We start from the raw sequence: 63702 nt of genomic DNA, 5'->3' as shown, positions 1-63702 counted from the left end.
CTATGATTCTATGATTCTATGATCTGAGTGTCTGTGACTCCAAACAACTGCTTCTAGAATTATTTCTACATTATGCTGTTAAACAGAATATTCTCTACTGTCTGCTACACCCAGCAGTCTTTGGAGACAGAAACTCTGAATATTTCCAGCTGAGAAAATGAACTGGCATTTCCCATTTCCTGAACCCTTGCTCCAAAAAGGGGGATATTATGCTCTGTGGAATTAGTCTCTGACATGCAATGGGGAGATTTTAGAAAGCTTTCTGACAACAGCTTATCAGTAGAAAAAAACAGCAAATGGTTAAACTGAAATTTTTCAGTATACAAAAATTATACTAGGTGTGATGAACTTTTTTTTTCCCTTTAGTGAAGGAAGGAAGAAAGAGGATGGCCTCAAAAACTCAGTCTGCTCGCTCACCTGAGGGGCTGATAAAGTCCTGGCTCAGCAGCTGCCAGCTCTGGGGAAGCTCCATCATGTGGATTACTCTAAACTTGGGCAGGATCAAACTCAAAAGGGGTTTTGCCTCTGCTCATTTTCTTTTGAAGAACTGGGCACCCTTGGACATCCAGGATCTCTGCAGTCTGGGGAGCTGTAGCTCTTGCTAGGTGTGGACTTTGGGATCCACAGCAGAGAACCAGGAATTTTTAAGAATGATTATGCTATATCTAATGAGGCCATAAACGCTAACTGAGAGCAGTGGGTTTGAGGATGGAAGAAGCCTTGCCACAACCGAAGTCTTACCCGCCTATGCCAGGTCATGCGTGACCTGCATCAGAGCACATGGTGTCAAAGCCTGGCCTTTCTCTTCCCGATGCAAGGTCCCAGCTCCCTGCAGGGCACAGAGCCACAGTGAGGAGAGTTAAAATATATTTCACTGCTGTGCTAAATCACATCTTCCCAGTTTTAGGTGCATGTACATCAGATGCTGCTAATTATCAGGCTGATTAGCTGCAGCTGATGTAACAGTTTTAGTATACTGAGTATCTGCTTGTATTTACAGTATCCTTTCTTTTGCCTATTTCACTATTGTTAAAACACCAGCAAGTAGATATGAACTGTTGTCTTTGGATTCTTCCTAAACAACAGAAATCAGTGCCCTTATAACCTGGCCAGGATAAAAACTGAAATGCCTTGATAATTTAAGATAACAAGAATATTATAATATACATAATCTGATCTTTTTTTCATGAGAAAACATTAAAGATTTAGGTCAAAGAGAAAGAAACTATTTTATTTCAGTGTTGTTGCCTATAAGATTCATGCTATCATGATTAACTGCAATGCAATACTTTCGCAGCTGTCAAAGAGAACTGAAAAAAATATAGACAAATTAAAAGCAGGAGAGCATAATTTTGCGTACATACAGTACATGTATGGTGACAGATTAGAAAAAACCTCAAATAGGATTTACAGCTGTTTGGTTGAAGGCCATTATGCATTTAGCTTAAGTCCTTAGATGCTAACCTGGGTTATTTCTTAGTGGTTGTTTTGCTGATGAGATGTAATGATGGTTTTCATTTCTTATTCTCATCAGAATTGAAAACCTTTTTGGTAAATGATGGTGTACCCATAAACTGCAGGTGTGCAGAAACAAAGCAAAACAAACCCTTTGTAAGTAAAAATCAAACCCCAGAACAGCTTTTGAGCCTTAAAAACTAAAACTAATCTAATCATGTCAAAAGAACTGTAAATGTGTGCTGAATTTCAGTCAATATGACTGATTACCTGTCACTTACTCAGCTCTGATTTCCTCCCGCTATGCGCTTTGGAACCATCTTTGTTTTAGAATCTCGGAGGCAGCATGTATGAGTTGTTAGCTCACCTCCACCTCGGTTTCCTGAATGCTTTTGGGGCTGAGTAATAAGCCCTATCAGTCATTTCAGCCTAAAAGCTTCAACAGCATCATCACTCATTTATTTTTATCATCCTCATTAATGCTGCTCAACCTGAAGCTCCAAGGAAGTTTCACACCTTGAGTCACATAGAGACTACAGAGGTCTTATAAAGGAATGCCTGAATGCTTATATACATTAAGCTACATAATCACCGGGCTTTCTCTAATTTTGGATCCTGGGTTGAATTTTATTTGTAATTTAAGTGCAAAGTGTTGCGTAAGCTAAGCATGTCAACTGGCCATGACTTTTGGCCTTAAAAATAACATCTAATTTTTTTTTCTTAAAATGCCATTTACAGCAGAGCAAAAAATCTTGACCAGGCAACATGCATTGCTACTAGCTTTCCTATATGTGAAAATATTCAGACATGCATGCAATATACATGACTGAAATCAGCAAAAGGGTAACTAGTTGCAGAGTCCAGTTTCGTAGTGCAGTCTGAGGGAAGTAAGGGCTTGCTCCTCTGGTACATCCTGTATCACTCATCCTTTACAAAAGCCAGCAACAGACTTAGAAAATATCTTTAAAAGAGATTTATGCAAGTAGAAGGAAAGATTTTTGTAGGCAGAGAAGCCACATGAGACAATCTACAAAATTTGACAGAACTGTTTGAGCAGCATAACCAGCTGCTGCATAAGTTTGTCAGAGCTGCTTGTTCCATCATTCCTAGAAGCTGCAGAGAACAAGGTTTTCAGGACATTTGGGAGTAAAGGGCTATTACTCAGGCCTGTTTCAATATACCTCTATAGCAAATGGAGGTAGTAGTGTATACAGGTAAAATGGGCAATAAAAACTGAATAATGCTAAATTGTCACAGCAAGTCCACAGCAAGAAGTAATGTCTTCTAAGAACAGAAAAATAGAAGTCTACAAAACTGTCTTTATGTTACATTTCATGTGCAACATGTATTGATCATTTTAAATGTCCTCTGTACCAAGACTATTTTCTGGGGGAAAAAAAAAGAAGGTTTTCATACTGTACATTATATTCTCTTGAAGTTTTTCCCTGAGCAACAATATACATTATTTGTTTTCAGTTATTTTATTCTGAAAGTATGTTGTCACAGTAGCACCATTAATGGCTTCCATATGCTGTGAAGATATTATTACAGAGGAACGATGGCAGTGTAATTACATACTACATCTTTAAAGATCTGACTCTGACGGAGTTGAAGATTACTTCAGAGTTTCAAATTAATCTGAATGACCCCATCTTTATTGCTGTTGAATTTCTGGAAGTGATGAAATGTGAAGTCATTGAAAATAACTGATAAAAGCCTAAACAATCTGAAATGAGTAATGCAGTGTTTCTTTGACTTCATCTAAGTCCCATATGCTTTACAGCCAGGTACAGTATTTATAGAGAAAAGTTTGTTTTAATGAATGAGTGCTCTTCAGTTCACTAAGAATAGATCAACCAGGCAAAGAAGGGAAAAGCCATTATCATATGCTCTTACATTTTATGTTCACCAAAATTGTGGCTGTAAAGAGCAAACACTGTAGCAATGATTTCTGTCATACAATGTAAGGGTCTATAAAAGACCTGGGCATCAGGGCTAGAACTATGCTGTGGAAACATAATATAAGATTCAAGTGTAGGCAGAGCCCTTTTGAATCCCTTTTCTTCCACCTCTTCTGAATAACTTGCATAGTAGAGACCCAATAATATGCATATTTGTAAGTGACATTAGATAATAGGAGGATTTGTGATTGTCTCCTGCACACCATGTTAAAATTTGATTTTTTACTCAGAGTCATTGAAGTATAACTAAGAAGTAGCTGAGGGTCCTCTGTCTTTATAATATTTTGCATCATAGTTCTCCTTTCCAGGTGTTATAAGAGGAAGAGGAAAAAGTAAAGCTTTCTTTAGTACATTCCCATGGAAAGAGAAGAAGGAAAGGTTCCTTTAGTATGTTCTCTTGGAAAAAATAGTGAAATAATAATTGCACAACCCTTAGTAGCTCAGTCAATGAGTACTACAAAGCCACACATGGTAATGTCCAAATGTGGATGCTGACACAAGCGGACTTTACTTGCAGGGATTTTCTCAAACAAATAAAGCAAGATTTGCCTTCAGATATACTTTGCATATTGATGGACAGAGGGAGGAAGCAGACAAAACTCATTTTTTCAGAGGCAATCAAATAGACAGTTATCTAGGTACCATAGCACAAACTACTAGCTCACAAAAGAGTAGGTTTGCTCCTAATCCAGCAGTGCTAATGCCATTTTTTTTCCTCACCTGGAAGTATTGTAAAGCTGAAAAAGCTGACACAGCACGCACTGTAAGGAGATAATGACAGGGAGCAGTGTCTGCTGTTTAATTCAGCGGCTGGATGCGAAAGTCATCTATCCTGCTGTTACATGTTATACAACTTCTCAGAGCCTTATTTTGTGAAGTGTGACTGAACCACTACCGGGAGGAAATCTCTGAGACATCCCCCTATTGTGCCTCCCGCTAGTCACAGATGCCTGTCCTGCTATACTGTTGAAAAAGAGGTGTAAATTTCCTCCTACGTATTCACACGTAGAGGACCAGAGAGGCCATTGCCAACGTTTTCCTGCTCTGAAGCGACGGCTCTGTGAGAGCTGTTGGAGGATGACCCAGGAAAACGAAATGTGCGGTTGATGGGGCAAGCAAATGCCGGCTTTGTTCAGAGCCAGGGTGAAGTGAATCAGACATCCCGGGCCCGCAGAAATCAGCTCCAAAAGCTGCTGGCGGCTTTGAGAGCAAAGGCTGCTGCATGAAGAAAGGCGAGCACTACCTGCCCACTGGAAATACTCGCCACGGTGGTGTTCGTTACCAGCTGTGCAAAATAACAACTCCAGCGAGAGGTGCGGCTGAGCAGGAAAGGCAGGTGCTTCGGCAGCGGTCTAATGAATCAGGGCACGGTGGTATAAACTAAGGCCTGCTGCTACTGATGTCGTTAAAGTCAAGGCTGACTCAAAGTATTTTAGACCTTCTCTTTTAGCTATTTTAACTATTATGTCTAGCATTTTTTCAACATAGCTGTTTCCCTGAACGAAACCATTTTGTCCTCACATAACGGTAGTAATGCTTACTGTAAAAGTGTGTGTAATTTTCGTGTGGGTTTTTTTTTTTTTTTGAACTTTTATTACCACTAGTAGTAAATAAACTGAAAATAAAAGTGTGAAGAGCTAAAAATTTATGTTTAACACTGAAATTTTAGAAAGAGCACCCTCTGGCGGCTAATTTATAAAAAATACTCTTTATATCTTCCCCCCACAGGGAGTTGTACATGTAATTATAATACTGAATATTACAGAAATGGGTGGAAATCCTTTTTCCACTTAATTTTTCCTTGCAACTTCTGTGAAATGCATAGACATATTTTCTCAAACAAAATAAAAATTCAGATACTAAAAACTGTTAAACATAGAAGGAGGAAAATGCTTATAAACATGTACTGTGTACAAGTGGAATTTAATTCAAAAGAGTCGACCATATGGGTAAAATTAAAGATAGAAAAAAGATAGCTTTTTCAAGAGATAGAGATGCTAAGGCCCTTGCAGTTGCACTGGACCAAATCTAGAAACTAGGGGAAATTAACATGTTCAGTGGGTAAAATATGCATATCTTTTTCTAATCCTTTGTTGTTTTGACCTCATCATTTTAATTGGATGATTTAAGTGTGTTTATTTTGCACAGGCTCCATGGGTTTAATCAAACATGCTATGTTAATTATCAAGAAATCCTAAGAATGACTGTTTACCACTTTGTCACAGGTATCTTCCATTTAAAAGTACCTGAGTCCTCTCATGTTGGTTCTGCTATTGGAAGGATCAGAGCTGTGGACCCTGATTTTGGGAAAAATGCAGAAATTGAGTACAACATAGTTCCAGGAGATGGAGGAAACTTGTTTGACATCACAACAGATGAGAACACCCAGGAAGGAGTCATCAAACTGAAAAAGGTATGTGGCACCGATGGGGTATGTGTACCTATGGCTTAAGTGAGAAACTAGATAAGAGAATTAAATGTTGTGCAATTATACCTCATAAGTAATACACAGTAGTTTGTATCTTTATTAGAATCTATGGTTGTGATCTTAGTCTTAAAATAAATTGGAGTTTAGTGTTTCATTTCATGTACAATCAGGTATGACTTTTCACAAATAATGTCAGTTTTAATGGCAGAGAAGTAATTCTTATATCTTTCTGGAAAGTATGATTTCTCTTTTATGGGAAGTTTTGCACCTAACACCAGATGAAAAATGCTCCAGTTCAGCACATGGAATTAAAAGGCTATATTTTATGTTTTATACTCACTTGTAAGCATTTTATTTTGAAAATTTTTATTTTATATTTGTTATTTTAATAATGAAACTGTGATACAGTACTGTGGTGAACAGAGTTTTAACTCAGGGTAGAGGAGTCCCAAATAGTTGCAAATCAACATGTCCTACTTCCAGTCTCCTAATAGTGTCCCACATAGCTGGTTAACAGATATTCATGCAAGGAAGCACACTGCATCTCAGCAGATGATGTTGCTTTAGTGTACTAGAATAAGTTCAGGATTACTGAATTTATGAATTTTGAAGATGGAAAGGTTAAGTGTTATTTGGAATTTAGTGATTAAAGCACTCAGTAGGAGAGATCCAAAACAGGGACAGTCACATTTTAACCAATGGCTGTCTTCTGAGCCTAGGCACGTACACGTATACTAATGATCAGCTTATTCAGTAGAAAGAAATCTGAACCACCAGCTCATTTTGAAAGGCCAGGTTATGTTTTATACACAGCTCATGCTTGTAGGTGCAATTTTTGTAAAATAAACACATCTATGAGCTGAACACTTCCCAAGGATCTGGGAAGGAAAGACTTCTGGACATGTGCATTAAGACAAGCTTTAGGAAAAGAGAAGCTTTAGTTCCAATAAAATTTAGAATTTACATACTTAAATTTCCCCTGGCTCTGACCATGGATCTATATTTGCATTATACTCATTCTAACAATGAAATTCCTGGCTTCAGCCTCTTGACCCAGGAAACAGTAAATTATCCATGGGTGCATTAAAGGACCAGATGATGTTAAGTCACTTACTCTTCTGCTAGTTTTAGTGACATAAAATGGAAGCTACGATACCCTCAGGAAGTAATTTGTCAATGAGACACAAACTCTTTGCACTCTTCACGCACCCCCTTCTTTTCTGACTAAAAGTTTAAATGTACCGTTTCCTCCTTATGTGAATTTGTAAACTTCGTTTCATTTTAAAAAATCGTTCTGATCACCTTTTTCCCTCTATCCAGATGACTCAAAAATAACTCCATCTGGAACTGTCAGGCTGAGCAGCTGCATGCCCCTCCATATGCACTGCCGGTTGGAAACAGCAATGAATGGGAACCATTGAAAAATGAATGTTTGAGCATCAAGAGTAGGTTTTTGATAGCATTCAGTTCTCCCTGGATTAGTCCTAAATCTCAGCTGTGCTGCTTGTTTTTATACACAGCAATGGAATTTTTCCATACCTATGGTTAAGTATATATTAGACTGTATAGGCAAAACATTCAAATTGGCAATGCAGATTCAAACAGTGTGCAATATTTGTTACAATACAATACAATATTTGTTTCTGATGAAAAGCATCCACATATGAATTTGCCTGTTACAGTTATCTTAGGACCAACACAGGCAAAATGCCTGGCCACTTTTGACACTGCTATATAGGGAATTACGTAATATCTAATTGAACCATGAACTTAAAAAAAAATAAAAATTGACACAACTAATTCTATATCCAGATACATTAGAGTTGGTCATTGTGTTTCACTGCATTTATTTAGTCTTTTCAGTAACAAGATAAAGCATATTTGAAAGTTTAGGGCACTTTTACAACAACAGAACATTGGTTGATGTTGCCTAATGTAAACGATGTCACTGAACAGGAGGGGAAAAAATATAATCCTAATCCATTCTTAATCTTATTCATCGCAGTGAGTCTGGGGACAGTGACAGGCTGTGAAGGTCAGGGAATGCCAGCTTTGTTCTATGCAGGAGTATGGAAAGAAGATAAACCCAACATGCAGGTCCTCCAGAATAGAATGCCTTTATACAGACCCTGCACGTTGCCCTTCACAAAACTTTTCTCAGGGAAAAGGTCCCATTCACTAAGCTTTAAATGATCCAAGTGTTTTAAGATGTTTTGGAATCATGCAAAATCCATCTACTTAAGTTCCTTGCTGGATCCCAGGTTAAACAAAAGCGATCCGGATTCTTAAAGATAGTGTTAATTCAGTTGTCTTTTCATAGCCTCTACACTTGTAATAATATAAACATGTATTTTCATGGGTTGAAGTTTTCAGATTTTCAGAAGTGCTGGACGTTCACAATTCTGTAGACACCTATTAAAACACATGCTACCTGTACTGTACAAGCCTGACACAGCACTATTCATTTGCCTGCATAGAAGGAGTTTCACATTGCATGGTGTTCAAAACACTGATTTGACCTTGTGGGATTACACAAACATTTAAGTTAGACATGCATTTAAGTCCTTCTTTAAATCAAAGCTGGTGAATGAATAGGACCAACACTTTCAATTATGAATTACAAATAATAAACAGCCAAAGCCACTAATAAAAAGTGCCATGTGCTTTAAAAACAGGTTTGTACTTTTTTCTGTATCATAGCATATTCTGATGCTGTAAGTGCTGCAGTAATTCAGTGCTGAGCCGTTTCAAAACCATTTATAAAGTTTGCTTTTATTTTTCCTGAAAAATTTCTTGCAGCCAGGAACTGTCAGTCACTGCATAGAAGTTTTTCTGTTCTGTTGTTACGCAAAAAAAATTGAGACATTTCTATATCAAAATTGAGAAAAATGAAGCCTTCCTGGACTACATTTATTTTTGGTGGAAAATATATTTGATGATAAAAAATTGCACAAGCCAAACTGTTCTTTTCAGCATGCTAAGTGCATTGGCGGAGGCAAAAGGCCATTTTCTGCTTCTTGGACACTAAATGCGCACAAACAGCTACAGCTAGACAAGGTGCACATCTTAAATCATCTGTTTTGCTTGCTGATTTATTTTCGTGCTATGATCCAATATAAGCTTGATTACTACTACTCTTGTGCTATTTACATATATTAAAAATGGAATAGCTTTTCTTATACTCTGCTAAAGAAATGATCCAAATGCCATTTAGCACCACTGTGTGGTTAGTACTGCAATAGCTTCCTCTTTTTCTCAAAAAAAAGGGAAAATAATATCAATAAAAAAAGAGAAAATGTCTGGCTTTAAGATAGTGCTGCATACAGTTCTCTATAAGAGTAAGAAATATTACTATATTAGGAATAGAATGACCAATTTCTTCCCTTGTCTGGTGCTATTTTATACAGTGTTTATTGGGTTTTATATTTATGTAGTACCTGAATGCTTCAGCAAACTGCAGTGAGCGTAAGCTACAAGAAGCAGGGTGACAGAAGGGACCATCTCCTTCATGCTGGAGTGTAGTGGCCTCAGGTGGGGCACGGAGTAGTGCTCCCAGGTATGGAGGGAAAATATGTCAGTCCCAGGCAAGGTCCTGATTTTATTGAAACTGATAAGAAATCTTGAATGACTACATCCAACAGAAAAGGAAAACGGAAGGATCCAAGCTTCACTGAACAGTTGACATTAAGTTTATTTAACTAGGGATGAGTTTATAGGATAAACCCATTGTGTGCAGAAGCCTCTTAAGTGGCTCAGCATGAGCTAACCCAGAAATCGAGCTGGGTTCAAGCACTGAGTCTGGCTCAGACATTACTTTACCTATTTGTGCAGAGTGTCATTAAAACCCAGCAAAAAACTGTTTCTAGGCTTCACCTGGTATGATCCTACACTGTTGCAGTATACTGGGTGAGCTTCTCCATGTGGGTCAGTGGAAGCTCAGGGAACATCTGCATCTTATTTTTTGTAAGCCATGTACCACTGCTAGCTGATCAGGTGACAAAGCTGGATCCATGAAATCACAGCATGTCAGCACTGCGTGATGAGACACAGTAACTTTAGTGATGACAAAATAACAGAAACTGGGGGAACGAGGAACAGACCCAGTAGCTGCAGGGAGGTGTTTGGAGTGTATGCTTCCTTGTAACCTCAGGGGCCACTTTTAAAAAGCCTTTAAAGTTGTCTTGCTCATGAGACACCCCATCTGGGTGGGACATTGCTAAAATGTAAGAGCAGTCTGATAGCATGTGTACACCAAAATAGTGAGCATAAGACAGACTCCTGACATCCCTCAGCCAGAATTGCATTACTGCTACTACTTGCTTTACTAGCAAGACTGTACAGACTGCTCACCCCACCCCTTCATTCTCCAGAGTCAGGGAATACCCTCTGCAGATGTGTGCGTAGGCACCGTCTGCCTATAATCATAACTCATGAATTTGTGTGAGTGGGAATTGTGGTTTTACATTTTGATGAGGAAGAGCAGGCGATATTAAGTCCTTCAGTACAGGCAGAAAGTGGTCACCCAGGTGCAGACGTAATCATAAAGACCATGGCAGCCACAGACAACAACAAGAAGGGTGAGGAAGGGGAGACATTCAGTCTCTGTGGTTTGCAGATACAGCTGTTGGGTTTGTTTTTTCTTGGAACAATGAAAGGCATCTGCAGAAACGGGTCAGATGCTTGAAAGCAGCAAACAGCTGAACCCCGGACACTGGTCAGATTCTTCCCTTCTCCAGATAGAGAACATACATATATTTTGCCCACTTCCCATCAGATCTTGAAACACTCACTTCAGATTTGGTTTTTCAGATCTCATTTTTTACTGTGCGTCCTCATCTCTGTGATTAATGAATGTTCCTGGTTGATCTAGAGCTTGCTTTAATAAGCCAACCTGCTCTATAATACCAATTATTTCCTTATGCTATTTAAAGTCCAGTGCAGAAGTGCAATTGCTGAAACATGTCAATGCACAGCAAATAGTCTGATGGCAGTATTTCACAAAATATATAGACGCTCAACCCATCTTCAAGGGGAAAGTGTTGCCAGGTTTTGATACAGGCGCACGACAGAGTTGTTCTGCAATTGCACAGTGCTAGTATGAAGACACGCCTAAGTTAATATGTGCTGCTTCTCAACCCAGTGCTACTGTCCGTAACTATCCATATCTCCTGGGGCTTACAGTCTCATCCCAAAATAGGGCTTTTCCATCATTGTAGGTGTGGATCATGAAAGCCTGTATCACAAACAATACTGTTTTATCTCTTCTGTGTGGATAAGAAGCAGAAATGTCTGGAGTTTCTGGTCCTGCCTCTTTGTGAAGCAGGGTAAACTGACAGGGTAGTTCTTTTCCCACCCTTGCCATGCTTCTCATTAGAATTCATTATATCTTTTAGCCCACTTTTTTTTCTTTCAGTTCTTTAATTCTCTCTCTCTCTCTCCCCATCTACCTATCTATCTATCTATCTAATATATAAATTTAGATACAGATACATCTATATAGTAGTGAGTAATATTTCAAAATACATTTATTTCTAACACAGAGCTCTTTATGTCCTTTCCTAGTCATACTAAATAAGTCCATTTATGGTACTTCCAGAGTTGCAAGATGAAGTGATTTGTCAGTATGTGCTATTTGATTTTGGGATTTGTAGAATGCCTTTGCTGCACACAGCTGTGTATATGCTGATAGTGCTTTACTATGCAACTGTAATATTTCAAAATACATTTATTTCTAACACAGAGCTCTTTATGTCCTTTCCTAGTCATACTAAATAAGTCCATTTATGGTACTTCCAGAGTTGCAAGATGAAGTGATTTGTCAGTATGTGCTATTTGATTTTGGGATTTGTAGAATGCCTTTGCTGCACACAGCTGTGTATATGCTGATAGTGCTTTACTATGCAACTATACAGAGCAGCTTGTAACCGCAACATAGATAAGAACCGGTAAGGGGGCCAAATACATCTGTTCTGTCACTGGTACTTAGAATATCAATTAGAAATACTCCCCTAATTGTTGAATAGTTCACAGTTAATAAGATGCTGCCTAATATTAGCAAAAATGCTGCTTACTGTGGAAAAACTCTTAACTTTTGTAAAATAAAAACCTTATTCAAACTTAGCTTTCTGAATATAATTATTTTTATAGAAGGAATAAAAATTTCTATTAGTTATTTAAACCTCCCCACCACCTCTGTGAAGTCATTACATTAAAATCTGTTTAATTGAAAGATGTTTCAATAATCTTACAGTTTTTTTCTGCAAGATTCAAACATTCTGCTGTTTGTACCCTTACCAGCATTACAAATATTAAATGAAAATAGGGCTGAGCATTGTAGACATTTATTATGTAGCAACAAAATATGTTTAAAAAAAAAAAAAAGCAGCTAAAATATTGTGTGGACCACTCATTTCCTTCACTGATTTTAGTGGCATCTACTAAAAAAAGAAATACAAAGAAATGCTATTTTAACATCTTTAAAACTAAAAATCCAAGAGGTTTTGCCTGAGAGCTAGGCAGACATTCAATTCTGCTGTTTTCAGGCAGGCTCCGAGCACATCAGACAAATGCCAAAATTTGAGACTGTCAGTAGCTATCTATATGGTTCAACTGTACAAAACTGGGAAGACCAGAACTGATCAGGAGATTGTAGCATGGACTCCCCATAAACACAATACATTGAAACTATACTCTTTTGCTGCATTATATATGTTGTACAAAATCTTTTTCTTCTTCAAATTAAATCTTAGATTTACCATTTGCAACATTTCCCATCTTTCCACAGACATTTCAGTTGCAGTTTAGCCTCACTTATATTAAAAGACTAAATTCTGCTATTTTGTGGGAGTCTGTCACTGATTTCTTTCTCTGACGATGGCTCAGCACTTTCAGCCTATCTCTTCTTATTTTGAGTGCCACCTGTGCTCTGCATTGGCCGCATATTGCTTAACCTTTAACTATGTTTATCATCAGACCCATAGAAGGACAGAAGGAGAGAATGGGTTGCTCTGAGGTTACAGTGGGAAAGCATTTTCCTTTCTTGGGGTCAAACTGTCTCTTCAAAAATATACCATAGTGGTGCCCCGTAATGCTGGGGGGACAGAAGTAATGCAGCCACTACTCCGACTTCTGGGTAGCTGTGCAGTAAAATATGCCAGCCTGAGCACACCAATACACAGAATTGCTTGAAATCTTATTTCTTTCTGTCCATCCCCAAACAAGGACTCTGTTCCCCTTGCATCATGAAAGTGGTGACTGGGCACTGGCCAAGGACCGTGACCTGGTACTGCTGCCTTGAAGAGTAACTCAGTGAAAGACAGCCTGCAAGGACCGCATGGATTGGGGCTCTTTCCATTAGCACATCTATCTGCAAATATATTCATGCAACACAGGAGCCAGTCTGAACAGTTTTAATGCAATTTTGGGGGTGTGGAAGATCAGTTAGAATTACTGCTTAATTGAGAGCTTAGATTTCTTGCTTTCTCTGTCTTAATCTTTTATCTCTAGCTTAACCCCTCATACTTAGACTTTTCCCACTTTGGACTGGTTCTTTAAACTCCAGGTTTTCTCCCCTTAATACATTTTTTGAAAACGTGTTAACAATTTATATAATCAGCTGGAGAAGTGTTGGGGGGGGAGTTGCTTGTTTGGGGGGGGGGTGGCAATACATAACAGTGAACATGGGTAGTACAGAAACTGAAAAGACAGTGTGACCATTCAGATAATGAGCAAGCATGTCCATTTGTAGTGAAGGCCAACAGCTTAGGCTTTCACCACTAGGGCACAATATCTACCACACATTTTTTTCTGTTTCTTCTTAGCCTTGGTTTCTTCTTCTTTCTGTCAATCCTGTCATGAAGGTGCAACTCATACTGGCTTTTACTGGGAATTTTGTCTGTAGGAGGATGGTTGCATGTGGTAGTGGATTGGTTAGTCGTACCTGGCTTTCAAGCCTGATTATCTCTATGGTATATAGACTTGGATGGCTAATTTTAAGTCCCCAGCTCAGAAAAGACTGACCATCTGGTCTATTAAAATTATAAAGTCTTTCATAAGGATTTAAAATCATTATGCTAGCTGTCCAGCTAATATAAGTCAAGGTAACTCAATTGATTTTAATGGAGCTACTTCAGTTTACACCAGCCAGTCATCTGGCCCATTATGTCCTGTTGTGATAAGGACAAAAAATGGCAGCATTTAAATCTACCCTAGCTGTGACAAATGACTGGAAACACTGCGGTAATGATAGCTGGGGGAAAAAAAATGACAGACATTGAAATATTCTTGTTCATACACTTGTGATCCTGCTCTCTTTTCCAGATAGCATGTCCTTTCCCGTTAGAAAATTTCCAACTTTACAATTATAGGCAGAAACCACTAGGTGCCAGTGTTACCCAGACATGAGGAAAAGACTGTCAGTAACGTTAAAAACAACATGAAAGCCAATACAGCTAAACCCTTTAACTGAAAATAAAGCTTCTGTGTCTTTTCAACTAAATAAGACTGCATGAAGGTTTTTGAGATGATTACTTTTCTAAAACCAAAGGCACTAAATTGATGTACATTGACGGAAACCCACACTAAAACAATCTGATTGCAGGATGCATTTCCATCAAAAACCCAGGTACACAAAAGCTGCTATGCTGCCTTCAAGACCTTATGGATTACATCTAGGATCATAAGACACAGTCAAAGTCTGCATTTTTCAACTTATTTGCGGCTCAAATATACAGCGTCAATAACAGTTCACTGCTAAGATAGACATTGTACAGGAAAGACTTGGTTCGGATCAAGTTTGAATTCACATTCCAAACCACACCTGAAGTTTGGTTTGACGGATTGGTATACATCAGAGTTTTCATTTGGGCTCATTTCCGTCATTGTCATGGTCCTCTGAAAGCTTTCCCTGCTAAAAGAAATGGAAATGTCCTGTTTAAGGAACTGGATCAGCTAGAGACAGCTGATTGCCCATGCATGGGAGTTGTGAATGCAAATCTCTGGCTAACTGGCACACGGCTCATTTACAAGAGATGAATCTCACTCATTTTACTTCAGACATCTTCAGTGTAACTGTTTACATCCATGCCAGTCATCCTGATTTTTTTGATGTGGAGAAACAGCCATTTCCTGGGTATGATTCATCTGGCCTCTTTCAGAAACCACCTTAGCATGAGATGAACTGCAAAACAAGCTTAGATGGTTAGCTCCGGAGCTGAAGTTTACACTGAAGGCATCTTACATTATGTCAGATTAACCCTACCAAACTGATTTTGCAATGTTTACTTTTCAGTCAGATCTGATGTTTTGCTTTTGTTCTTTCTACAGCCACTAGACTTTGAAACAAAAAAGGCATACACCTTTAAAGTTGAGGCCTCCAATCTCCATCTTGACCACCGATTTCACTCGGTGGGTCCATTCAAAGATACTGCCACTGTGAAGATAAACGTGTTGGATATGGATGAACCTCCAGTTTTCAGCAAGCCTGTGTACACAATGGAGGTTTATGAGGACACACCTGTGGGGACCATTATAGGTGCAGTGACAGCACAAGACCTCGATGCTGGCAGCAGCTCGGTTAGGTAAGAAAGCTTTTCCTCTTTCAGTAACTCCCAGACAACTCAAAGTGCTGCTGACAGTCAGTCTCGGTGGCAAAGAGCTTAGTAAGAAGATATAAAATGTTCCAAGTCTGTCACTGTAACAGATAACTGCTGCTTTGAGAAATATTGAAAAGAGATGCTAGTTTGGGTGGGTTATCTGGAAAAATACATTAAGTCCTGACAGCTTCTTATCATACAGATCATATAAGTTACCATGTACTGGCATGACTTCAGAGATGACGTGCTCAGACTAAGAAAGTAAAAACTTCGTTTTGCCTGCTGTCTGGGGCTTCCACAAAAGCAGCTCTGAAGTACAGTAGTGAAAAAAGAGGTTGTACATGCTATTTCTGTGTTATACCTCAACGGGTAACAGTGAGCACCACCCCTTTCACAAGAACAACTCACATCTGGCAAAGAACAGATGCTTTGATAAATAATTGCTACATCTGCCTTGGCTAAGGCTGTGGGGACGTGATTGCTGACGACCATGGCTGTGTTCAGCAGACTTTAGCACAAGTAAACCCCTGCCAGCAAAACCTCTCATTTACTGGTATAGCTTATTTTCCTGAAATAAAAGGGAGAGGGGAGCTGTTATACAAAGGTAATATATTGATTTTGCTGATGTATTTCCAGACACATTAGAAACTATAAAGTGAGCCAGACTCATGTACCAATAAGGAAGCTCCTGTGCAGACACGGTCTAAGATGTAGGCGGTCATTACACATACTTCCAGTACTAATTCATGCTGGACCTACCTGACTACAGGAAATATTTTTTTTGCAGATTTTCATGAGCAATATTGCAGACATAATGGAAGTCATCAATCTTTAAATATTAATGTGTATCAAATGGGACTATGATGGAACAGGAAGATGCTACTAGCATCTACCAAGTGCATACACACTCATACATATTTGACTACAAATTTAATTTGGACTTTTTAATCCATGTTTTTTAACTATGTGTATGTTGACTCAGTACTTATATTCTCAAAATATACAATAAACATGCTAGATGATATGTTGTAATCATATGCAAAAATTTAACATGCAACAGTGACTGTTTAGCTCCTGCTTCGTCAATTCACTGTTAATTAATTTTAAAAACTATTACTAATGTTGTTTGTTTCACTACCTTTTTTTAAAATACATTCTTCATTCTTTTCTAATACAGAAATGAATTTGTTCATGCATCTGTGACACATTCCTTCCCTGACAAAGGATCAAAACCTTCACTAACAAAGACTCAAGTGGGAACCTTTTTCCCTGATGGTAGCCTATGAAAATAGCCCCACTGAAGTCAATATTCTGTTGAAAACCATAGTCTCTTGCAACCAGATAAGCCTTTAATCATACTGTTGAGCAGTTTTTCGTATGACAGCAGAATCATTTGAATGTATAACCATTCCTCAGTGAGAGTTTTTTATTTCACAAACCCTCCTAGGAGACTCAAGTGCTTTAGTTACTGATCCCGCATTTGCAACTACACAGGAAAAATCATCATCTCACGATGGTTTCTCCATACACTGCGCTCACTGTAATATTGAATACTAAAAAGTGTGGCCATTTGAAAGTGGCCACGTCTACCTTTTTTAACCCTGAAATCATTACTTGGGTGTCCAAATGCCCATCTACAGTTAAAAGATTAGGAATATTATAAAATACCCTTGCATTTTAGTCTCAGTGCTCTACTTGCTGACCCCTTACACTGACAAACTACAGAAGTGCTCCCAGGGTCACATTTTATGAACCAATTCAGCTGGCTCATGCCCGGGGAAAAGCATGAAGTATGTCCCAGTATTACAGATTTCTCAGAGGGACCCGCTCCTACCCAGCAGTAAGGCACACATTGAATTCGGTGGACTTTGGAGGGAGATACTTTGCTTTAAGGAGAGGGATGTGTTCCAGTAAGCCAGCTGACATGCTGAGAATATTAAGCTGGAAACCTCTCCATGCAGCTCTCTTCTGGCATTGTAAGACCATTTATTTCTATCAGTTTTTCATGTTTCAGTCCTGAAATCTCTTCCTTGGCTCTCATTTACCTGAGGATATATTTGATTCTCTGTATTTAGCTTGATCTCCAGCTCTTTGAATTTAATGATAAGATTCTTACTAATTTATCAGAGATTTGACTATGCTTTTGTGCTCTGGAAGAATCTACCTGTATCGAAATGATGACTAGTGCAAGCAGAAAAAGAAATTATATGCGATTTTTAGTTACTGATGTATTAGTGTTCAATATTCCGTAGGTTTTTTATCCTCTGACTGAAAAAAAACAAAAAGTACATGTTGGGAAGTTAGAAAAGCATAAAGTAGTTTGAAAGAGTTGCCTATGATTACAACTTCTTAATATATCTTAACCAATTATGCCCTTTCAGCTGTTTAAAATCTAGATCGTCTCATAGATGTAAAGAAAGGCCTTATCAATGTCGTCATATTTTAAAGAAGGAGTCCGAGCATCTTCTGAGTAAAGATACCCTCTAAACAAACATAGAAAAGCAAGTAATGTTCTTTGAGGCAACAGCCCACACAATTTGCTGGGTGGCACAGTTTCTCTACAAATTCGTTCATTTTCTCTGAAATGTTTTCCTAGAGCAGTTTGGCCATTAAGATGCCCATTACAACAACAACAAAAATCAACAATCTGCCAAACAATAGAGACTGGGATAAAAGACAAATCTGCACTGTGTGCGACAGAAGGCAAAACTCTGGAGAACAAAGCAGGCTAGAACAGTTCACATGAAAGGAAGCAGCACTAGTCACAGCAACTAAATCCATGTCATCAGACAAAAACTGTAGCTCTGTTACGCTAGACACATCAGGAAGGGGGAGATAACAGCTAAGAATGAAGACTGGATTCAGCTGGTAGAAAAAGAAAAATATTTTGCTGGAAGCCATTGAAAATGTTGAGGTTTATATTATTTTTCCATTTTCTCCTGTTACTGGAATCAAGTTTTTGGACGAGTCAGGAAATTTAAAAGGTTTGTTTTGTGGAATAACATTTGTTGGAGATGTTGAAATGAAATGGCACAGAGCACACATTCAGCAAGAAACAGGAAAATAAGCACATGGAGAAAAGGGGCCGCAGGTATTCAACACCTGCAAGGGTGACTGGCTTTGAAGCTGTTTTGGAACATTACCCCAGTGCACCTGATTTTCAAACTGTTTTTAATCTGGAGTTTATGTGTCTCAGGAGAGCTATTTTGTCTATTCCCATTTTATCCATAGTTCTGTAAGAAAGGCTCATCATGAATGTTAAGATGAACATGTACTTTGTGGCCATTAAAAATCCCAAAGCACTTCAAAAAGAACAATGATCTCATGTTCTCAGACTCCTCTAGTTTACGATGGTTACAAGCTATCTGGGAGGGAAAAAAAAGCACCTGTGTTGTAGTGTATTATAATGTATGTAATTTGTAAATATGCAAATGTTTTTAGTAAAGATCCTTGTACTTCTGGTACAAGGCATTTTAGGACTTCCTAAAAATCACTTTTATATGTGTCCATACAGCATGAATGTTATAGACAAAGCTGTCTAAATAACAAGAAAGTGCAAATGGATGGCAAGACTGGGTTATCTGCAATACTTTCTAGAATAGCGAGCTTTATCTAACAGTGTGTGTGAAGTTCAACAGCTTTGCACTGACACCTTTGAAGTTGTCAGATTTCCTTGGAGATGATCTTCTTGCAAAAAGCATGAAAGGATTTTTGCCCCTGATGTGAACCCCAGATATGACTCCAATTACAATGAGTTTCATATTCTGTGCCACAACACTGCCCTTCAGATCTTCTCAGCTTGACTCAGGAATTTTGCCTTATGAACCACAAGAACCACTCAAAGCAGGAAAGCAGAGGGGACTGTGCATTTTACTGCCCAAGCCCAGAGTCATGAAACCGTGATATTAAAGAAAGAAAAAAGGTGTGTGTACTAGTCACAGGTCAATCCTGCCCTCAGTATCTTGGGGACAAGACTGTATTCCCTGCATGTGTTTCCAAAAGAAAAGCCTTATTTATTTTCTGAACTAGTTCACGGCGGTCCTCTTCCTGTAAGTTCCTTCCCATACGATCCCATGTACTGCTCTGCCGTTCTCTAGGTTTGAATTAGCTGCTTCCTCCTCAGCAACTAGGTGGTTTTAAGGGAACTGAACTGAACAGAAAGGTGACTTCTCTTCTAACACAAGGCAGAAAAATCTTCCACTTCTGTGCATAAACTGTCTTTCAAAAGGAACTGTTTCCTTGCAGCTTCATGAATTCCTGCTCTTCAGCAGAGTCACAGCAACTGACTGTATCTCTCTGCTTTACTTTTACTGTGAAACAAGATATGTATAACAAATTATTATGGTAATCCCCTTCACGGTAGTTTAAATTAATATGTTTTATTTCACATTTGCAATGGATTAGGTGCACACAAGCAGACAGTTACCACAGCTCAGTTGACAAGAGACTCAGTTGTATTAATTCAAGGACTGTAGTACCTCGGTTCCAGTGATCAGCTTGAAGCTACCACAAGTAGCCACCACAAAATAAGTGCAGATTTGTTTTAACCTTAATCTTAAATCTATAGACTGTTTTAACCTTAATCTTAAATCTATAGGCTGAAGGGATCACACACCATTCTTTGGTGGGGAAGGTAAATGTACTGTCACTCATTAGTCCTCTGTGATGCTGCAGCATGTTCACTTGGAACAGCCAGAGATTTGAGCTGAAAAACCCTTCTTTGTCATTTTGGAGCATATGCAGACTGACTTCTTGATCTGTGTGAGTTTTCACAGGACTGGCAGGAACATGGAGGAAAGGTGAGTACTTTCTGACACAAGTCAGAAATCCCACGCTAGAGGAAGGTCAGACCTTCCCAAATAAAAGATTGCTAGGATTCATTTGACATGCATAAATTTTCCTGGATCGACTCCTGGAAGCACTTGCAGCATGAAATACTATTTCCTAAGTCCAGCAAGTCAAAACCAACTGAAAACAACATTTTAAACTGAGAGAGACCAGTAACCTTTAGTTACAATCAGTAATTCATCAACTTACTGAAGCCTGTGAAAAACAGAAAGTGATCTTCAGTTGGCATATGCAATCATATTAAGCTATAAAATGTCAGTCAGGAGTTTAGAACTAAAAGTATGTGTAGATTCAAGAGTTTATGGACTACTGCTTTCAGTGAATGACCCGTTTGTGAGGGAAGTGGATGCTGAAAATCAAGAAGTGTGCATTCAGCTCCAAGGCAGAAAAGAACAACTTGGCAGGGAAAGCTTTTAAATTAATTGAGAATAGCTAAGAAGCCAGAGTGAAAGGAGGGGAACAACATGACCATAATAGTTCTGGTTTACTTCACAGCACTTGTACCACATGGTGATGTGATTTTGCAAAGCTAGTTCGCATCCCAGAGGCACACACTGTAATTTTACTTTAGCTCAAATAATAGTCCTCCTGATTTTTGATCAAGGGCTTTTATTCCAAATTTCTCCAGCAATGGATTTCTCAAGCATTCTAGAAAGCAATTGTGAGATTAAAACAGAGGTTTAATGGCTGCAGCCATATCACCTCAAGCTGTGAACATCTCAGGGCTTGACACTAAGAGAATTATGAAGGGTCAGGACTTAAATCAATGTCTAAGTAAAACTTATGTGCTACAGGGAAGCATGTTAGTTGGTTATTCTGCAGTGGTACACAAAGTCAAACCTGAAACCATCTTCCTGGTATAAAATTAAGCTTCCTAACATTTTTAATTAAATATCTTACATCCCTTTCCAGAAGAATAACTATTTTAATCATCACAACCTAGTCAGAGTCCAAGTCCTTTCAATCTGAATTTCTCCTTTAGGTCTGTTTGTAAATATTGGCTTTATTTTCCTGTCCTAAAAAGCTCAAGTTTATTACTATGTTTAAATAATTATTGCATATAAACTTTCTTATATATTTGGCAATATTTTTTTTTGCTTGCAGGCTTGTTAATGAAGTTTAAACAACAGGGGTTTTGAGAGTTATATACTTTTTGGGATCTACATGTTTGGAAGTTTCAGTCACATCCTGACTGTAGATGCAGACAGATCTCAGATACTTCTACTTTTACTGTGTCCAGTTCTGGGCTCCTCAGTACAAGAGAGACATGGACATACTGGAGAAAGTCCAGCAAAAGCCACAAAAATGATGAAGGGACTGGAGCATCTCTTCTATGAGGAAAGGCTGAGAGAGCTGGGACTGTTCAGCCTGGAGAAGGGAAGGTTCAGGGGCGTCTTAAAAATGCATATAAATACCTGAAGGGAGGGTGCAAGGAGGACAGAGGCAGGCTCTTTGCAGTGGTGCCCAGTGACAGGACCAGAGGTAATGGGCACAAAGTGAAACACAGGAGGTTCCCTCTGAACATCAGGAAACACTTTGTTAACTGTGAGGGTGACTGACCACTGGCACATATTGTCCAGGGAGGTGGTGGAGTCTCCCTCCGTGGAGGTATTAAAAAAACATCTGGCCAACTGGCTCTAGATGGCCCTGCTTGAGCAGGGTGTTTGGACCAGATGATCTCCAGAGGTCCCTTCCAACCTCAACCCTTCTGTGATTCTGTGACACAGGCACAGGATCATCTAAGATGGCTGGATGTGAAAAAGGAGCAAAGATAATCTAAATACAATGCTGAGGTTCAGTATGTGCAAACACTAAAGAAAATAATTAAAAAGACTGCTGTCAGCATTCATGTAAATAATAAGTCTACAGATTTATAATAACAGATTCATTTAGGCAGTAAATCTGAAAATAGTGTGGAGGAAACAGAGGGCAGAAATTCCAGCTCAGGTAGGAGAAGAGAAGAACCGATTTTAGAGGCAAATGATGGGACCTGACTTGGCTTAGGTCAGACCACCGGCATGCAAGGGAGAGCAAGGAAGTGCTTATCCAGCAACTTTTGCCTGGGGCCCTTATGAAATTCATAAAACCTTTGAAAAGGTGACTCCATACTTGTATTGATCTCTGCAGATTCTGGCTTCCTTTATACATGCAGAGGATTGGGGAGGAGAAACAAAAAAGGAAAATGCAGCAGCTCCTGCAGTATCAGAGCTGTCCTGAATGAGCTGTTACTTTATAAGAGCTTCAAACCAGCTTCAAAGCAACAATGTAGCCTCCAATTCCTGACTTCACTGAGTGTTTCCTCTTGCAGATCCAGCTGACAATCCAAGTGAGTCCCAGCTGAGGATCTAAGCAAGCAATAAATCCTCTGCTGTGTGCTGCAGTTTTCTCTAGAGTCAGCATGATTGCTGTTATTTGCTTTTTCTTTGATTGTCTCAGCATCAGCATTTTACTTCAGCATTTTTCTGGGGAAAAATATGAGAGATTTGTTCAGATTTTAGTAGCCAAAAGATAAAGAACAGAGCTAATATTTACATGGTGCAAAAGCAAAGCAATCAAACATTATTCCTGTTGAATTTATGCCACTAGGCCTGCTCTCCTCTATAGCAGCTGTGCTACTTACTGCCTTAGCACTTTATCAGAAGGCAGAGCATTGCAGGCCAGGCATGGAAACAGAGGCCCAGGAAGCATCTCTGTCTTATCCCATGGTGTTTAGGTCACACACACCCAAGTACAAAATAAAGTTTCAGCTTCTACTGTGGCTGAGTATCTGACGGAGTCATGGCATCTGTTTTCCCTCTCTCAGCTTTCTTAAGGGTTGGGGGGGGTTCACTCACACTCATTTGTGCCCTGTGTTTCTATACTCACTCTGCCCATTGATAGAGGTATTGATAGACATCCAGATGCCCATCCCAGCATGCCCTTTCCCCACCTAAAACCAGCAAAGCAGGAGCTCTGCTCTCCTCTTCACCAAACGTGAGATGCACCCTCCAGTGCCTGGGTGCCTCGGTGAATGTGGGTGGGGGGTCCTTCGTGTTATGGGCAGGATGAAGGTGGAAAGTACAGACCATGGGCAGCAGTGCAAAGGGCAAATGTACACCTTTCAAAATCAGGGTGAAATGGTGTTCAGGGCCTATAATTTGTGGTGCTGGAACAGAAAGTGCTCTACTGCTTTCCCACCGTTGCAATATTGACTGCTAAGCCTGGAGTGAGGGGGTTAAGTCCAACGTGCCTTCTACTGCTGCTCACAGTCCAAACAACTGAGACTTAATTAAACTACAGGACAAAGCTTTCCGTCTGCCTGGGTGACTTGCAGTTCCGCCTGCTCAATGAGGCAGGAAAAATGATGTTAAAACTGAATGAAAACAATGCATTTTCCAAGTGACAACAGTTTTTGATAAGATACTCAGCTGGTAATGAGAAATGCAGAGCAGACAATGGAGCTGACTGAAGGGTTCGATGAGTAAATGAACCAAACCTTTAAAGGGAGAGGGGAGGAGAAAGCACAGGATTTTGTAGACAGGCGGAACTGGCAGTTTGGAAGGGTTGATAACTGAACTGCAGCACATTTTATTTCCTATATTGCCTAGCGTGTTTTACTAAAATTCTTATGTAAGATTCATAAGGCTTATGAAAAGTTTAACAGCTTTCCTCGCTTGACTCCGACCCATCATTAGAGTCTGGCTGTCTGCAGCCACTGCTTCCCTGTCAATTAATTCTGCATAATGGTCGATTTTTTCCAAAGGAGTGGAGTATTATTTGTTTGCACTGATATTACTCATTCCAGATCAGGTAAGCTACTGACTGCTAAAATCACTAATCCTTCACTCTCCTGATTAAAAACGCAGAAGTATGCAGCCATGTATGAAGGACTGTGAACCCAGTCATGTAGTATGCAGAAGACTCAAACTGTATTATTTTTTCATGTGGAAGATCATGTGTTATATGAAAGGCGTGAAGATGGTAGGCTCGGGACATTCTGACAAGAATTGTTTGCTCCTTCTCCCGAAGTGTAGCAATTCCACCTGCCCTTCTCTAAAGAATCACTACCTGATGTGCAGTATAAACAAAATTCATTATAGGAAGGCTGGAGTACAGCTCACAGGATATCAGTCCAAGAAATTATACTGCTGAACTCCTTTGGAAAAGAGGACAGAGGAGTACAACAACTTAGTTGGGCTTCTATCAAAATAATCCAAAAATTCTCTGCTTTTTAAACCAAAATATTTTAACAAATACAAAGCTATGCTTCCACTAAAAGACTAGATACATTATTTCAGTGGGATGTTCAAAACCACTCAACTTGGACTATTACAATAGCTTTACATCAGTGCTAAGTACCTTTGAAAATCTCTACAAAATCATAAAGAAGTATGGCATTTTGAGTGGAATGATCGAAGAAAAGTCATGGTAAAACTGTCAGAAATATTTTAATATATCAGTAAATTTGGGGGTGTATTTACTTTTAAGTTTGGCAAGTGTGTTGTGATATAGTATGAAAGACAATTCTGCCACTTATATAGCATCGCCTACACAGGCATCTCTAGTTTTTGCCACCTGTCAACAAAGGGATGCCACTAAGACCTTTCTACTTACGCTCATCTTGTTGTTTTTGTGTTATTATATGGCAGTAAAGGCACTTAGAGCAAGTTAGACCAACTACATTGGCTGCTCAGTTTTTGGTTGCATTTGAATATGCAACCTTGAGACGCTCATTTCAAAGCATCACCCATGAGGGGGTTATTGGCATCAGTTCTGCAACTGCAACTGCCCATTAACCCAATTTGTGAAACAGGTTAGGTTAGAAAACAGCTAAAAACAAACTACTACTTTACAAACTGGCCCATTTCATTTTAAAAGGAAATCACATTTGGGAGAACTGTAGGACTAATACTGATTAGAAGCAGGGAGTGAGGTGAAGATAGGGGATAACCACTTAATCTGGAACAGCAGCAGAAGCCCTTCTGTGATTGTGTCTGACTGGGCAGTTAGGAGAGATGTTAAGATTTAATGGCAATAGTTAAATAGTACTGAACGGTGGCGCTGGTTCCTTTTCACATTTCAGCTAGGTGTTTTTTTTTTTTTTTGTTGGGGTTTTTTGTTTTTTTCTTTGTTTGTTGTTTTTTTTTTTTCTTCATGCCTAGTACACTCCCCGAAAAAAAAAAAAAAAAAAATTAAGCATGGAGATTATTATGTATCTGCGTGGGTAGGGCTCTTCTGGGATCCAGCTGGTATCCACGGGATTACCAAAGGATAAGATCTGACAGCAAACCAGTCAAGGTTTACTTTGGTTTGACCTCTAACACTTCAGCAGTGTTCTGAAGATATTCAGCAAAGGTACAGAAAGCTTCTGCTCCCATTGAGGGAGACGGCTTAATAAATTATTTAAATGTATAAACAAAAAAATGCAACCTAGCAGAACAGCACCTGCGACTTTGGAACATTACCACGTCCTTTACACTTTTTGGTTAATGACAGAAAAACTTTACAGTAAAACTTCAAATGTTATTTTGCTGTTATTAGCATTAGATTTTTCTAATAACTCTTACTATGAATATACCAGGTTATGTTTTTATGTGACAGTAGATAAGTTTGACTGGCTTTACTTCCTCTAAGCAGAATATCACAGTATTAAAATCAGGGTATTAAAACTAGGAGTTCTGCACAAGAGAGGTCCTATTTCTTTTCATTATATTAAGAAATTTATTTTTTATATTAACAGAGTTTTATTCAAGAAAAAGTATTTTTTTTTTTATTACATATATCTAATCTTTTATATATCTAATACTTTGTATGCATACATCACAACAGTTGCTGGGTTGTACGGTGTAAAGGGCACTTAAAGAAGTATGAGAAGGAACCCTATGATTGTATTACCACAGGACAACGTGAATGATATGCAAAGACTATTGGCTGCTACTGTTAGGCAAGTAGTGCATTACACCTTATTACGTATTATCATGCTGCACAGAAGAGAAAAAAAAGGATATTTACTGTTGCTGCTCTTGTAAAACCTCATGAGACAGCATTTTTAAGTTAATAGAAAACCACAAGACTGAGAATCAAGGGTAATATTTAAATCAAACGAAGGTATGAAAAAGAAACTAAAATAACTTAATACTGATTCAAGTACTGCAGCCCCAAGGAAGACTTTGGAAATCTAACTATCCTATTTATCCCTAAAATCAGGTAATTCAGATGACTCTATCATTTAACACAGGAAAATAAAATCTTATGTTACATCTAATTATACTTGTTTGAACTTCATGGCTTCTCTAAGCATGTATAGTCTATAGAGGACTTGCTTTAAAAATTCTTGATTGCACCTTTAGCAAAATCATGGCAATCAGTCCTCAGTCTTAACTGGAATGGAAAATACTTCCAGTAATCAGCAGAAGAGTTCAGCACTTATATTTGAGAAGAACAATAAAGAACTGACTTAGTGTTTCAAATATGTATGTATGTACATATGTTGATACAATTTTTTTGAGTTTTACACAATGATAACTCAGTGAATGGATCATCTTAGGAATTTCAGGAAGGAAATTTCAGTGGCAGGATGGGATTTTGGAGGACACAAAGTGGTTTGCATGCTTCTATACATTCACTAACATTTTAATCTCTTTCAGGCTTACTTGAGGTCTGAATTTCTTGTTTCTCATTGTAGTAGTGGTTTTTCTGTTTCTCTACTTTTTAATAACTGCAGTCTTAAAAAAACCCTTATGGTTATATTTTAAAATATTAGGAACTGCACCTTAGAGCAGATTTGTAACTGAGTATGATTAGCATGAAGATACCGTTTCCTGTTATGTACCAGAGTTTAGCGTTACAGGGACTAATAGGATTATTCTGTCCATCTTTCTAGAAATTTCCCGTACTGTGCAGTCTCCATTACTTTACCCAGCTTAGCTTTGTGGAAACCAAGTGACAGAACTCGTATCATTCCTTTTGTGTGCAGCATAAGATACATCACTGCCAGAAATATTTTGCTGCATAACATAAATTTTCTCTTTCTTAATTTCGCCCCTCTGCTTCTCTGTGCTGAACAAAATAATACCTTTCCTTTCTCAGTGTTTAAGCCCTTCAGCTATCTGTAGACCATTGTCATGTCTCCTTTTTGTCATATTTTTGTTCTTTTAATCTTTCCATATAACTCACAATGCCTAGACCCAAGACAGTTTTCCTTGCTCTTCTATAAACTCCCTGCAATGTGTTGGTATCTATCTAGTGACATGATGCCCAGGAAAAAATTCTGTTGTAGAGGTGTCATTTTCTCAACACCTAGTTATATACAGTAACCTATTAATTTCCAGCCACAACACATGATTAATCTACTCATGAAAATTCCTTTGGACTTTCAGGTAGCCAAATCACACCTAAAGTCTTGTTTGTATTCTTCTAGTCCCTCACCCCTTTTGCCATTCTGCTTTATATGTTTCTTTAATCTATTGAATTATATATGTATTGGAATTACAAAACATCCTAACTGATCACAATTCCTAAATGAATCTTACTATCTTTCATTTATGTTTCTAATTTTTTTAGGTTCCCATCTATTATTTCTGATATGATGGGTGATATTTAACTGTCCCAAGTTGGCATAAACTCTGAATTTCATTTACCTGCAGTTCAATATTTAAATAAAACTTAAAGTGAATGCAGTTTAAACAATTTAAGGTCACGTACACAAATATTGATCTATCACATTACAGCAAATTGTTAATTCTTCCCCCACCATTCTTTGCAACATTATTCTCCCAAAAATCGGTGTTCTGTCTCACTAGGTACCAGAATAAGGAATGTGCTTTACATCAGCAAAGTGTGAGTTGAGACAAATTGAGATATTTTTATAAAGCACCTCTATCAACCAGGTTATTTGTCCCTCTCAAACTAAAAAAAATAAAAGGAATTTTTGAGGAAATGTCTATTCTGCACGAAGGCACAATGATCAGAAGCCATTAACCTTCAAATGCCTAATTTCCAGTTGTGATGAGCTCATATTGCCACTGCCTTTTTTGACTCGAGGATACTCCTTGCAATGAGGCACCAAGTAATTTAATAAGAAAAGGCGGAATCACTTAAGTCCATATCTTCTGAAGTCCGTCACAGCTATCTGTGAGGATCTTGGCCCACAGATCTGATATTTTACATGATACAAAATGTAGCTTTCAGTTACAGGAGAGAAATTACCAGGATAATTACAGTTATCCTTTCCCCCTTTGAAGATCAGCGTTAACTTTGTCCTATTGTTGTTGTTGTTCTCATTTCTTCCCATGATCTTTCCCCCTCAAAGCAGAAAAAGTCTGTTTCTATAAATTCTTTCATTCCTTAATCATTTAAGATTAATTGTCCAGAGTAGCTAATTTGCATATATTAACATTTCATACATATTGCTTATTTGCTTCTTATCAACAGAACTACTTTCAGTAGCAATTCTCTCAAAGCGGTCAAACTGAAACCTCTCAAGTGGGTAATACTAAACAAACCAGTTCCAAGAACCGAAATACACCAGCGATTCAGCCTGGACTGAGAAAGTCGCCTTTGTCTAGTTGACTGAGTTGCCTAAATCGAGACCTGCGTCACAACCAGCTCCTCAGGTGTCTGCAAGGTGACACAAGTACTCTCAGCCTTAGCCCATCTGAGGGCTGCAGGCACCTCCTCCTCCCGCCACTGACCGGCCATTGGGGCTTTCCAGAGTGGCTGGGCAAGGATGCTGTGCTTGGAGAAGATCAGAAGGGGCTGGTGACCCAACAGAAGAGCACCTTGAGTGAAATTAAACTTAAAAAGAGGCCAGCCAGTCAAGAAACTATAAAAAGTGAAAGGAAGGCTCTTTTCTCTTTCCAATATTGTTCAGTTACAGGGAAAGGCATTAAGTACATACTTAAATTTGGAAAAAATTGTGGGTTGGAAAAGCATAGTTGAAAGCATAGTTTCTCTTAGAAATGATGCTTCTTTTTATCCGATCACATCAGGAATTTTCTTACATCTAAAATGCTTCATTGCAGTGCTTAGGTTTGACAAGCTGTAGTTGGAGTAATAAGATGCTTTCTAAACTGGCGTTGACAGCCAAATTATTCAGAAAATTTGTGGTTTCGGTTTTCTTAGATTCACCATCTGGGTCTGCTTAAGGTACAATTTCACAATAGAAATTGAAATACAGACAAGAGTTTTTATGCTGATGAGTGGCACAGATGATGAAGGACAACTCTGCACCAAATATAAAAATTAAAGCAATGTCCCCCCTCACCTTTTTTTTTTTCTCCTTTTCTTCTTTTAGAAGGCTGGTTGCAATTACTGTACCCTATTTGTAGAACAGTAAAATAAAAGGGAAAGCCAGTAACTAAATGTTAAATGTGTTACTGCTCACTGAATTGGATGACTCCTTTCCATTTTCATGCCAATTCCAATTGAATAATGTACTTTACTCCTTCAGATGATTTTCTGTATGCATGCTGTTGCAGCAGGAGCAAGTTTGGTCTGAGTGCCTTCAGCTTAACAGCATTTTCTATATACAAACAGTGAAAAAGGGTGTAGACAGCATCTTTTCTTCACTGTTCCTTTCAGCAGCTTGGGCAGGTCAGAGCTCTTCTTCTGTTTACCATCCCTGCACCATACCTATTGTCTGTGTTTTAGCACTCTTTAACTAAAACTCCTTGAGAGTTTTATTTCTGTGGCATTTGGCCTTAATCTTCCCAGTCTAGCTTTAAAGCAATCTTATCTTCCCCTGAAATACACACACTTAACATGTGTCTTACCTTGCTCATTTCCTGGCTTGAATTGCATGTCTGTAAGATCATGAACAAGTTTTAAGAACTGCATATTCCATTTCAGATGGTCAGAGTTTAGCCATGTTACCAAGTGCTCCATCTTTCAGGTCCAGTACCAGAAAGAAAACTTTCTGGAAACAAATTTTTTTTCTCCAGATTCATAAGTCTCCTCATGCATCTCATAGGCAGTGATACGGCAGAGCTACGCAAGACTATTCCTGCTTGTGCTCTTACTTTTTAGGAGGTATGGGTGTATATGGGCAAGGTATTGCAACTCTGCTCCTTTAATTAGTCTCTGAGACCTTCCAGTCCAAAATGAGGTCAAAGCAGCTTGTCTGAGACCTGGATGCTGCTTTTCGGTATGGATGGATGTAGCTGTCAGCTACATGTGAGTACAAGCGAGGATAAATACACCAGGGTGCCTCTGGGCGAGAAATGCACGAGAGAGCACTTAGAGTTTGATATGACCCAACTTTCACCGTGCTAACATTGTGCACTTGATAAATATTTCTGGTACCTCTTGATTCTCTGTTACTTTTACTTTCTCTACATTTATGACATCCTCTTCAGAAGAAAACCTGACAGTGCTTCTGTCACTAGAACAATCCCAGCAACCACAACCACCTCATAAGGAGGTGTCCCTACGTTCTTGAAAAGCATAGAACAAAATACTTAGGCCAGTACTTTGTGACTGTCCTTCTTTGGAGGCAATAAAACCCTGTCAAAAGAGAGCTGAAAAAAGAAAATGATACTGAGCACCGATGGTGGCTGTAATATTTTTTAGCTGGTGGAAATATCAACAGGAAAATTTATATGTGTGTGTGTATATGGAATGCAAGGGAGATTTGAGTATGAAACCATAACAGTATAGGTTATTCATTATCAAGGTAATACTAGCAAGACTAGACTACTCAGCTGAATTTTGGAAAACAGAAAAAAAAGGCTATTACCTTGTAAAGGACCTTGTAACTTTCTCCTAAGCTCCCCTTTTTGAGCTTAGTCCAAGCTGCAATATGCTTTCCTCTGCAAATTTGGGAACAGCTGGTGAAATCCCCACTAAGGGCCAATTCATGGGCACACAAATGCATACTCTGTGTTGTGTTTAAACATCAACTAAAAAAAAAAAAAAAGAAAAAAAGATAGTAATATGTTGTAAGTTGTTGCATGCTGTAACTTGTTATGTGATTCTTCTGTTGCATTGTGTCACCACTGTTGTCACTATCAAGATAGAACAACAAAGAAAGACTTTGACAAGGTTTACAAACTTTTGGTGAGGATGGACCCCCCTGTTCCCAAGGCCTTCCCTGCTAGGCAGGGGAGGTCTTCCTCTCCACATTTTTAACACCAAAAACCACAAGTCCTGAGCTTCACAGCCTCCTTAGCCTCCTGCCACCTCCCATCCCTCCTGAACATGTTGTCACCCATGTTTCCACAGCAGCAGCAAGACAGCTGTCCAGTCCTTTTATTCATGGTATAACAGTCTAAGGTACAACAGTTGTCTGCTTGATGGCTCAGAATTCCTGTTATCCTCACAAGGGTGATCTGCTGTCACTCATGTATTCAACAGTGCTCCATCAAGCACTCTGCTATCTTCTGTTGTGCAGCTAGGGTTGACAGAGTCTTCCCCATTGTCCTCCGCTCTTTAAAAGAAGATGAGCCCTCTTTCAGGGGAGTGCTCTGTGAGACCCCAGGAACTACACACAGTCCCACCGTTTAGCCAAGAAGAATGCAAATTATTCTTGGAGCTCCTAAGAGGGCAGTGTGTGTCTTTGTGAACACTCTGGATAAAAGTCCTTCAGACTTTACTCTTAGTATTTTATAAACCAAATATTTCCATTCTGTCTCTTCTATCCTACTTGATGTACAAATATAGCTATACTTGGGAAGACCCAAACAATGTTAGCAAAGGTGTATCCCTTCCACACTTACTCTCCCCCCACTTCAATAATGTAATCTGGAATACAATCCTCTGCTGGGAAGTATATTCGGGGAGACATATAGTTCAAAGTTTCTTCCCCGTCAGTGAATGTGAACAATATATCAATGTCCTGGTACTCAGAGCTGCCAGGCAGTCCTGTTCAGGTGCTTCTGAAAAATAATACTGCTGTGTCCTATATCAACAAGTAAGGCTGTGCCAGTTCTCCCCAAGTTTTCAAGGAGAGAGCTGCCTCTTAGGATTAGTGCAGTTATCCATGATCTGTCTTGCAGAGACTCTGAGCAGTCAAATAAACCAACTTCATTTGCTTCAGACTGCTAGACCATGATTAGAATATCTAGACAGCTGTCCTAATACCAGTATTTCAACAGTGTTCCTCTTTGTGTCATAATCTAACAACAAATGTCAGGCTTTATGTCCCAGACACCTGAGTTTATCTCTGGCAAGTTACTGATTTTTCTGGTTGGAGACCCTTTTCCCATTTCTTCTCTTCTTGAAAGCATTTTTTCCAAGTAAAAGACAGACCTCAGGCAATACTGTTGGCCTTAGAAAGAGATGAACTCTTGATGTGCTGCTTACAAAGAATCTCACATTGGGCATCAGACTGTATGAAAAAGTGCTTTTGGGCTGTAAAAGGAACCTGCATTTCTTTTAGGGCCTCTCCCAAAAAGTGACCTCCCTTTGGGATGTTCCAAAAATTCCCATTTGAAAAGCAGCCAGATGGGGTCCCATTCATTCTTTTACTAAACTTACTGAAGTATCTGGGAGCAGTACTATGTCCAGAAGAGCTGTCTGTAAAAGGATCTTCTGCCAGATATGTTTTCATGGGTGCTGCATGTGGACAACCAATGAAAGGAGGAAGAATGGCTGCTTGTTTGCAGTTTTTCCTGTAAATAGATATATTTTAGGCAATACATCTCCAATACTTCCTCCTACTCCTCTTCCCTCCGTAGTCTAATTGAATATATAGCTTCTTAGGATGAGAGGTGCTGAAATGACTGGCTGTTCCATCCCTAATTTTACCAAATGTGCAGCACATGGAGAGAGAAGGAACGGATGTCTTTAAAGATAATGTCAAAGTAAAACAAACAAACAAACAAACAAACAAAACACAAAACAAAAAAACCCCTAACAATGCTAACAACACTGGCATAATAGTTTCCACAGTGTTAACACAGGTGAAGACAAAGAATTTGGAAGCTGTTACAGCTCTGTTTTTTTCAAACTGTTCAATTCCCACAGATCTACTTCCACTGAAGGAGTAGTGCTAGTCTTGCAGTGCTTATTGTGGACTTTGATCCTGCTGATTCTTGTGTTTAGGAGTAGGCATACTGGGCTTGTGCATGAAGTTAATCACCTGCGTGAATGCTTGCAGACAGACTATCAGATTCTGATCCTACAAATATTCATGCTGAACTCAACTTCAAACACAACAGTCTTCAAACTGTATATGTTTTCTGTAGTTTCAAAGCCTCCTGGTGAAGGAGGCTATCACCTACACTGTGCTTTGAATTAGGTCCTGTACTTTATTCACTGGCTTGTGTGGTGTGTAGGATGTTCAGACAAAGCTGATCTTCCTAATGGGAAAGATAAGCAAAGTTACTTTCTCATGCTTCGATAACATTTATTTGTGTGTGGCTGCAAATTTAATTTTGGAAGAAATTATAATCTATTAAACGTGCAAAGCCTGAAAGAGTAATTTTACTGGAATGGTATTTCTAATACATGGCTTATATATTTTTCATAATTTTTATGTCAGCCAAATTTTGAACAATGAGATTGAAATTACAAATGTGGGTAGACAATATTATCATATTCAAGAAAATGTGCCTGCTTAGCTGTGTAAAAGGATACATGCTGCCTTTAGCAAATAATTTCTGAGGCTTTCCAAATAAAGCAGTGAACTGGTAATGATGCCTGTCAGTTGATGAAATAACCTATTCCATCTACAGATAGGATTTTCTTGTGATTTTGATTAAACAAAATGTCTCCAAAGGAGTATGGTACCTTATTTGTGATTTTTTTACTATTCAAGTCTTCCTGAGCTATTGGCATTCTTGAGTCCCAGTCTGAGATATTTTATTCAGGAATATGCCATATACCCCTTTCTACCATTGCTTACTTCTACAGCAATAAACATAGTGTTTATAATTACATTCCCTATATATTCTTTCCATAAATCACACTAATCAAAGAAAGAAATACTAGCTTTTATTCTTATTCTCACTGGTTTACATGCAATAAGGTGTCATAGGCATGGTCCTTTGGCCTTTATGATCTTTTAAATGTACTTGTTGTTGAGTGCCATTTTGTTCTTGTTGCCTACTGCTCACCAATGGCTTTCTCAATTTCATCCTGCCTAGTTTTTGAAAAACATCATCAAGGTATGAAGAGACTATTGAAAAGGAAATTAGTAGCTGGAGGCACCGCATCAGAAAAAATTATTATTCTGTTATGACTACAAACAGTAGCATCAAATGTGAAAATAGACTTTCAAATTAATTAGCATTTAAGGGAAATGGGTTTGGAATAATTATCAGATTGCTTTTAAACAGCTATGTTTACAAGTGCATCTCTGCTTTCTGTTAAGTCCTTGCTAGAGAAAAATAACAAATAAGTACACATTTTGAGTTTTGAATCTGTTCTATGTTCATACTTTTTTTACAAACAAAGACTCAGGACAATAAAAAAACAATGGTATTGCCTTGTTCCTCACAGCTCCAGTGAAAGTGAAAGTTGCCTATTCTTCCCAAAGGAGCTTCTTTTATTGCTCCTATATATGTGGGGAATAAGCATGCTCTTCTCTATCTCCCATACCGTGACTCTTCCAACATCCTTTAGGTGAGGGATTTTTGACTAGACTGTGCCAACAGCCTGTATACGTCCACTAGGACACCTCTTTTCAAGCCCAGTGAGGTTACTTTCAGCCTATTGCAGCTACAAATGATGTAAAGAGACCAGATCTGATCCACTCTTCATTGCTATTCATACCTTAAGCGCTATTTCACATGTTTTTTCTTCACATAGGCTTTTCGCCTCTAAGCCTATCTAGTGCTTTCCAAAGTGACTGGTATGAGTGATCAGGGTCACAGAAGCTGTTCATCAACTTCTTGGGAGCTCAAAGATTTCAAATAACCTGAACACCAGAAGTACTAAATCTTTTATTATATCCCATTTTCCCTTAAGCATTCCAACTCTGCAAAAAATAAATAAACAAATCATTCTTTATTGTCTTCTTCCTGCAAGGATGGTAATAGCTGGGAAGAGAAAAATAACAAAACTTGAGCTAGCTAGACTGCTGTTATGATAAATGAGTAATCTTTGCATATTTGCATCTACTTTGTTTAATATTTTTCACATACAGATATTTCATCGACTGGAAAAATGATGTGGACAGCTACTTTACAATAGATGCTACTGAAGGAACCATTGCTACTAATGAATTACTGGACAGAGAAAGCACAGCACAGTACAATTTCTCTATAATTGCAAGTAAAGTTAGTAAGTATGACACAAACTGAATTAATATGCTAATGTGGTATTTTTTTCAGAATGTAGTACTCGGGCATAAATATGCTGTGAAGAGTGCATGTATTGCCAAAAGATTATTAAAGAAGGCCCAAATAAATACAATTTTGCCAGACTCGCTCTGAAGCTAAGTGTGATGTTCAAACAGCCCTGAATAGTAAGGTTTTTCTAGTAGCCCTCATGTAGGCACAGTTCCCTCAGAAGCTGAAAAACATTTTGTCAGCATGAAGAGCATGAGGAACTGTATGGAGACCTTCCAATTCTTCCTTCTGATTTTGTAATTCACTCCATATGAAAGGCTAGTCAAATAACAGGGCTGTCAATCTGCTTTTTAAAGGTAGAAAAATTTAAAGACTCACTCCATTCTCAGACAAAAAGTACACTAAAACTGAGTCAAGAGGCCTTAAATGAATCAATCTGTGTGCTGCATCTCCGCTCTTGTTTTCTCTCTGCCGAAGACTTTACACCTAACCACTTGTTTTTCTTTTCCTATACTATTTGTGGTGGGTTTTTTTTTTCATTTCTTGTCTTTGTGTCTTCTCCTACATAGCTTTTTTTTAGTAAGAAATCCCTTCTTCTGCTGTATTATGTAGCTGCAGTTTTCTTCATTGCCATCCTTCTGTGTAGCATTCCTCCTTCATGATGCTGTTAGACTGAAACTCTCATAGGCGTATATCACCCTTTGAATACAAGTCTTTCGGTCACTGAGTGGTTGTGTAAAGGCCACAAAAGTCTTTCTGTTGACATCAATAGGTTGTATAAGAGGGCCCCTGCTGTATTTCCTATTCATTCTCTACTGTTTATGTGTCCAGAAATGCAAGTTTCTAAAGCAAAGAACATGTTTTCCTCAATGTATTTCTTGGCACTGAGTCTTCAAAAAATAATACATGCTACTAACAGGGAGAGGGAGATTTTGGAAGAAGTGAAAGTATACGCTATTTAAAATAAAAAAATAAATTCTCAGTTGTAGTTATCTCAAAAAGAACCATAGGCTCACTCCCTGGACCCTGAAAATATAACGAGGACACCAGTCAAATGAAAACTTGACTTTTATCTGTAGCTTGGAAAAGGAATACACTAACAGAGGAAACTAATCTATCACTAGTGACTGAGTATAGGGAGATACATGTGCATGTGTATATTGACAGAAAGTCCAGCAGAACTGTAATTTGTTTCCAGAGAAACTGAAAGGCAGGTAGATGCAGAGAGGAGGTCTCGTAATGGTCTATGTTTCAGTAAAGCTTAACTGTTTAGGTTTATTGGTGGACAGAGAACATTTGAGATTTGTCAATTTTTTCTGCAGTAAGGCAACAGTTTTAGTAAACTTGGTGTGAATCTGTTTATTATTCCCAAGAGTAACTAAGGGTAGCTAAAACCTCCAAGTTTACTTGTCTGTCTACCTTGCCAGCACATTTATAGTAATATCATGTTTATGTTGAGCTGTATCAGGTAGGCTAGATTATGAAATTCCCAATTTTAACAATTGCCTAGTTAAGAATCTACACCTAAGACATTGTGATTCATTTCAGCATACCTCAAAATATTTCTACATTCACTATTACCCATAGCATTAAGCACAATTGCCATACCGGTACTACACCAGTAATTGGCAATATTTTGGAGGACTTGAGGTACACTGTCAAAACTTTATATGCAGTAGTCTGACTAAGAGCTAGCACAGAAATGAAGGCTGGAGTTTGAGGGATGACACACTGCACACAACCAAAAAAGGTTAGAGAGAAGAGAAGAAAACATCTGAAGAAAAAGAAGGGGGAAAAATTACTATATTTGAAGAAATTCTGCTATTAAAAAAATTGCCACTTGTTCAGTACTGATACAGAAACACTGAAACTGCCATCTCTTATCAGTGAAAAAGTGCACTGAACAATGCCTTGACATATACATGATTACCTAAGAAAAGTGGCCCGGTATTGCAATCAGTTGCATAAACTTGCCTCAGGCATGGACACTATTGTTATGTAAGTATTTTCAGTTCTCCATGACCTTATCTCTTAAAATAAGCAGATTCCAAACTAGTAATAGGCATATTAAGTTATGTTACTTAAAAAACTTTATTGCTAGAATAGGTGTTTTGTCTTCTTACTCGGACAGAACAACAACAACAACAACAACAACAAAACCCACACCTTTTAGACACATTCTAATGGTCATTCTGCAAATTATCTTTTCTTGAACAGGCCAATTATAAACAAAGACCACCAGCTTCATCCCCATTAAGACAGAGAAAAAAATAAATTAAACCAGCTTTGCCATCATTCCGCTATACGTGGAAAATGATGCCAAGATCATGAGCAGGCTTGCATGGACTCCCTGCCTGTGCCTTAGCCCTGTGGCCTTCTAAGTGATTGTTCCCTTTTGTTCTTCTGTAGCTTCAAAATGAAACCCTGTACAAATCACAGATGATGCTTGTGTTGTATTTTTTCTCACAGCCAGTGAAGTCTTGAAGTAATATTATGACTTTTGAGCAATCAAGTTACCTTTCAAACAATGGCACAAATGGCATGTAGTTTAGATAGCTAAACATAGCAGCAGGCAATTGACAAATGTAAATGCAGATACGGATGTACTATTTAGACTTTTCTTACAAGTTTATAAATCTGACTATTATTAGCACTAAAGCACCAGAAGTTATAATTTTTAAAGGAATACACTTCAAAAATAAGGCAGAAGAGAATACCTTGTGTTTATTAAAGTAACCTTTGCTGACATTGCCTATTGTCAAAGAAAAAAAAAAAAAGTCTTGTTCAAAAGCCCGGCTGTTTGGGAATTTGTAAATGGTTTCAGGTCCAGTGTCCTCATTCTGCATTTATTTGGCATATATATATATACTGAGATTATTCTTCCCTAAACTCTGGGTCCTTCGCCTTCATCCCTGCCTACACCAGACATGGTGCAGTTTGGCAGCTTAAAGAGAGGTAGAACTTGGACCCTTAGCAAACAGTTAATTATGAAATCTGTTTGCCCTAGGCTTGCCTGTGTCAACTTGTACACCCACAGCCAGGGAAGTCCTGGTTACCCAGCAATAACACAGTATATGTTGCATATGGACTAGTTCCACATAGGGAACTGGAATAAGGGAAGTTACCCAAGTAATGCAATGACCAGTTCTGAACATGTATCATTATACTGTGATCTTTATTTCTAACCCTGCAAAAATTCCAAACATCTGATCTAAACACTGTCTGGGAATCTGTCTCCAAATAGCAGCACAACTGACACTTGAGAACATCTCAAAGGTGTACCCAGTGTGGAGTGATGGATAGCCTGCTGTCATGTTTAACACTAGACACCTTAACTTTATTCTCACCGTTGTTAAAGAAGCCTGTCCCAAAGTAGAGATCTTCTTAAGTGGGAGGTGGATGATTGTTCTGCTGACACACGGGTGATGACACAGACCTGAAGGCAGCTGAATGCAGAAGGTCCCTTACCTATCCGTAGAAATAAAAAAATAGCCTTTATATAGATCAAAGTGCATGAACAGGGAAGACGTTTCAAACTCACATTTTTTTCCCCCATTTCACTTCCCAATTTCTCCGTACTTCTTTTAGCTCCCTGACTATATTTCATTGTAGTTTTCTTTCTGCTTAGAGTAAATCAACACCCTAGTAACCTTCATGGTTGCTGTTTCTGAACATTTTTGATCCCACAGACTCTGTCCAAACTAATAAATTGAACATGGCTTGCATTCCTTTCAAGCACAAAGGCCAGCTGGCACTGAGTAGCCTATTTCTACGCCATTAAACACATTTACCTTCCGAACAGGGTGCCGACATGTAAATCGATTCTTTGAGAGTGGTCCCTCACTCATAATAACTCCCAGCATATGCATGTGAATTGTCTGCAAGACACCTACTTGCCCTAGGCCAAAACTGTGCCAAGAGCTGGTGCAAGAATATAATGGTATAAAAAAATCACAGACCAGAGCTCAAAAAGTTCTCCAGTGTGCTGCATAATTACCTAGTATGAAAATGATTTTTGCGTCTTACAAAAGAGGAAATAGATAAGATGCATAAGATCTTATTTCTGCTTTCCCATCCTCAAGGCACTAGTTAAGGTTGAAAATAAATATAAAGTAACCATAATCCTTCCTGTCTAAACCATCTTCCCAACTCCTCTAACTCTAGGCCCAAATTTTGTGAATGCTAAAGAAACCCAGTTCTCCTCAATGATCAGTATCTATTTTCTCAGATATCTTGGATTTTCACAAGTTCACTAGTCAAAGTATTTTACGTATTTTCTACTACTGTAATATCCTTGAACCGTAAAGATGTTAATGGATGGATGGATGGTACTCAAGCAAAAGGAGGAACAGGGTAGTCACTGTCTTACAGACAGGAAAACTGAGGAAGGAAGAAGCTAATTAATTTGCCTGTATCTTATAGGCAGAATTGAAACCTGAAATCAGTTTCTTAATTCCTAGGCTAGTGATTTAACCAACTTGTCTTTTCATCTGTGTAATCTGGTTTTAAAAGGCATGAGCAGATGTTTTCAGTGACTCACTCACTGATACCAGCATGCACGTCACTGCTGTGCTCACAGGGCTCAAAAAGATTTGATTTTGAGACAAACAGCAAACAAAACAAGGTAAAATGTCAAATCCTTTTGTTCATTTTAAAAATATATAGTCCCATAATATGTAAACTGTTCCAAAAAGCTGAAAAAATAATTTATTTAAGATACTTCACAAAAGATATAGCCTAAAAAGACTTCTTATAGAAACTGATATGTTTAATAGAAATGATCAAAATCAGCTAATATTTCCCATGTACATGATGCATAAATTTTGAATACATTCATTCTTTTACTGGAAAGTCGTTAACACATTTCTAAGAGGAAACGAACTAACATGGAAATACACTAATCTCCAATGTGTTTGAAGAATGTATCCTGAACTCCTGTTGTTCAGTATTGTACCTTAAAATAAACACACAAAAACTAAAGGAAAACCTGAGTTACTCCGTGTGAGTTGCTGTGTTCTTTGCAGCCGAGTACTGCTAGGAGGGAAGTTTTAAGTCAGGTTGTTTCTGCCAGTAACTGCGTGAACTTGACCTGCTCAGGGCTTTTCTGGTCTCTGTATATATTCAGAGTCAGGGTCCTGCCCTCTACGGACTAAAATAACTTCTTAGTACTTTTTTGTTTCCTATTATACAAAGGAACCAATTCAACTGCGAGCAACCGATCTAGATTTCTTCTGGTTCTTCGGGCATCTAAAGAACCACTGGCTGATTCCCAGCTGCTAGACCAAACTCTGTCTTCATTCATATTGCACAATGCCTTTCGCCACAGAGTCATTCTGCAAGTAGGGATGATGCTGAATTGGAAATGAATGAGAACTAAAAGAGATATTATTAGATATAGTCACTATTAATTAGGTATGTTCCTAGGAAAGAACTGCAAATATTGTGTGATTTGGGTAGTGGATTTTTGTGGTTTGTTTTTTTTTTTTTTATTCTAAGCTGAGTTTGTAGGATGGTCAGTTTATCCACTACTTGCAAACAGGTAAAGCACATTTCTACTTGCAGCTGGTCCTACTTAACTAGGAAATCATTGGGGAATACCTTTTGGCTTTGAGAGAGACCTCTTGAAAAAGAGAAAGAAATCATGTAAAATTTCTACAGTGCCACCATGAAGAGACTTTGCCCCTTGCTGTGTTAGTTACAAACAATAGAAATGCAAAGGTTTATACAAACTACGAAGTAAGTAGCTAATGCAAATAATTTGAAGGGTCTATTTATGTCTGAAGATTCAAGAAAACTGTTCTTGTACTTAACCATGACCCTGTGCTGCCACTCCTACACCTCCCTGGTTCATAACATAGATTTCTTGAGTAGTTAACCGTGTCTGTATAGTGGCTGCCAGTCTTCTTAAATGCAAAAGGATAAAATAATTATCCTTTTGACTAACCGGCTAAACTGTTTTTTATTTATCTGCTGTCTTGCAAGGGGTCTCAGCATAAAGTAAAAGAGAATATTTTCTGCTTTTATTGAATTTGTGTCTCCTTTCTGTCAGACATTGCATTTGCAGGTAAACGTTTATAAAATATATCTAGTGACTGATGAAGATTATCTGCATTGGTAGGACAATGGAAAGAAGCATAATATATACTGTGTTTTAGCATTTCTTTTGTGCAAAAGTATTTGCTGCTTGCAATACTTATGCAGTTGAAGAAATAACTGTTACAACATAGCCTAATGGTCTAACCACAAGTTGAATGCTAGCTCTATATGTTTCATCATTGCTAAATTTACCACTGACGCCGGCTTTCAGCAAGATTTTTCTTTATATCCTTCTCTCTTATTTTTCTCCATCTTCTAAATGGGTATGCTCCACTTACCTCCTTAATATCTTGAAGATATAAACAGTGGCTAAGTAATAAATATTGATTTTCTGCATTCTATTGTGGAAAATAGAATTCAGTTTTAATCATTGGAAGCCTTTTCCACAAACTCCATGAAAAGTGATATGAGAAAAGTTTGCATCTTTAATTACAGGTACAACTCCAAATTCTTTAATTTATGCTCTGATAAACATAATCATGTTGATTGATTCCTTACTCCATGAAGAGTAATGGATCAAAGTCTGGTACAAAATGATAAGAAATTTGTTTCTGATTTCTCCTTAGTACAAATCAGAAATAAACGGAAGTCAAGGGCTTTTAGAAGTCACAGTAACTGGCATCAAAACAGTTTATGACAGCTCATGGGCACTGGTGATGACAACAAACATAAATAGTATTCCTTAATGCTTTTCTCCTAAAATCATTTATAGGTAACCCACTATTAACCAGCAAAGTCAACGTTATAATAAATGTCCTGGATGTCAACGAGTTTCCTCCTGAAATTTCAGTTCCATATGAGACATCTGTATGTGAAAATGCCAAACCAGGACAGGTATTTCAAATTTGTAATGCTTGCTATTTTGCTTTTGCTTTCCTTATTTATAGCATTAGAAATTTCTGGGTTTGAAAATGACTTCATGGTTAGAATTCTTTTACAAATAAAATGTCTGTGTTGGAAATACTCACCTTTAGAAATTCTGTTTGTTGACCTTTAAGGTCTATTTATTTTTATTATCCCTGATTATATGGGCCTGAGCCACCCTTTACTGTGCATTTAATAGCTGTGACAGGAGAAAGAATCCCTTCCTTAAAGACACTTAAATATAAAGGTAAAACTGCAGTGAATGAGAGTAGGATGGATTACAGATATTTCTATATCCTATTCAGAGAAAAAGAACCCACAAGCCCAAAAACAATGTTCCTGAAAGCTTGTTTTTATAAGCAGTTTCAAATATATACATAGCATGCAAAACGTATTTCAGATTCAGAATATCACCTTATACCACGGGTGATGCCAGTATTAATAGAGCTTGCCCCAGAAGCTGTTGGCATGTGCTCCTTCTGCACAAAATTTGTGCAATTAAACACAGTGCTGCAAAGCACGAAGGCCAATCGTCATATATATTAACAGCTAATACTGTTTCCAAGACAAGACTTGTAACTTCAACTGTTCAACTTTGAGAGTTACTGCCAGCCATGGAATGAACATATTCAGCCTGCTGTGTAATCACTGACTTCTCTTTTTATGTATGTAATATGTAATCAGTCCATGTGATTTTTATTGCCTTTATTACAGATTTGTCCATGACTTAATATGATATTCCTATCTCACCTTTTTTTTTTTTTTTAATATGTTTCAACTAACTACCATACAACCTAATTTAACTTCTAGTTTATCAGATACGTTTTGTTAGTACCTTATCCAGGCACTAACTGTAGAAAGGGAAACCTTTTACAGGGAAGGTTGAGATAAGCACTGAGCTGCCAAAAATTATAAATATTTAGACCTTTGTTACATACAAAAATGCCTTCCTTTTTAAAAGATCAGTGGCAATCCTACCATGAAACATTTTAACTGCACGGTGCTTATCTGAAATCTAGTAGATAAGACTCTGGGACCCAAAAGTTCCTTCACGCCTAGATGGTGCAGACCTTTCAACCCTCTCTACTTCATTTCAAGCTGTAAAATTAGGGTGCAGCTTTGTGAAGTGTTACAACATGTACCAGTCATAACAGTAATAGTAGTAGTAGCAGATAAAGTGAACCATCTTTAAGTAATCACTCACATGAAAACAATCACTAGTATTTTGATACAAAAACCAAATATTAAATACTGCTATGAATATAGGGTAAATCTTTCTGATTTCCTTCAGATATGTCAAAGCCAGACCTTCTGAAACATCACAATTCCTCTGGAGGCTATAGTATTCAAACTTCTTGCCTCTACTGTCCAATATATTAGGGGAATTAGAGTAATCCAGCAGGATTTCACTTTCATTGTTTCATTGGATGTTCACTTTGCACTTTTACTTCTTTTAGAAGAGTGAACTGACTTCAGAATTAATCTCGTTTCAGGTGATACAGACTGTCACTGCAGCAGACAAAGATTTGTCACCAGCTGGGCAAAGGTTTTCCTTCAGACTGTCAGCTGAAGCTTCCAACAAACCAAATTTCACAGTCCATGACTACAGAAGTAAGTTGCTTACCCATATCTCTCTTTCAGAGCAGCAGGCTGTGATTATAATGACAAATATGATTACTTTGTATTACAGTCATATCTACAGACTAACTTTTTTATTTGACATTTCTAATTGTTAAATTATCTAGGACATATATTCATATAAATTCAGGTCTTGCACCTTTTCTCATTTTTAGGGGACAGGAACTACAGAAGTAAGTTGCTTACCCATATCTCTCTTTCAGAGCAGCAGGCTGTGATTATAATGACAAATATGATTACTTTGTATTACAGTCATATCTACAGACTAACTTTTTTATTTGACATTTCTAATTGTTAAATTATCTAGGACATATATTCATATAAATTCAGGTCTTGCACCTTTTCTCATTTTTAGGGGACAGGAATTGTCAGAACACGAAAGGCTGAGATTTCCCTACAGGCCTGCAAAAACACTGCTACCTGTTTTATTTTCTTCCTTTTATCATTCAGTATCTCAGGAAGAACTCATATGCCAATGCAGGTATACTTTTAAACAAGGCACTATTGCTGCCTTTTTTAAATACTATTATTTTGCTAACTGTTTTCAAAGTATCCACTATTGTGCTTTCTGGAGGATGCATAGTCCTGCAGAAGAATTAGTTCTAAATATGGACAGTGCTGCTGCAGTATAACGTCCCACAACACTCTTAATATTTTGTAGATTTTTATAATTAACATCTCTGATTTTTCCCTCAATTTTTGTCATAACTGATCATCTTTTTTTTTCTTCTTCACTTGAATGTTTTTGATAAATGGCAAAGAACAACCCAAGAGGAAAAAATTGATCTTTTTTCCTATCATAAACATCTTTAAGCATGCAGTCTTGTGAACAGGCACAGCTAAAACACCATAATAAACTGTAGTAAATTTTCACCACTAATTACTTAAATCAAATAAGGAAAAAAAAATTAACAATGACTTTATCAGCTATTAGGTGACCTTTAAAGAACTTTGATATGATAAGCTTTTCATAAAAAAAGGGTTTACATTACTCTGCAAAGAAAGAACACCTAAAGCCATTCAATAAAGTTCAGTAACATTCCTTTGCCTATTTAACTACGTAGATTATAAGTATTACTTCTAAGGAAAAGTGTATAATTCTTAAGTTTTTTAAAAAAATATTAGTTATATTCATTATTATTTTTAATTTAAATTTGAGACAATATTGAATATGATGTAAAGGTTCATTTATTGAGAATTAAGTTACCCAAGCCCTAAAAAGGACTAGAAATGGATAATACACAGAATGAAAAAAATTGCAGAGACCACTTATTTAGCCTTTTTAAAAACCATTTAATGGTTTTAATATGACTCACATTATTTTTGAAGGCATACACTTTTGTCAATGTTACGTGATACAAAATTAAAGCCACCAAAATAAGTACAACTATTAATCATAAAGACCTTTATCATTAAGAAAGTTCAGGAAGAAATAAATTTGAAACAGCAGAAAAATAAACTGTGCTTATTTTCTCTTTTTATATAGCTCCTGTGTGAAGATGAGAAGACAAAAATGGTTTATTCCCAAACTTATTAGTGACTTTTATTTTAGCATGTCATAGATAGCCAAAAACATTTTACAGATGAGCAAAGAATTTCACTTAATGATTTGTAAATACAGTGTATAATGAAACCGTAATGGTTCATAGTATTGCAGATATGAATTACAGTAACTTATGAAACAAAAATATGTAGATCAGCATTTTATCAGAGGCCATTCAAATAGTTTTCTTGAGACAGACAGTTCAATGAATATGAAGGACAACCTTACAATGGATTCAAGTCTCCTTACTTCTATTCTTGGAAGATTAAGTCATTACTCTTCTCCAGAAATGCTTAGTCTAACCAGTTTGCTTTTAACAGCTACTAGTATTGAAAAATGTTGTGGCATTTCAATATCTAACTATAATTATGCCAAGCAAGATTTAAATGTTTTGCGTCTGTGTCCCACTGGACTTAAAATTTTGGATAATGCCTAAGTTTACTTCCCCTTAAGGCTGAACTGTAGTTTCTGTTATTTTCTGTTCCCTACTTAGCTGTTGGTAGTATTTCCTTGGAAAACTCAGCATGATGAACTTTGTTAATGATTATAATTAAAAAAAAAATGTTCTCTATATCTTAACAGAAGAAGGAAAATATACCTCTTTAGAGCTTTCTCATATTTTACATGAATTACTTTCATCTTTTCACTTTTCAACATATTTGAAGTACCATATGGGTAGTATCTTCATAATTATGTAATCTTATAACATGAATACTGTGTATTTCTAAACACCTTTGCTCTTTTGGTCAAGATTTCTTTAAAGTAAGAGCTTTAATTTCTTCTTTCTATCCATTTACTAAAATATCCTTTAATTTCACCAAGATTTAAGTTTTTCAAATAATTACAAACTATTGTTTTAAACATAAGTCTTCCAGTTCTTCTCAGGTAATTTTAACATATTTAATTCCTCAAAAGAATCTTTAAACTTAAAAAGGTTATACAGTAATTAAACTCAATGACCTTTCTCATTTACAGCTTTTGCGTAGTGTGCTTAGCATATAAGTTTGGTGAGGAAATTGCTCAAATATTATTAGATAATTAAATTTCCCCATTCAGACCAGTAATGTTGACTCCAAGATGACTTTGGATCTCAGTAGTCTATTAACAAACTTTCTCTACTGTATAAAAAGAAATGTAATATTCCCATAACAAATGGAATTAGAAGCCACCAAGACACGTGATTTTTCATGCATAAATATTTGTATGTGTGTACCTATATACACACTCTTGCAAGCATTTCTTAACGCTTACTAAAAAATAAGAAAGAAGTACACTATTTATCGAAACATAAAGAAGTACACATTTATCGAGAGAAAAGGTTGGAATATTTTCCAACCATAAGAGACTTTTTATTTTTTGATGATTTTACAGAGCTATTAGAAAAATCTGTCTAAACAGAAACTCTGTACAATATTTTCAATATCTTCTGCTTTTTGTTTACCAAAAAGGTAGAAGGTCTGCTCTGTGCACTATTTAAAGGTATAATAACACAGCCTTATTTTCACTACAAAAACCTTTTAAAAACATGAATATTATTAACTTTTGAGTTAGCAATTATGTTAGTACCAAGCAGGTACTTTGTGAAAGGAATTTTTTTTTTTTTTTTTGAGGAAACAATCTTGTTCACTGTGTTACAACTAACGCTTTTACAAGTAAATGTGTCGTTTAACATTTTTAAACACATCAAGAAGCCCAATAACCAATGCTATTCTATACAGCTAAAAATCATGGGTGGTGTGATATTACAGCAGGTGTAATATGTTTGTAGTGCACCCAAGAGAATAAACTTTTCCAGATTCCATATTTCTTCAGAATATAACTTAATGAGGACAGAAGCAAGACAGAAGCTCAAGGTTGCCATTTGGAGTCTCTATAAATATGAACACAGGGAAATGTTATGTTTCTAGACTATACCTTCAGCAGCGCCGAGACCAATCCACCAGCTGTGAATAGAAATGAGAGGCCCTGGCAGAGCTGGAGTATCTTCAGCTGAACAGCCCACCTTCCTTTTTCCACTTTGCTGGCCTCACTCTGCTCCCTAGAGGGCTGCTTCCCTGCAGAGCACACTCAGTTGCTCCTGTAAGAGAGAGAATTTTCCTTCTCTCCAGACTGTCACACACATCCTGAAAATGAATTTGTTGCCAACAGACTGAAGAACCAGAAGCTGTCACAGCTTCAAACTGCAGCTCCAGGCTGCTCTGTGTAGAGTTCAAACACATGCCTGTGTCCGTATTTTCAAAAGGACCTTGAACAATTGAAAGGGGTTGTAGAAGAGCAACAAAATTGTTCAAAGCCAAAGACTTAAGAGCTCGATCTGTTTGATTCTTCTCAAAGGAGAATGGAAAGTAATTTGGTTGCATTGTAACATGTATCAAAGTGATCTTCAACATTGCAATTAGAAGCAAAAAAAAAGAATAGAGATAATTCTATAAATAGAAATAGAAATAAGAATAGAAATAAGATTAATCTGGATGACTTCAAATTAGAACTAAAACTGTTTATACAGTGCAGATGATTAATCATAGAAAGAACAAGCTGAATATGGAAGTTGGTTCGATTCAAACAATTTTGAGACATTTTTCTTTTTCAAAACTAAATGTCACTCAACTTGACATGTCCACGTGTTATGGTTGAGTTTGATAAAAAGGGGACTTCTGAAATAAACATTTAATCAGCAAGTGCTTTCTCAATGGTGTCTGATCATAACATATCTGATTTTTAAGGATATTTAGGGTTCCTTCTTATTGTCCTTAATCAGAACTATACACAAGTATTTGAGTGTTGAATTCAGAGCCTTCAATCCTACTTAGTGACAAAACTCCAAGAAGGGATGAAAGTCATAACATGGACAGCAAGTGACCTCTTCTAAAGATATTGTAAAGCATAAGTGTGAGATGGCAAAAAGGTGACTGCTGCAGGCTACCTTCATTCAGATCTGTCAGCTAATTAATTCCCTGCTAATTTCATTTTGGTTTTGCTTTCAGTGTAATTCTTTTAATCTGCACATCATTTCCTTGCTACTCTGTTTGATTCAAGAAAAGCAGCAATAACGGAATATCTACTGGGAAGAAATGACAAAACATAACTTCTAGGAGTTCTGAACACATTCATGACTATTTGATGGAAAATGTACTGATTAGAAAGTACTCAGTTCATTTCTGAGTATTTTTATATTTTCAATGGGGCAGGAAAGTTGAAGGGGTTTTGCATTTTGTCTAGGTATATTACTTTCAGTTTCAAAGGGAAATTAATTAATTAATAGAGACTTGATTCTAAATCCATGTGCAATCAAAGTCCTTTGGGCCACAGGCTTGGAATATAAAGAGATAAGGAGAAAAGAAAAACTGAAAAGCCTTCCTAATCTAATACCTGTAATGCTTTTTAAAATTTTTATTTATGTCTTTTTTGAAATTTTAGCTGTCAAGCTAACAAGTTTACAAGAAATGGAATATTATTTAATGCTCTGCAAAAAATAGCTGTACCAGTACAATATCTTCTGTAATGATAAAACAAGGCAATTACATAAAGCATGTCATTCACTGAGTTTCAAAAATGGAATAGCTGCCTATTACTAAAGGTGATACAAACTACAACAGTGAATTGAAGTACACAATAAAAATCCTGTAATGACTGTGTCATGTTTTACAGACAACACAGCTGGGATTGAAACCAGGAGAAATGGTTACAGCAGAAGGCAGCAAGAGCTGTACTTTCTTCCAGTAGTAATAGAAGATAGCAGTTACCCTGTCCAGAGCAGCACAAACACAATGACTATCCGTGTTTGCAGATGTGATCCTGATGGTACCATCCTGTCCTGCAACGTGGAAGCAATCTTCTTACCAGTAGGCCTCAGCACAGGAGCGCTGATTGCAATCTTGTTGTGTATAGTTATACTTCTAGGTTAGTTCTCATGAAACCATGTGAAGTGCGTTATTCTGATTATTCACCTGTGAATTAATTTGTGTTGTTATTAGCTTCATCTATTGTTTAACAAAAGCCATTGAAAATGTGTGGCAGTTTATGACAACTTTTATGCTTCTACGTTTCTAGGAAAGCGTCCCAAAGCACTGACCATGACTGTGAATCTGCTAACATTTACATATTTCTTATTGCATGAAGAGAACCAGCTTTCAGTGGAATCCAAACTATAATTTTTTCTCTGAAACAGTTTTGTTTAAATACTTTTCTTGAAGAATTAATATTTTTAGGTTATTACTAAGGTGGACAAGTCCTACTGACAGTAACAGCAGTAAGGACTTAGTAAGGGCCTTTATTTAATTCTTCATGCCAACTTGAGCAAAAGGAGAACGAAGAAAAGAGAGACAAGAAAATAATTGTAATGTAGACTGTGACTGGCTAGATCCATGTAAAACTTTACAGGAACATTTTAATTTCAGGCAGGAATGGATTCCATAAGGTGGCATTGTCATTTGATCTACATTATATTTAAATATTGCCTTATTTACAGCATGCCCAAAGCAGTCAATTCTCATGTGCATCCTACTTATAATATAGTCTTAATGAACGGATAATGAAATAAAACCAACTTTGTAGCTTACACAGGCACAATGTGGGCTGCAGAAAGCAGACTGATTCTTACAGATGCTAGTCTATGCCTCTTCTTGATACCAGTGGGCTTCCAAGATCTCATGCTACTCCTTATGTAGGTCTAATGCACAGGCAAAAATTGCTGCAGACACAGAATATAACATATGGATACCTCTTTGCATTTGGATAATATAGTAACTTACCACTTAAGTAAATTACTATGGGCTCAGGGTTACATAAATAGCTTCTGAGTAGCAGTGGATAAAAGTCAGAATTTCTGTCCTGTGTAAAAATTTTGTGTTGTGAGAAAAATATTGTTTCAAATCAGAATGAGAATGGCAGATGGCCATACTTCCCATGGAACAGAAATGAATAACAAATACACCCATTCAGAAGAATTTTTAAAAAACAAAACAAAACAACCTTAGGTCAGTTTTTCAAAATCAAGAAGAATGCTGTCTCCTTTACCATAACTCCTTGGGACTACTTTTTTACTTTTAAGGGTTTCCTGGATAAAAGCAGCCAGGGGTGAGCCTCAGCATCAAAGAAATTCCATTATGAAAAAAAGCTTTAATTTATTTTCACATGAAAAGATAAGTCAATTAGAGCTCTGTCTTAAGGCAGGACTCCCAGGATATCTAACCTCTCTGTTACAGAGCAAAGTGCCTAGAAGCCCTAAACACATAGCTGTAGCAAAGTCTTTGTGTCCAGTAATCTGGACAGTGTGAACTATGCAGCAGAGAGCTTGATGCTTTTGGTACAGAGATCATTTACAATGGCAGAGTATCTGGGGAAGCGGGAACACCTGAAGACTGAATTTCCCCCAAAATTTACTAGGTGATCATGGAGGACTTCAACAGAACTGTGTTTATATTTCCCTAATGTTTTGTTGAAATAAATACAATTTTTATTTAAAAAAACCCAGCATATTCAATCAAAAATAATTATGTCAAAGAATTCCTTACTAGATCTGTTGCTGATTGATGCTCTTGGCATATACAAAACTAATGAAGATATTTTAATTCCTGCTTTGCACAGAATGCCGGACTGAATTACTGAGATTATGTTTGGAAAAGAGGTTTTGGTCCTTTAATAAATCCCTTCATTCCAATCAGCCTGGCAATATTACCTAGAAAAAAACTAATGTACAAATAATGAGATCTCGAGTGCTGTGTGTAACCTAAGAGGATGGCATTTATCTTATATCCAGACTTTCTCCTTACTATTCCATTGATCAGTTTAAAAACTGCTTTTGGATTTTCATTTCTTGCTGTGAACCTGGCCTGACGCACAGTCATTAAAATTGTAGTTGAAGTCATTCTTGTCGAACTCATTTCTACACAAAAGACACAGGAGTTATTTTAGGCCACACAAGCCTGACCATGAATTTATAATCATTGCAACTCCTGTATTCATTATTGTGTTACTTCAACAACAGCACTTAGAACACTGTCATTTCTACCAAAGGGAGTTAAAAATAACAGAGAGGCCAGTTTAACTACAAGCAGATTTTGCATTCAATGGAATATATCTCCAAAGGCAAACTATTGAAAAAACCTCACAAGCTGATTGCCATTGAGTTGCCATTTGGAATAAAATCAGGTTGTAACATTTTATATTATATGGAATCACAAAATTACAGTTGGAAAGCACCTCTGAAGATTATCTAGTCCAACCTCCCTGCTTACAGCAGGGTCACTTAGAGCAGGTTGCTCAGTATTCAGCTGGGTTTTGAATATCTCCAAGGATGGATACACCACAACTTCTCTGGGCAACATGATCCAATGCTTGACCATTCTGACAGTAAAGAAGCTTTTTTCTTATGTTTTAATGGAATTTCCTGCATTTCAATTTGTGCCCATTGCCTCTTGTCCTGTCACTGAGTACCACTGAGAAAAACCTGGATCCATCTTCTTTACTTCCATCCATCAGGTATTTCTACATATTGATAACATCCCCCGAGACTTCTCTTCTCCAGGCTGAACAGTCCCAGCTCTCTCAGCCTTTCCTTGTATAGCAGATGTTCCAATCCCTTAATCATCTTTGTGGTTCTGCACTGGACTCACTCCAGGAAGTCCATGTCTGTCTTGTACTGAGGAGCCCAGAACTGGACCCAGAACACCAAGTGTGTGACCAGGGCTGAACAGAGGGGAATGAACACCTCCCCAGACCTCCTGACAATGGTCTTCCTAATGCAGCCCCAAATGCTGTTGGCCTTCTTTGCCACAAAGGGCACATTGCTGGCTCATGGTGAACTTGTTGTCCACCAGGACTCTAGGTCTTTCTCTATCAAGCTGCTTTCCGGCTAGTCAGCCAACAGCATCTACAGTATGCGGTTGTTCCTCTCCATGTGCAGGACTTGGAATTTCCCTTTGTTGAACTTCATGGGGTTCCTGTTGGCCCATTCCTCCAACCTCGTGAGGTCCCTTTGAATGGTAGCACAACCCCTGTGTTGTATCGCCTGCAAACTTGCTAAGGGTGCACTCAATCCCGTGATCCAGGTCGTTTATGAAGATGTGAAACAAAACTGGTCCCAGTATTGACCCCTCGGGTACACCATTAGTGACTGGCCTCCGTCTGGTCTTTGGGCTGTTGTTCACAACCCTTACAGCCTGGCAGTTTGGCCAGCTTTGCAATCCACCTCACTGTCTACTTGTCTAGTCCACGCTTTCTCAGTTTTTCTGAGAAGGTTGTTATGGGAGACAGCATCAAAAGCTTTGGTAAAGTTAGGATAAAAACAATGCACTTTTCTCCCTTCATCCACCAGTCATCTCATTGTAGAAGGCTATCAGGTGAGTTAAGCACAATCTCACCTTCGTAAATCCATGCTGCCTACTCCTGATCCCCTTCCTGTTCTCGATAGGTTTGAAAATGGTTTCCAGAATTATTTGCTCCATCACTTTCCTCAGGATCAAGGTAAGGCTGACTGGCCTAGCTCGTTCTTCTTGCCTTTCTTGAAGATAGGAGTGATACTTGCTCCAATCCTCAGAAACTTCTCCCAGTCCCCATGACCTTTCAAAAATTATCACAAGTGGCCTCACAATGACATCAAGTCATCTCCCTCACCACTCATGTGTGCGTCCCATCAGGTCCCATGTCCTTTTGTGTGTCCAGTTTGTTTAAGTGTCTAACCTGACCCTCTTCCACCAAGAATAAGTCTTTCTTGTTCCAGACTTTCCCTCTCAGGGACCTGGGACCTGGGATTCCTGAAGGACAACCTTACCAATAAATACAGAAGCAAAGAAGCCATTGAGTAGGTTGGCCTTTTCTGTGTCCTTTGTCAACAGGTCCCCTGCCCCATTCAGCAGTGGGCCCACATTTTCCCTACTTTTTCTTTTTGCAGCTGTCATACTTGTACAAGCCCTTCTTGTTGCCATTCATGTCCCTCGTGAGCTTCCATGCCAGACAGGCTTTGACTTTCCTAACCGCATCCCTGCATATTCAGACAATCATTGTATATTCCTCCTGGCTCACCTGTCTCTGTTTTCACCTCTTATATGCCTTTTTTTTAATCTCTGAATTCAGTCGGGAGCTCCTTATTCATCCATGCAGGCCTCCTGCTGCTTTTGCTTGATTTCCTGCTCATCAGGATGGACCACTGTTGACCTTGGAGGAAGTGCTACTTGAAAATCAACCAGCTCTCCTGGACCCCTTTTCTCTCCAGAATCATATCACATGGGATTTTTCAAAACAGATCCCTGAAGAGGCCAAAGTATAAAAACCTGAAGTAGGATTATTTTTTCTCCGTTTCAAAGATTCCAAATTATTTTTTTCTTTTTAATACTGTGGGTTATTTTTCTCTGCCATATGGAAATTTGGGGGTTTTTCTCTATTTTGCTATGGAAGACATTTAAAAAAAAAATCCCATGTCTCTGTCTTTCTGAATTAAGAAGCTGAAGTCCTGCCCAATTCTATTTGTTCAAAAAGCAGGCCAGTAGGAAAATTATTTGTTACTTCTTTCAGCAGCACAGCAAGCGCTAAGGAGTTAGACTCGTACATCAAAGAGCAAATGACTTTTCATTGACTACAGCACTGCTATTTTTAAAAGAATAGTAGGAGCATATCTTCTAAGGAAAAAAGTCCCTTTGATTGCTTGCAACTTTCAAAGGAAGATATAACGATGTATCATCAGAGTACCAAATTATTTCTGTGCATGTCTTAACTTCAGTTTTCTCTCATTACAGTCATTGTGGTACTGTATGTAGCACTACGGAGGCAGAAGAAAAAGAACACCCTGATGACCTCTAAAGAAGACATCAGAGATAATGTTATCCATTATGATGATGAAGGAGGTGGAGAAGAGGACACCCAGGCTTTCGACATAGGTGCCCTGAGGAATCCCAAAGTGATTGAAGATAACAAAATACGCAGGGACATAAAACCAGACACCTTGTGTTTTCCACGTCAGAGACCACCAGTGGAAGATAACACAGACATAAAAGATTTCATTAATCAAAGGCTGCAGGAAAATGATGTAGATCCAACTGCACCCCCTTATGACTCCTTGGCAACCTATGCTTATGAAGGAAATGGATCTGTTGCAGAGTCTCTCAGCTCTATAGACTCCCTTACTACAGAGGCAGATCAGGATTATGACTATCTGAGTGACTGGGGACCTCGCTTCAAGATCTTGGCAGATATGTTTGGAGAAGAAGAAAGTTATAACCCTGACAAAGTCACTTAAGTACAACTACAACAGTGAAATAAAAAGAAAAGTAAACCAACAACAAATTTAAAAGATAAACCTAAGCTTTATAATAGGACAGGATTCCTTTGATTATAAAAGACAGCAACTGTTTCCAGCAAGTTACTACATTTATCATACTGTCAGTTTTGGTTTGATCTGCAAAGGAAAGATAAATCCTGTAATATACACAGTTTTTTGTGGTTGTTATTTTGTTACTCTGGAATTACACTGAGACAAGCTCAGGCCTATAAGGTACAGTTTACTGACCTGATTTAGAAAGAAGATAGCTTTCTGGCATCATGGTGGAAGAGTGGTAGCTTTTTCGTAATTCCACTAAAGTGCCTATTGAAACTTTTATCATTTAAGTGGTAAAGAGTCTGCTGTGATGGTGTTACAAAACTGAATGGTAAATTGGACAAGAACTTCAAGACAAGAAGCAATAGCAACATGCTGACTTCTTTTAGAACAAAAATGGAGATCACTTCTTGGAATATATTTAATGACTAAAACTAAGGGGGGGAGGGGGGGAAGGGGCGTGTATGTTGTGTTCAGGGGTTATGTTTGGGTTTTTAAAAGAAGAAAACAGTATGTCGAGACATCATATTTCTTCTTCCAAAATTTCACTGAAAATTTAAATTTAAAATGCTATTGCTCACTCTGAAGATGTAAAGCCCAAATTAAAAAGGAAAAGGTCTTAGCATATATCAATTAATATTTAAAATGTTCATGCAAATATTACATTTTTCCAAAATAATAAAAAGATGAAAGCAGCTATTCCTTTATGTGAAGGAAATTTCCCTTGGCTCCCCCTCTTCTTTTAAAATTAGACTATTACTGGAACGTAAAATGGAGAGGGTTTTTTAAGAGTATTATTGTATTTTTAGTACCAAGACATTTTTTCCCTTGTAAGTATCACTAAAGAAGTATATGTAAAGAACTCCACATCACTTTTCTTTGCAATTACATTGTTAGTCTGTAGGTGCTATAAGCATACATATTATAGAGATAGTTATTTTCCAACTGACCATCTGCTACAATTCAGCATATCATTGCATTTCACTGTCAGACCCACATCAAACATTTTATAAAGCCTTTTGAGGATGGAAACCTTATTAATTTTGTTCTTGCCAAAATATTAACAGAGACAGAATAAAAATATAAAACAGTACGTTTGTCCACACTTTATGTGCATAGCCATGCATAAATGTAGCTGTGCAGGTAACAGAAGTACAGACATCCACAAGGCATTATGCCATGGAAGATCTCTTGTAAAACTATTTCGTCTGACTTTTTCTGTTGATCTAAGGCATAGACATTTTGTAAGATGATGGTTTACAGCCCCCAAAGTGCATATATCCTGGTATTCTCTTTCTAAAATCTCTGCAGTGCTATACAATCTGCTTGAGCTCTACTCTTGATTAATGGCACTGGCAAGGTCAGCCCGAATCTTTCATGAATCAGAAGTCTTTTATCCACCTCAGGTCTACAGCTAACTTTTTGCACCGCTGAAGAATTAGCAACTATCAGATATAGTTAGCTCATAAGTCTGATATTCACATACACAAAGTTCCTTTTACTCTCTTGGGGAAATGTAAAGGTATTTCAAAGTTGTATAAACTAATCTCCCAATGAGACTTTAAAAGGTGTATAGTTTAAATAAGTTTTCAAATTGTTCAGATCATTCGGTACAATTGGACAAGGCTGCATTAAAAGCACGATTGGCATAGCTTCTACCAGCAGAGTGCTGAGGAAGAGACACAGCATATGGTAACAAGAAAAGTGTGTGAGTTTTTTCATTATCAGCAAAGGTATCCTATGTTCCCTGAAAGACAAACTAAGCCAACAAAAGCTCTCTTCTTACAGATGGAGTGGGGGGGCCCATTTGCCAGCATAGCAATTTTTGTGCGGAAGGTGTTGTTTGTAATTTTTGCACATCTTGACAGCATAGCAAAGGCAACTTGATACTGCAGAGTGGGCCTAAAACAGAGCTCTGGAAAAAAAAAAAAAAAAAAAAAAAGCTACTAGTTACCACACAGGTTTGATTCATACAAAATTCACACTTGTGGAGGTACTTAGCAATGCTTCCTCATGTAGCATATGCATAGCATTCTTCCTGCCCTGCTGCCACAGCTAAAATAAGCATCTGACACTGCTCATTTACATATGTGCAATCCTATAGCCAAACTCTGCACTTAGTAACTGTATTAGTCCTTTACATGTATTTCACTAGTAAAGTCAACATAAGTGAGAGCAGTGTTTGACTTTTTGACATCATGTGGCATGCTTGCTCTGGGGAAACTTGTATTTGTATCAGATACTGGGTGAACATTAGGTCTCTTGAATAGGTTGGCATTTGCTCTAAGCAGGATAATCTGTATGGGAGCCTAACTTCCAAAATGGGGAGACAGAAAATGTGGTCTTAAACATGTTGCTACACACAATCTATATTTGAGAGTGAGTTGCTGTATGTTAAATTAATACCAAATTTAATATTAAATGCATATTTTTTACATTTAAGAGGTTTGTAACTGAGATGTTTCTATCACATAATTAAAAAACCTCCAGGAATATTTTAAAAAAATTGGTATGCAATTACTAATGCAATTTTCCTATAAAATCATAATTAAAATCTTTTAAGACCTTTTTTTAAAGAGTGATCAAACAATTTTAACTTAACAGGGGTATTTTTTGTAAACAGCTCTATAGAACTAAGGAAAAGAATTGTTTTTCATTTATGCATAACTTGGAATCCAGGAAATTTGTGTTTAATTTCATGTTCTCTCACTTTCTTTCTAAAAGATGCTTGTCAGGTTTTTAACACCTTATTTTTTAAAAGGTAATGTGAGAGTTAAGAAGTTTACAAGATTTAAAATATGTGAATGCATGAAGGCATCTCAGATGACATGAAGTCAATGAGATTAAGGAACCTCAGTGCATTTGTAAATTGTATCAGATAACTACTTCAATTTTTAAGTGCTAGATCTTCAAAAAATCTCTACAAACCCTTGCACAACCAAGATGTAAAGTGGATGTCTGTCTTTCTCTTGACTGTGGAAAAAGCCATAAACCTCAAATTCTATCATAGTGACAGGAAGCTAAGATAATGCTTAAAAGGCAAAGAAGGGATAGAATTGTGAGAAATACTTTTGTTTAAATTTCCAAACGTAAGATTCTGGTGCACAAACATCTAGCATCATCTTAAATGTCTCAACAGTGTCCCCCCTGCAAATCACAAGACATTCTGTAAAATGCCTTCTGCACATGAAGGCATTGAGGCACTTCACTGGCACAAACAAATCCATGTTTTAAGTTAAATAATTATGACATAGAATAGTGGTGCTGAAATAAAAGTCTAAATGTAAAGCATTCAGCTAAGAAGGGAAGTATCTCAGCAAATCTAGCTGATAAGCTTACATAGTGGACATACAGAACTGAAGACAAATTTATCACAGAACATTTGAAAAGAATTTCAGGGAGGAAGGAATAAGTCTTCCCTGACCTCCCAAGAAAGCTGAAAATGTCATTACTTAGGAAAGTTCAGACAATTTCTCTGAGGGATCAGAACATAAAAAAAGGTTGCTAATATTTGGATTTAAGAATGCTACCACACAAATCTGAAAATGCTGTTATTCTTGAAACGCAAATTTGCAATATTGTCAGTGAGTCAAACAGCAAGAATTTGGAAAGCAATGACAGTAGATGATATCTTTTGCACAAAGATATGTTTGAATATTTTATACTTCTATGATTTTTACTTATTTTATAAATTTTCTCTAAATTTTGCTGTTCAAAATAAAATCACAGTTACTAAGGATTTACTGTATGGAAGCAGAGTTCATTATGGAGCAAAGAGCAATAAATGACTCAACAGATTACTGACAATATTATTCTAGAGACTACCTTGAAAATATTCTTGCCTTAAGAATAAGATGTCCATATCCACATAAACACAACTGATCCTTCAATAGTAAAAAATGTGGTTCTGCAGATGTTATATTCATTTTAGATTTACCTCCATTATTGTTATGAAGGACTTCTTAAGAGCGTGTTGCTCTGAAATAACAAATCTCTATTAAACGAATACAGGAAGAAAATATAATAATCCATTGGGTTACTGGCATTTCATATGACATTAGTGACCAAATTTTACTTGCTGAGATTTGGGGTTGTAAGTTATTTGCAGTTATTTTATTAGTTTTATTATTATTATTAACATAATAATTCAAATCCTGTGTGTACAGAAATATTTTTGAGCTTTACAAACTTTCATGAAAACAAATAATGAAATGACCCCTAATAATAACCCTACTGAGGTGACATTTAAGTGTGAATGAAAATCAAAGTTTATATTACACGACTTCACAAGCTTCTCTTAATGCCAAATCTATAACAACCTGATTCCTTTTCTCTTCTTATTTAAATCAAGAACTAGAAAGTTATCAGAACACGAGCAACAGTTGATATTTTGAACAAAACTAAGATAAGTTCCTGTTTGGTCTGTTTGTTTGTTTGTTTGTTTTTTAATGTTCTATTTATTTAATTGATAAACTTCCTTTATTCAACTTTAGTTTGCAACTAAAATCCCCAGAAAATTTTTTTCTGTCTTACTTCCATTGCTGTGGTCCCAGTCAAAATACTTGTCAGGGCTCAGGGGGATCTTATCAATGTGTGGAAATGGATGGATGGAAGTAAAGAAGATGGATCCAGGTTTTTCTCAGTGGTACTCAGTGACAGGACAAGAGGCAATGGGCACAAACTGAAATGCAGGAAATTCCATTATAACATAAGAAAAAAGCTTCTTTACTGTCAGAATGGTCAAGCATTGGATCATGTTGCCCAGAGAAGTTGTGGTGTATCCATCCTTGGAGATATTCAAAACCCAGCTGAATACTGAGCAACCTGCTCTAAGTGACCCTGCTGTAAGCAGGGATGTTGGACTAGATGATCTTCAGAGGTGTCTTCCAACCTCAGCTATTCTGTGACTTATGCTAAAACCATCCTGTGTACTTAGGCTCCTTACCTCTAGTAAACTCAATGGCATTAGGGACGTAACTACATATGCATAGTAACTATGACTTGTTTTAGAGAGACAGCTCAGGTAGAGGTGGAGGAACAGGACAGCAATCTATAAATTTACTAGCAATGTGAATGGACTGGAGGGGGATAAATTATTTACTGTAACTTCCAGTACAAGAAATAAGGGGCATCACATGAAACTAGTATGAGTCAGGATTAAAATTAAAAAATGGAGGTGGTTCTTAACACGATGAGTATCTGAGATAGTCATGAAGACTCAGAACTTACATAGGTTGAAAGAGAGGCTGGACAAATTCATGAAAAACTAATAATTTGTGGATTGCTTAATACGGAGGAATCATATCTGGCTCAGGGAGTCCCTGAACAGTGCTTAATTAGCATCTGGGGGAATCACATAACCTGGTCTGTTCCTACATGTTTTGCTGGTTGTATTGGGTTTGTGTGGCAAGGTTTTGGTAGCAGGGGGGCTACAGGGATGGCTTCTGTGAGAAGCTGCTAGAAGCTTCCCTTATGTCTGACAGAGCCAATGCCAGCTGGCTCCAGGATGGACCTGCTGCTGTCCAAGGCCAAGCCAATCAGCAACAGTGGTAGTGCCTCTGTGATACTGTTGTCCAAGGCAAAGCCAATCAGCAACAGTGGTAGTGCCTCTGTGATAACACATTTGAGAAGGGGAAAATAAAAACAACTGTGCAATTACAGCCAGAGAGAGGAGTGAGAATATGTGAGAGAAACAACTCTGCAGACAGCAAGGTCAGTGAAGAAGGAGGGGCAGGAGGTGCTCCAGGCGCTGGAGCAGACATTCCCCTGCAGCCTGTGGTGAAGACCATGGTGAGGCAGGCTGTCCACCTGCAGCCCATGGAAGTCCACAGCGGAGCAGATATCCACCTGCAGCCCGTGGAAGACCCCACACTGGAGCAGGTGGATGCCCGAAGAACGCTGTGACCCTGTGGGAAGCCCGTGCTGGAGCAGGCTTCTGGCAGGATCTGTGAAACTGGGGGGGACCCACTCTGGAGCAGTCTGTTCCTGAAGGACTGCACCCTGTGGAAAGGACCCACATTGCAGCAGTTCTTGAAGAACTGCAGCCCATGGGAAGGACTCACATTGGAGAAATTAATGGAGAACAGTCTCCCGTGGGAGGGACCCCACGCTGGAGCCGGGGAAGAGTGTAAGGAGTCCTCCCCTGAGGAAGAAGGAGCAGCAGAGACGATGTGTGATGAACTGACTGCAACCCCCATTCCCCATCCCCCTGCGCAGCTGCAGGGGGAGGAGGTAGAGAAATTGGGAATGAAATTGAGCCTGGGAAGAAGGGAGGGTTTGGGGGAAGGTGTTTTAAAATTTAGTTTTTTATTTCTCATTACCCTACTCTGATTTGTTTGGCAATAAATTAAATTAATTTCACCAAGTTGAGTCTGTTTTGCCTGTGACGGTAATTGGTGAATGATCTCTCCGTGTCCTTATCTCAACTCATGAGACATTCATTATATTTTTCTCTCGCCTGTCCAGATGAGGAGGGGAGTGATAGAGTGGCTTTGGTGGGCACCTGACGTCTAGCCAGGGTCAACCCACCACACTGGGATATCAGCTTATGCCAGTGCTGGAAAAGGTTACTACCCCAGTTTGACTGATCTTGTTTTCTTATTATGATGTTATTGTAAATTTAATTGATCCTCAAATCACCATTCCCTCACTTCTAATTTTCCAAATTGCATAGATAAAACCAGTTCTTTCTTTTTTATTACGTAACACATGCATATATACATGCATATTTTATGATTTCCCTCAGATTTTAACTATTGTAATTGCCATATGTCCTTCAATTCTGCACACCTTTAACAGGGACACTAACACTGATTGTTGTCGGTGATGATGACACAGTTTGGCTTAGTCTATATTTAAAAAAAAAAAAAATTCATTGCATAAAGATGATAACCTCTACAATACCTGTCATCTTCTGCATGCATTTCACTTCATTAGCCATCCTAGTTACTTCCCTGTGTCCTGAGAACACATGAAGAAAGAGAAGGGGGAATGTAGTGACTGGCTGGATGAGTGGCCAGTGTTAGTCCAGCACTGAGGAGTGCAGCCTACTGCTCTCCTCCTATGTGTTGTAATGTTAGAGGTGATTTATTGTTCTCACATGTTGAACATTGTGCATTTACTAGTCAAATGCATGCTTTTCTACTATATGCCTCTGTCAAAAAGGGTAATTCAAGAAGCATAAATTAATCCCCTTCTTTCTCTGAAGCTACAAGGTGTATGGGGAGGAAATGGAATCATATTAGGAGAGATCAAAAATAAATATGCCTTAACAGAATGTCTTATATTATTTGGCCACATGCCTGCAGTAAATAGTTACATTTTTAATTTTGTCCCTGGAGTTCATTTTCTCTCTGTAGTCAGTGGAGTCAGGGCAATACATTTAATATTATTCAGAATGCTCCCGTTGCCTTCAACCCCTGCTGCTTTAGCCTCTTCAGGTTACTTTGAAGTTTGATCTTTATCCCCCTGTGCGTTAATTACTCTTCCAATTATGGGTCTTGCTGCATATCTGATTACAGCTGAACTTTCATGGTAGAAACATCTGACCAAAAAATACATGACGCAGCAGTACAGGCGCAGAATTGTAGTTTGGGTTTACATAAGGTGTTTCAGAATGAACAAACATCAACTTAATGTTCTGCAAACTGACATCAGCAGAAATCAGACTATGAACTTAGTAAGGAAAAACCTGATCACAATATCAAAACTTTTAGGATATTTTCTCCCATTCTTCTACAGTATGTAACTCACATACCTGCTTTCTGTGAAGGGAAGGAGATATAAAGCGAAGGTGAAGGACTCTGGAGTTGTTATGTCCTCTTTTTTTCTGCTATTTCTATTAAGCATCATTTGTATTTATAAATAACAAAATAATATTTCTTAGCTCGATTTTATTTCTTAGCCTTAAATTATGAAAAATATATTCTATGAAACTAAGGGAGACTTGGCAATGACAAATGAAATACATACAAGTGTTTCAAATGCAGTACAGCAAGATATTACTCTTCAATTCTTAAAAGAGAAATTTGAGGACAGAAATTCAGTTTATGTCTTTTCAGGTTTGCTGAATTTACCTCACCAATGAATGATTATTGCTCTTAGTAATGCTGTTCCACAATTGGTAAGTGTTTTATTTTGCTTTCTAGGACTAATTTTTATAATTGCAATTGTAGTGACTTAAATTAAATTATTTCAGATCACATATTTTAGTTGTTGAGCTTGGTCCAGATGATGTGACTGAAAGTACCTAATATCATATGTAGTCAAGAGAGCATGGTGAGTAAACTCAAAAAGGCATTTAATGAAACTATCTGCTGACCAGAGATATTCAACCGATACTGAACACAGGGATTTGTCTGAATTGTTGCCTATCTGGAAGATAGTACTCTGCAGCCCAAGCTGACAGAGGTGCTTGAGTTCTCTCTTGATGGTTAGGGAGAGGAGAAAGCCCTGCCAGGGCTCAGATTTTATAAAACAGCATATTGATTTGACAGCTCATCTAGGTAATATCTCTAGAAAACTGTTCTCATGAGCAGAGTGGAACCCCTGTTTCAAACACTAAGCAGCAGAGGAAACTTTAGTACATGGGAAAAGCTAAATGAGACCATTCTTCCCATTGACATGGTCTGTAAAGGACTGTAGGGCAGAACGGCCTCCCTAGAAATAGCACATCACTTCTCATCTGTAATTCAGAGACCGTTTATGCATTTGCACTAAAGCATTTCAGGATTAAATGAAAGAGCATAACATGAAACA

General features: G+C 37.8%; 1 protein-coding gene across 1 annotated transcript; it reads left to right on the top strand.

Annotated features, from left to right (window-relative positions):
* The first annotated feature begins 4638 nt into the window (after positions 1-4638).
* Positions 4639-55530, top strand: CDH12 (cadherin 12, type 2 (N-cadherin 2)). The gene is made up of 8 exons (XM_009575996.1): positions 4639-4789; positions 5642-5829; positions 15169-15422; positions 35350-35486; positions 42303-42424; positions 43948-44065; positions 49284-49535; positions 54368-55530. The coding sequence occupies exons 1-8, from the start codon at positions 4639-4641 to the stop codon at positions 54865-54867; spliced, it is 1722 nt and encodes a 573-aa protein (XP_009574291.1). The 3' UTR covers positions 54868-55530.
* The last annotated feature ends 8172 nt before the right edge of the window (positions 55531-63702 follow it).

This window comes from Fulmarus glacialis, unplaced genomic scaffold, assembly GCF_000690835.1.
Source record: "Fulmarus glacialis isolate BGI_N327 unplaced genomic scaffold, ASM69083v1 scaffold3274, whole genome shotgun sequence".
Taxonomy (NCBI): Eukaryota; Metazoa; Chordata; class Aves; order Procellariiformes; family Procellariidae; genus Fulmarus; species Fulmarus glacialis.
Note: the sequence above shows the minus strand (reverse complement) of the source record. Positions and strands in the feature narration are given on the sequence as shown.

Bases quoted from the DNA above. Each gene is read 5' to 3' on its own strand.
- CDH12 (XM_009575996.1), top strand. From the start codon at position 4,639: ATGAAGAAAGGCGAGCACTACCTGCCCACTGGAAATACTCGCCACGGT. The intron at 4,790-5,641 runs GTATAAACTAAG...ACTTTGTCACAG, and splicing joins TAATGAATCAGGGCACGGTG to GTATCTTCCATTTAAAAGTA. The intron at 15,423-35,349 runs GTAAGAAAGCTT...TTTCACATACAG, and splicing joins GCTGGCAGCAGCTCGGTTAG to ATATTTCATCGACTGGAAAA.